Raw genomic sequence first — 72,089 nt, forward strand, 5'->3', positions numbered from 1 at the left:
GTTATCTTCGGGGTGTTCAAATCGCACTTAAACTGGATGTACCTGTGGTCTGAGAAGGATGGTCTTTCAAGGACTCTCCAGCCAGATACCACCGTACTTGTTCCCGCTACGAGTGTTAAGTCTAGCACGTTTGAAGAGGTGGGACCTACAAAGGTGTATTCCTCTCCTACGTTGCTACTTCTAGGTTAGTTGATAGTATGAAGTCTAGGAGGGACTCACCTCTATCGTTGATGTCGGGGCTTCCCCACACGTTGTGATGTGCGTTTGCGTCCGTGCCGACGAGAAGCTGCTGGTCCTTCGGGCTGGATTCCGCCACTAGGTGCATCAACTCTCAGGTGGAGCCGGCCTGTCGTGTGCCATGTAGCAGGAGGCTACCATCAGGCGCCTTTCCTTGCTTTCTAGCATCACCACGGTTAGTCGTCAGTGCTGTAATGAGACATAAGGTGAGCATGGATTCCCTTCCGTACGAGTACGGCGGTTCTGTTCCTGCTTACCGATGGTGTAGAATACGTTAAAATTTGAGGACTTTAGCCCGGCCACAGCATTGCCTGAGGCAACCCATGGCTCCTGGACTAAGGCTATGTCGGCGGGCCCTTGCTCCATGGCAAGAGGAGCTCCGCCGACGCAATTTTACTTTTGTGGAGGTTGAGCTGCAGCACACTCACCATGTGCGTCTGGCTCAGCTCCACTCGACGGGTTGACTACTACCGTCAGGTCACCGTCCTCCCCCCTCCTCCAGTCCAGCGCAAGACCCTGTGCGGCCTCCACGATGGTGTCCAGACCAAGGTCTCTCCACCTCGCCCGCCTGCAGAGTGTGCGCATCTTGCCTCGGGTGGCGCTCTCAACCGCAGGTAAACCTGCCCATCCCCCACGCCATCTTCCCGAATCTTGGGTATAGCAGGTCCTCTGCCTCCTTGCTGATCTGGATGATCGCACTCTGGCCCCCCTCGTTGGGTAGTGGGCTCCCGATGTGCAGAATCTCCAGTTAGCCGTGGCACGTCGGGGTTCTGCCCGTAGCAGCTTCAGCGCACGGTCCCCTTGGATTACGATGGGGAGAGTACCTTTGCCTTTGGTATGGACGGGATTAGCTCCCTGTCCACCACCTCCAGCTTGGCCCCCTCCCACAACGCTTCCAGTTGGCAGACCGTTGCGTCAGCCACTGAGTGTGGGGTCGTCCATCTTTAAGTTCACCCCGTTGAGCCACCCTGCACCATCGAACGTGGTGGGGCCGTTGGGTCCCCTCCATCTGGCGAACAGCGCATCCACGAGCCGCGCGTGCACCGTCTTCCACCGCGCCGCCGATTTGCCATTCTTCGCTCCGGTCTATGAGTGCCACGATTAAATGTCGTTTGGTCACCTCACTGACCTTCGCTTTTGGGGACGTTTCGCCTGTTTGGGTGTGGGGGCTGCCACCTTGGGCCCGCGTTGCCGCTGCTCGCCGGAGTGTCGTTCTTGGCACCTCGGTCGAGCGTTGCCTTTGGTGGCGAGCTCCCTCCACCTTGTTGGCAAATCCCTCCGTCGATGCCTCATCTGCGGCATCAGAGTGCAGCCGCCCCCTTTATCCGTCCTCGGCCCAGGTCATTTTGGCCCTCCTCCTCAGAGAGGTCCTTCTGCCTGGAGCCGTCCCACGATCTGAGGGCCGCTTTGTATGCGCCTCGCCTCAACCCCTCCTTGGACGCTTCGGCCCTCCCTAGCGGGGAGCTGGAACCTGGTTCCGGGGAGCGGGAGGCTGTCTTCTCCGTTGGTTACGGAGAGCACCTCTCCAGGTCCGAATCTGTATCGACCACGGCACCTGTGCGGCTCAACCTGGAGTGAGTCGTTTTTGTGGCAGTAGCATTGCAACTGATATGACCGCTCCCGCTTCGAGGTGTGGCCGCTGGCGACACGCAGAGGGTTGCTCCTCCCCGTGCCCGCCGGTGGTGCAGCCACGCTTTCCACCGACGTTTGGGTTGCATCCCAACCCTGCTTTATCATCCGTCCGCTCCATTGTTGGCCCAGGGGTCCATGCTGGTTATGGGGGCCCCCCAGCGTTTTATGCCTACCCCCAGGCCCCCAGCCTGGCCTGGTTCAGTCCCCCAAATTTTGGTCGGGAAGACCTGGACCTGGCCGGCGACCATACCCGGACAGACGGCATGCTACCCGTTGGGTAATGCAGTCCCTTCCAGCGGCCCCTCTGGGGGGTTCAGCTGGAGGATTTGCCAATTTTTCTTTAATTGGTTTCCCCACTAATCTTCTAAACTGGATTTCGTCATATCTTTCTAACCGCACACAACGTGTTTTGTTTACTAATGTGTTGTCGAATGTCGTTAATGTTACATCAGGAGTGCCACAAGGTAGTCATTTAGGTCCACTTCTGTTTATTTTATTTGTGAATGAACTTCCTCAAGTTATAACATACTCCTCCACTCTAATGTACGCTGACGATGTTAAAATCTATCTCTCCTACTCTGATTGGTACCTGCACAAACGCCTTCAACTCGACCTAAACGAGTTGCAAATTTGGTGTTCAACAAATCTCCTCTTTCTGAACCTTTCTAAATGCAAACTTATGACTTTTTACCGTCGCACTCCACAATTTGTCTCGTACGCTCTAGGAATTCATGCCCTCGAACGAATTTCGAGTTCTAATGACCTTGGAGTTCTTTTCGATCATAGACTGTGTTTTAATAGCCATATAGCTGCAACTGTAAATAAAGCTAAGGGTGTTCTAGCGTTTATAAAGCGTTGGTCCAAGGAGTTTGATGACCCGTATGTCACCAAAACACTGTACGTCTCCTTGGTTCTTCCGATTCTGGAATATTGTTCTTGTTTGTGGAGTCCACAGTACAAGGAGCAACAGTCCATTCTCGAGTCGGTCCAAAAACAATTTTTAATTTTTGCCTTACGTAATTTTAACTGGGACTCGGATAGAATCTTGCCACCTTATCAATCGAGGCTACATCTTTTAGACCTCCCTTCTTTGCGCCATCGCAGAATTTGTAACGGCGTTATATTTGTACACAAGCTCCTAGTTGGGCTTGTTGATTCAGAAGCACTTCTTGGCCTGCTTGACTTTTCTCTTCCCCTTAGACCTACCCGTACCTTTCGTCCGTTTTGTTTACCCTTCTGTAGGTCTAATTACACTCAACACGACCCTTTTCGAATCTTATGCTCTAATTATAATAATCTTTATCACACCCTATCCCCTGAATTATCCCTTAAAATTATAGCCAGTAAGATATACCTGTTCTTACAATCCACTAATTTTTAATTATTTCCTATATCCAATTTTTTTTTTTCCTTTAATTTTAATCATAATGTATGTTAGCAGATAGTTGCTAGTCTTCAATAAATAAATAAATAAATAATATTCTGAATTCGTATATTGTTGAATTCCGAGATTTTAGAGTTTTTGGGTTAGGAAAAATGGAAATCTGTCTTTAATAAATAAGTTTAAATGAATTTTAATATGTTCTAGTTTGTTCGTGTTGTGGGGAGCCATGCCTCGCTGTAGTATGGAGATAGGTTAAGGTGGTGGTTGTTTCAGGGATCATCGGCCACTAATTTGGTCTTGCGGATAGGATGATCATGGTAGGGTGGGCAGTCTGCTGTCGTAGCAACATCAACGCAGCATTACAACAACACCTCAGCTGATGCAAGAACATCATGCCGAGCAATACATATCAGTGCAATAAATAGTCAATTTTACTTTGTTTTCCTATCTTTATTTTTGTTCTGTCCAGTCGATCTTGTGTTTTGAGTTAAACCAGCACGCGAATTTTTAATGTAATTATATATGTACAATGCGAGCAGGTAGCACCTTGGTCTAATGCCTAATTAATGCGTCTATCTAAAACTAAGAATGCATGCCAAGAACTATTTTTCTCTCGACTTTTCCCGAGTTTTTAAAGTCAAAATTCGGGAAAGAATACCGCAAAAAAATGATGAAATTTGAATTTGAAAGCTTAATATCTTCCAGGCGTTAAGCTGCAGATACAAAGTGTCTGGGTACGATTTATAATTGCATTTTTCAGCTTTGCAGAACTGAAGTTCTATGCAACCAGATATAAAATACTTAAGTTATGTGAAAAATAAAAGCACTAATTTCACGTAAAATTATTTTTGAGTCGTTTTGGTCGAACGGCTGCAAGTTGACCGTTTATCCATAGATTTTAATGAGCAATACCTTAAACGACGCCTAATTAATGCGTTTATCTAAAACTAAAAATACATGCCAAGATTATTTTTCTTTCGACTTCTCCAGAGTTTATAAGTCGAAAAATACCGCAAAAGATTATGAATTTTGAATTTGAAAGCTTAATATCTTCCAGGCGTTAAGCTGCAGATACAAAGTGTCTGGGCCCGAATTATAATTGCACTTGCCAGCTTTACAGAACTGCAAAGTTCTATGCAACCAGACATAAGATACTTAAGTTATGTGAAACATAGAAGCACTACCTCTGAAAAAAAAAAAACATTAGACAAATACAAGATTTTACAAAATTCTTTAAAAAAAAAAACTAAACCATAAAAAAAACCATAATTCGTTAAAAAAATGTTAAGCCCCGAAATCTATAAGAAAAAGTCATTTTGGGCCACAGCCTAATTGTCGTGTTGGCTTGTGTTATCCAACTCATTTAGCAAACAAATTAGGTTTGAATTCTGTGATTTTCACCCCGATTTCATGAATTCCTTCTCCAGGAGCAAACAAACTAGTTCCCAAATTATTTACATAAACAATTGAAAATAATTGAAAACTTGTGGACAATTTTAGATTATTTCGCAAATAATGGGACAATATTGAGTACTCAAGTTATTGCTTGATTAACTATATTTACATATTTTTATTTGTATGACGTACACGAGAATATGATTTAAATACAGTTTTGTCTCTACCTATAATAGGTTTATCGAATATCTTTGCCGACTTTTTCGCCCTCTGGACGTATCTTACTTTGGTCGTTTCCATTTGATGAGTTGCCGGAACCGAAAATATTTAAATCTGTTTGCTAACACATTTCTAAGCTCTACTGCTAAATTATTGAAATTAATTAATATATTAAACATTAATATTTTATATCTTACAGCCCTGCTGAAAGCAGCCTGCTAATTAAAATATTGGGAAAGGGACTGGTAAACACAAAATTATCTCTTGATATACAACAAAAAAATCCGAATTCACCCATACATTCTGTAAAAACTTTTGAAGCATTACATCTGTAAGTTTAAAAAAATATGTGAACACTATGCTTCAAGATTTGTTTTTATAGGAAGAAGGAACTGTTAAAGGGCATTTATACAATGGGCTTTAACACGCCATCGAAAATACAAGACACTGCTTTGCCCACGCTCCTTGCAGATCCACCACAAAATATGATAGCCCAAAGCCAGTCTGGAACATGAAAATCGGCTGCCTTTGTATTGTCAATACTTAGTCGTGCGAACGTTGAGTTAAATCACCCTCAAGTACTACAAAATCACATAGGTATATTAGATTCATGTCAATGTACATATGTAACAGCCAGAAGAAAGCGTTTCCGACCCCAAAACATATTTATTATTGTTCAGCATTAATGGCCATGTTTGTTTTTCTGTCCCGTTTGACGCCTTCGTTACATCAAATAAAATTAATTTTTTAAATTATGTATTATTTATATATTTTTTATTTTTATTCGTTATAAATTTCTCCAAAAGATAAATTGCATTAATTACTAAATTTAATTTTAGGTTCTGTGCTTATCCCCTACATATGAGTTGGCAATTCAAACAGGGGAAGTTACTGCACGTATGGGACAGTTCTGTCCCGATATCAAAATAAGATTTGCAGTTCGCGGTGAAGAAGGTCTGTACAACATAAGCAGTTTATATCAATTCAAAATTCAAAACTTGAAATTTTTGATTTTCAATTGATCGTAATAAAAAGATTACCGAGCACATTCGAATTGGAACGCCAGGAAAAATGTTGAATTTCAGTTTTTGTATTAGATGAAGCGGATGTTATGATAGCCACTCAAGGTCACCATGATCAGTGTATTCGAATACATAAGTAGTACATACATACATATATACATACAATTTTACTAAATCAAGCAGTGTGACTGAAATATATGAACTGACTTTTCGGTTTAATTGATCCAATTTATTATACCCGTACTCAAAAAAGAGTTAAGGGGTATATTGTATTTTTGGTAAAAGTTGATGTGTGCAACGCAGAGAACATTACATTTTTTTGCTACATATGTTATCTACATCTACATCTACAATGTATATTGTACATCTAACATGTAGATTATACATGTACCATTTAGATTCTACATCATCTCCGCTAGGGGTTGCTCGCGCAGTGAACGTGGCAGAGTGTGCGAGCGAGAAAGAGAATCAGTAGCGTCAGCAGCGCTGGAGAAGGAGAGGGAACCAACAGAAAATTAATTTCTTCATTCTGGCTATAATTATGATCCGATCTAGTTCAGATTCGGCAATCTGGTAGATATGGTCATTCTCTACGATACTGCGTTTTTAGTTTTATAGTATCTTTAAAATTGTGCCTGCCACAGATTTTCGTCCTTTGTGGGGGCGGAAGGCGGCGGGGCGAAATTTTGAAATACACTTATAGCAGTGTGATGAGCCTGGAAATCAAATTTGGTTTCTCTAGCTCTTATAGTCTCTCAGATCCAGGCGCTCATCAAGACGGACTGACGGACAGACGGACATGGCTATATCGACTCGGCTTTTGATGCTGATCAAGAATATATATATACTTTATGGGGTCGGAAACGTTTCCTTCTCTGCGTTGCACACATCAACTTTTACCAAAAATACAATATACTCTTTTTGAGTACGGGGTTCCAATTAGAATGTGCTCGGTAATCTTTTTATTACGATCAATTGAAAATCAAAAATTTCAAGTTTTGAATTTTGAATTGATATAAACTGCTTATGTTGTACAGACCTTCTTCACCGCGAACTGCAAATCTTATTTTGATATCGGGACAGAACTGTCCCATACGTGCAGTAACTTCCCCTGTTTGAATTGCCAACTCATATGTAGGGGATAAGCACAGAACCTAAAATTAAATTTAGTAATTAATGCAATTTATCTTTTGGAGAAATTTATAACGAATAAAAATAAAAAATATATAAATAATACATAATTTAAAAAATTAATTTTATTTGATGTAACGAAGGCGTCAAACGGGACAGAAAAACAAACATGGCCATTAATGCTGAACAATAATAAATATGTTTTGGGTTCGGAAACGCTTTCTTCTGGCTGTTACATATGTACATTGACATGAATCTAATATACCTATGTGATTTTGTAGTACTTGAGGGTGATTTAACTCAACATTCGCACGACTAAGTATTGACAAGACAAAGGCAGCCGATTTTCCTGTTCCAGACTGGCTTTGGGCTATCATATTTTGTGGTGGATCTGCAAGGAGCGTGGGCAAAGCAGTGTCTTGTATTTTCGATGGCGTGTTAAAGCCCATTGTATAAATGCCCTTTAACAGTTCCTTCTTCCTATAAAAACAAATCTTGAAGCATAGTGTTCACATATTTTTTTAAACTTACAGATGTAATGCTTCAAAAGTTTTTACAGAATGTATGGGTGAATTCGGATTTTTTTGTTGTATATCAAGAGATAATTTTGTGTTTACCAGTCCCTTTCCCAATATTTTAATTAGCAGGCTGCTTTCAGCAGGGCTGTAAGATATAAAATATTAATGTTTAATATGTTAATTAATTTCAATAATTTAGCAGTAGAGCTTAGAAATGTGTTAGCAAACAGATTTAAATATTTTCGGTTCCGGCAACTCATCAAATGGAAACGACCAAAGTAAGATACGTCCAGAGAGCGAAAAAGTCGGCAAAGATATTCGATAAACCTATTATAGGTAGAGACAAAACTGTATTTAAATCATATTCTCGTGTACGTCATACAAATAAAAATATGTAAATATAGTTAATCAAGCAATAACTTGAGTACTCAATATTGTCCCATTATTTGCGAAATAATCTAAAATTGTCCACAAGTTTTCAATTATTTTCAATTGTTTATGTAAATAATTTGGGAACTAGTTTGATTGCTCCTGGAGGAAGAATTCATGAAATCGGGGTGAAAATCACAGAATTCAAACCTAATTTGTTTGCTAAATGAGTTGGATAACACAAGCCAACACGACAATTAGGCTGTGGCCCAAAATGACTTTTTCTTATAGATTTCGGGGCTTAACATTTTTTTAACGAATTATGGTTTTTTTTATGGTTTAGTTTTTTTTTTAAAGAATTTTGTAAAATCTGGTATTTGTTTAATGTTTTTTTTTTTCAGAGGTAGTGCTTCTATTTTTCACATAACTTAAGTATCTTATATCTGGTTGCATAGAACTTTGCAGTTCTGTAAAGCTGGCAAGTGCAATTATAATTCGGACCCAGACACTTTGTATCTGCAGCTTAACGCCTGGAAGATATTAAGCTTTAAAATTCAGATTTCATCATTTTTTTGCGGTATTTTTCCCCGAAATTTTGACTTTAAAAACTTGCGAAAAGTTGAAAGAAAAAGAAAAATTATTGTCCAACATTTTTGGTTTAGATAGACGCATTAATTAGGCGTCGTGTAAGGTATCGTTTGGAAGAATCGATGGATAAACGGCAAAATTGCAGCCGTTTGACCAAAACGACTCAAAACTAATTTTACCTGAAAAGTACCGTTTCTGTTCCAATGCCAAAGGAACACGTTCAGGTACCAAAAATTCAACCCCTTTTCGTTTGCTTTCTTCCCAATTGGCAGTTCGGCCCGCAACCTTCCAAAAAGTATTTATTGTCTATTTTTCCATGTTTTAGGTTTGGTTAACGAATTTTAGCTCCACCGGGGCTCCAGTGAGCGTTGCTTTATTTTTATTTTTTTATTTTTTATTTTTTTTTATTTAAGAGACGCTGCAAAGCAAAGCACCAGCGAGAACATGGGCTGGCGCTTAGCCGAAAAGCAACCAAACAATTGCTGTTTTATAAAAGGTTATATTCCTTTAATAATAACATCGTTTTCTGATGAGGGCTTTTTGGGTCAACATTTTCTAATAAATTCAATTTGTACGAGGAGCCTCTGGATTCCACAAGTTTGGGTATATTGAAGATATTGAAGACTATGAGGTAGAGAAAGGTTTCCCTTAAAATTGTTTGAATGTTAGGGGTTTTGTATTCCATATAGAAATAGGTTAGTGGTTATGCCAATGCTACATTTATATTAGTTATAAGTAAATTTGAGTATTATTTTTATAATAATAAGCATTACAAAAAATAGCTCATTGTAGTAAAACTTCCTTTAGGTCAAACGTGTGCATAGTTTTTGTGCAAATTGTGAAAACATTTGTAGTCATTTGTAGTTCTACCAAGTGGCATCGCTTCAAATGCCAAAACAAAACTAAAAAACCATTTCTACACATTATGCCATTGTTTTTGACATAAAAAAAACCCCTGTTCGGCTAAGCGCAGACACATGCACTAGAATAGAAGCAATAGAAGCATAGCGATCATTATACCAAAAACTGGTAATTGTAATGAACTAAATTAGCAGTGGGCAGCAACATACGTCCGAACGTCTGAACGTGAAAACGAGTCCGATGCGCATCTGAGAAGCCTGCGCTGCAAGGTTTGTAAGTGAACATTACATGTACTACTGATATACAAAAGTACTAAAATGAAGAATTAAATTTACAGAAAAAGATAACGAGTGCACAAAAGGCCTAACATCGGAGGAGCGTCTCGAATCGATGGATCAAAAAATCACTCGCAAATTTGAGGTTGTGCTCGGAAGTTGCTGAGCTAAAAGTGATGGTGGGCCAGCTTACAGCCAATCAATTAAATCAAACTAACATCTTGGCAGCTGCCCCATAACAAGTTTCGATGACCTCGTTGATCTCAACGAAAAAATTGGGAAGGGTAGTCGAGACGAATACGTACGTATTGTTGATATACATATACATACCTATCTAATTTTACTAAAAAAATATTTTTAACAGATCAATGATTGCATCAGCGCCTGCATCCAGGCTTAGTTGGATAAAATTTAAAAAATATTTTTACTGACGGGGTGGGCTTAGACTGCAATGTGGATGGGGTGCTAGGCAAGAGGTGCCTTAAGTCTCTTGAATCAAATCCCAATTTTAAATAACAATATTTAAAATATTTCTTCAAATATATTTTCAGCATTAATTGAAATGGTAGGGCCCAGTGATCACACACCTGCGCCATGCTTTACACCTGCAAAAGAAGACGGTGATTTCAAAAAGTAATAAAAATAAAGCTACGAATAATTGTCAATAGTTATTAAGATTTAGATTTAAGCCAGGAAGGAATTTGTTGTTTTTTTTCGCCATTGAAGGGTTTTTCGTTTTTATTTATTATTTGTAGTTAATAGTTATTAAGATTTAGATTTAAGCCAGGAACGACTTTTTTCCTTAATTCAAATTTTACTTTGTTTTTTGTTTTTAATTTGTCTTAATATAAATAACAAAAGAATATAAAATAAAAATGGTGTTTTATTGAGCCTAGACCATTCGCTGCCCAGCCAGCCTAGCCATGGTCTAGGTAACGTGGGCCAGTCTGGTATATTCAGCGTAGCCAGTGATCTAGACAACGTGGGCCAGTCCATGGTCTGGTATACTCAGTGAGCCCGGTGTCTAGGCCAGGTGGTCTAGTCCATGGTCTACCCAGCCTAGCCAGTGGTCTAGACTACGCTGATGCAATGCCTGCCGACACATCAGCCCCAATGACATGCAATGCGAAAATGGTATAGGATTTTACATGGAGTCGGGTTAGTCTACAGGCCAGTGATGGACCGGCTGGGCTAGTGAGATAGCTAGGCAAGGGCTAGTCCGCCGAACTGCTGGGAGCATACGTGGCACACACACATTTACTTTAACTGCAAACTCAAAACAAAAACGGTTTCGGAAAAAATAGCCTTTTTACACTGGGCGCGTCTGCTATCGCTGTCGGAATAGACGCAATGAAGCAGAAAAGGAGTTTAAATTGGCAGACGTGCGTCTTAAATTTTGATTTGGGTGCTTAATGACAAGGAATGTGTTTTGTAGGAGGGCGGATGTGGTCGGGTCGGCTTCGGTTTCCCAAGAGTATTATTCCCAATAAATAGTCTTCAGATGGTGCTTTAAAGTATCGATGGTATATTTTTGGATCGTGACAGATATGCGCGGAGCTTGTATGTTTGGCGGGGGTGGAAACGATACTGATTCTCTCTCGTTTAGGCATAGCTCGGCCGGCGGGTAGCGCCCGTGATGGAGAGCCGTGGATGGCATTCACGCAGCGCGAGAGCGAAGGGCACAGGAGAGTGCGCGAGCTAACGCAGCGATGTTAATAGCATTAACAGCGCTGCTGCCCTAAACATCCTCCGCCCCCCCCTTGCAGAACTGCAACGTCCCGTCCTATGGCTGCTTACAAGCCCCGGACACAATCCATCCGAAAACGGTGCTCTGGGCCACTGGAAGGCCGTCTCCTCGCGCAAGGAACCCGGGCTGAATCACCTTCTGATAAACATCGGCTCCCAATACGAGAGAGATGGTGGCCGGGCGATGGAAGTTTTCATTGGCAAGGCGAATGTCGTCGAACTTGGCCCGAGTCGTCTCGCTCAAGGGTCGCAGCGGCGTGCGGACGCGTAAGCAGGGTTCAATCTTGAGGACCACGTCCAATTGGACCTCGCCGGCTTTGGCGCGGACGATAGGCTACCTTCTCCGATCGGATGGGCGTGCTGGGTAATTTGAAGTCGGCGGCCAAGGAAGCGTCAATGCAGCTCATCGGCGTGCATGGGTCGATGAGCGCCGTTGTCTCGTGGGTTTTGGCGCCATATCCAAGATCACCTGGGCCGTCGGGAGGAAATTTATGCTTCGGTGCTGGAGCAGGGTGTTGACCGATGGAGCAGGATTCCCCACGAAGGGACGGCTTGCTGGGAGCCGGGGCGGCGACTGGTTTGGGACACCGGAGCTGGAGACGGAACGGGAGCCGGAGCAGCCGATTCCGATCTGGCTGGAACCGTCGCATGTGGAGCAGCGTGTGGTGGTTTTTGTGGCACACCTTGCACCGGCCCCCACTTCGGCAGTCCTTGCCGGAATGCTGGTGAGCCAGGCAGTTCCGACAGTACTTGTTGACCAGTACGGCTCGGAGCCTTTTCGCCACGGTCAGCTTGAGGAAACTGCGTCAGTCCCGTAGCGGATGCCTTCCGGAGCAGACGCGGCAGCGGTAAGCGGGTGTTCCTCGGGAAAGTTGGCTCCCTGAGGTGCGGTTGTCACGGGATCGTGGAGCCATCTGGATCTGGATGCGAAATAACTGGTACGGAAAAGAAGAATCGGAGACGCATTAGTAACGTGCTAGGAACAGATAACAAGCACACTCTAAGTACTGTTGGACGAACAAAAAAACGAGTGCGTTTTGGATGCGAACCAAAAAAAAAAACCACAGTACGTGGATGGAATAGTAGACACGGAAAGGCATTATAAATGGGAACGCCTTCCGTTACTGTTGTACGGAATGAGGGGGTTCTACCGGAAGGAGAACGACCTTTGCGAACGGGCGTTTGAGAACACCGCGGGCCGTGAGAATGTCTACCACACGGACCCTATTGTCGGCGCCGGGAGACACGGACTGTACTCTTCCGAGTCGCCAGTCATTAGAGGGCAGGTTATCTTCCTTGACGATAACCATATCGCCGACCTGAAGATTGGGCATCGCTGTCTGCCACTTGTTGCGCTTGTGGAGTTCTTTGATATACTCATCTTTCCACCTCTGGCAGAACAGCTGGTTGAGGGCCTTCAAATGCTGCCACCGATTAATGATCGACATGAGGTACTCCTTTATTTCGAGCTCTGCTGTCGCCATTAACGGGGCTCCAATAAGGAAATACCCGGGAGTAAGGGCCAGCAACTCCGTCGGATTTTCGGACATGGGTGAGAGCGGCCTGGAATTAAGGCATGCTTCAATCTTCGCGAGAAGCGTCGAAAGCTCTTCAAATGTATATTTCCGGGTCGACGTGGCTTTGTAGAAGAGCGTTTTAAAACTATTTACGCCGGCTTCCCACAAGCCCCCCATGTGTGGAGCTCCTGGCGGGATGAACCTCCATGAAACCCGCTGATGGCTATATGCATCAGTCACCGAGCCCTGGAACGCCTCGAGGAAGTCCCGAGAAAGGACAGTGGCTGCTCCCACAAAAGTTTTCCCATTATCTGAATGGATATGCTGCGGACAACCTCGTCGAGCGACGAAACGAGCAAAGGCGGCTAGAAATTTCTCGGTGGTCAGGTCGGAAGTGACCTCCAAGGGAATAGCCTTTGTGGAAAATCATGCGAATACGCACACATAACCTTTAGTAATCAGGCAAGCTCTCCCGGTATAATTCTTTATGTCAAAAGGACCGGCGTAATCAATGCCTGTATGGGTAAACGGTCTGGAGAAAGCAGTTCGATCTGTCGGGAGATCACCCATCAGTTGGGTCGGTAACTTCTTCTTGTGGACGATACACACTTTGCATGAGTTCACCACACCCTTTATCAGGTTCCAGATCCTCTGAATCCAATACTTGCAACAAATTTGTATTTTTTGTATTTTATATTATGCTTTATCCTAACGCTACAAGTATAGACTTATTTTTATTGCGCTAGTCACTCGGTGAATATATGTATAGTTAATTTTTGATGTTATCTACTTAAATCTAATACTTATACATTGACGTTTTGACAAGAGTTATGTACTTAAATCGAATACTTATACATTAATATGTTGTTTTGTTTTATATTTTTTTTTTTTTTTTTTTAATTTTTTTTTATTTTTTTATTTGTTTTTTTATATTTTTTGTATATTGATGAGTCTATTTATTTAGCTTATTTTTAATGGTTTCCTAAATGTTCTTTGATTTTAATTTGAAATTGGGTTGCGCTCCTAATGGATTTAAGGTGATGAGGAAGACTGTTCCATAAGCGGATTGCATTGACAATGAACTGCCTCTTCGAGCACAGCGTTTGAGTTCGAGGGCATAAATGGTTGGTTCATTGTGATGTAGCAGGGTTAAGTTTTCAGTAAAGTTAAATCGGTTCTTGAGTCGTCACAATTTTATGAAAGTATACTAAGGTTCTAAAATCTATCCAAGTGGTCAAGTTAAGGTCAAGTATTTTATTAGTTAGGTGTGATACATGGTCGAAACGTCTTAAATTAAACACATATCGGACAATTGAATTAAAGGCTACTACTAAGTCTTATTTTTTCTGGCAAACATTTTTAGACGCTGACAATTGGCGCAACAGACCATAGGTACGTCCTGTTGCCTTTGATATGTGTTTACTCCATTCCCTTTTGCCCATTTCTCTATTGTGGAAAGCATTTTGTTACACGTACTGACACATTTGGACGTCATCAGCATATAGATGTACTTCACATTCGGACAAAACAGTATGTAGATCATTAACATATATGTTATATATATATGTATATATATATGTATATATATATACATATATGTTTATAACAATAAAGGGCCTAACACAGATCCCTGAGGGACTCCCCGCATAAGTTTCATAAACTGGAAACATTCGTACCTGAGACTACTGCCTGCAATCGATTTGTAAGATAAGACTTAACAAAGTTGACTGCAGTGTCTGAAAAATTGAATAGATTCGTCAATTTTGTGCAGAGTATGTTATGGTTTACGGAGTCAAATGCCTTACTATGGTCAATAAGTGTTAAGAAAGTAACCCAGTTTTTGTCAAGTTGCTGTCGTATATCTTCCACAATATCCGTTATGGCACTTATGCAACTTCGTTTTTTCCGAAACCCCGACTGCTATTGGCTAATCAGCGAGTTTTGAGTCAGAAAGTTTTCAATCTGTGAAGACATAAGATTTTCAAGAACTTTTGAGAGAAATGGAAGTATTGAAATGGGTCTGTAATCATTGTTATGTTTTGGGATTGGTAAAAAATGTTTGCCTTTTTCCATACAGTCGGAAAGGAGGACGTAGTAATGGCGTTGTTAAAGATATACGTGACGTGGGACAAAATCTTGGGAAGTATAATTTTTAAGAATTTTGGATTTATGTTATCTAAGCCTTCAGCATTGGACTTCACCTTAAGTATACACGCAAGGACATCACATTGATTAACACACGCAAAGCTAAAACTATTATCACAGAGTGGGGTTGCATTCAGGTACGTGTTGCTTGTCGCTTCAGGTACACCAGTCATCGAAAACCATCTGTTAAGTTCTTCGACAGTGACTGAGCACGAGTCTTCTGTTTACATTTCCCTATTCCCAAATTGTTCATTTCAGTCCACCTTTGTTTAATAGTGGAACAGTTCTGAAATTTAGATTTGTAGAAGTCACATTTTGCAGATCTTATACCCTTGGTAACTATTGCTCTTAATCGTTTGTATGTTAAACGAAATTCATCTGTTTTATAACGCTTCCATTTAAGAAAAACATTGTCTCTCTGATGCATTAGATTTTTGATGTAACTGTTGAACCATGGTTTTTGTCTTAGGTTGGTTACTTTGGTTTTTAGAGGAACAAACTTGTTGAACAGGTACTGAACATGGGGAGATTTGTAAATGGAAGACCAGTCACGTGCATTACATTCAAGTTCTAGTTCATTAAGGTCAATATTCTTATAGTCTCTATACGTAAAGGAATCAGTTTTGTAATCAAAAGTCAAGTCATATGTCAGGAAAATAAGGTCATGTTTAGAAAAAGCTGGTACTGATACCTGGTCATAGAGTAAGGTCTTATTAGGGTCATTGATGAAAAACATGTCAAGAAGTGTATCACAGGTATTGCTGAAGTGTGTAGGCATGGTTACATTAACGGCATACAACCCCAGAGAAGCAAAGCTATCCAATAGATGACTCTCTTTCATGATATTCATGCTATTGAAATCGCCGGCCAGAATAATGTCCGTGTATGTCACTGAAATGTCCGAGATAGTATTAATTAATGGCTCATAGTCAATTGTTCTATTGGGTCTATATATAGATCCAAGTAATATTTTCTTATTTAATTTGCTTGATATTTCCAAAAGTAGATATTCAATGGGACATTCACTTGGTTGTTTACATTTAACATTACATTTTAATCTAGTATTAACATATATAGCAACACCACCCGCGTGTCTAATACGATCAGAACGAAAAACAACATAACCGTCACACATAATTGACAGGTCACAAATCTCAGGTACAAACCACGTCTCAGACACACATATAATATCTACATTTGAATTGGTAGAAAGTAATCTAAGCTCATGAATATTCCTTAGCAAACTTTGTGCATTTATGTGGACAACTTTGAGACCATTTCGGTGTTTGCTAATTATTTTAAGAATGCAACCGGTTATGGAACCACCTATATCACCAGTCATTTTTTAAATAAGAAATTATAAGGGGCGCAGTCTCAACATCTGATGAACAATATATTAAATTTATGTGAACTATGTTATACAAAATTAATGATATAAATAACCTAACTATTAAATCTAAGAGTAATTGATTAAGAGCGAAAATTATTTAAGACGCCTACTGCGTCGTTTGATCCAGCCAAAGTTGCAGTGGGAGAGGCAGTGGATGAAACATAGAGAGGCTCTGCGTGTACGCTAGCTGGTGCTAGAAGCAAAAGCTCCTAAATGCGTTCAATGCATTGAACGCCCTCTCTCTCATTACAGCGCACGTGCACAAGGCCGCGCCGCGTGAACACTGCAGAGAGAATTCGGTGCTTCTTCATTCTCATGGCCTCTTTGAAAATTATGTAATGTTCTCTTAAAATCTGCTCGTTGACATAAATTGCAGCTTCAGAGTCAAAACCTACTAACTGCAAGCTCAGTTGTCTCTTGCTCTCTTGATCTTCTCTCGGACGCTTTCTAATTTTATTATTATAACGGGATCTACGTTACTACTTTGTGTTTTGCGGGACCTGAAAACATCCCGGATTCTTGGTGGTGGGGTCAACTGGATATTAAAGCAGAGCTTGTTGAAGATCGCTCTTAGATTTTCTCCGTCAACGTAGGGAACACCGTGCAATCGCAGTTCACTCGCGCTAGCTGACATGCGTTCGGCCGTCTGTCTCGCCTCTATGCCTCCCACTCTCTCCCCCAGTGCACGCAATTCCGCAACCTCCCGGTCTAGCAGCTCGACCCGTTCACCCAGTTGGTCTCTCTGAGATCGAAGATCTACCACCGCCTGCTCCAAGTTTATAACTCGGGCACCCATCTGCTTCACCTCACCAGCGATCGAGTCCAAGCTCTCCATAAGGCTGCTGAGGATGCGCTGCTCTGCTTCTCGGACGTGGGACGCAATTTGGTCCGTCTGCTCCTGGAAGAGAACCTTCAGCAGCTCCAGCAACTGTGACGAAGGGGCGTCGGAGAGTCGCTCACTCGCGGTTCCAGCATTATTCCGAGTGCGTTTAGTTGGTGTTGCAGTAGAAGAAGACATTGTTATACCCGTACTCAAAAAAGAGTTAAGGGGTATATTAGATTTGTGGTAAAAGTGGATGTGTGCAACGCAGAGAAGGAAACGTTTCCGACCCCATAAAGTATATATATTCTTGATCAGGATCAATAGCCGAGTCGATATAGCCATGTCCGTCTGTCCGTCAGTCCGTCTTGAAGATCGCCTGGATCTCAGAGACTATAAGAGCTAGGGCAACCAAATTTGGTTTCTTGACTCATGTGATATCACACTGCTACAAGTGTATTTCAAAATTTCGCCCCGCCCCCTTCCGCCCCCATAAAGGACGAAAATCTGTGGCAGCCACAATTTTAAAGATACGATAAAACTAAAAACGCAGTATCGTAGAGAATGACTATATCTACCAGATTGCCGAATCTGAATCAGATCGGATCATAATTATAGCCAGAATGAAGAAATTCATTTTCAGTTGCTTCCCCTTCCCCCTCCGGCAAACGACAACGCAACTCATTCTCCTTCTCGCTCGCACACTCTGCCGCGTTCAGTGCGCGAGCAACCCCTAGCGGAGGAGATGTAGAATATGAATGGTACATCTATAATCTACATGTTAGATGTAAAATATACATTGTAGATGTAGATAACAGATGTAGCAAAAAAATTTTAAATGTAAAATTTTTTTTTTTTTAAATTCTAAAAAATCATAAGCTCAAAAATGTATAACTGACTGAGTACGGGTATAAGTAGAGTCGCGTCCCCAGAAGCGACTCACACGTTCCTTCTCGTTTTTGTTTTGTGTTTCCACTTCTTGTTACAGTGCTTACATGTGTGTGCTGTGATTTGACAGTGTTTTTTTGTTGTTTTTTTTTCTTATGCTTTGGTTATTATTTGTAATTAAATGTAGTTTGAGTTGTCGTTTGTGTTATTTTCCTATTTTTGATTGATTTTATGCTGCGGAACTATGTGTTAGCACGCAGATAAATAAATATAAAATATAAATATATATATAACCGATAATTTACGTTGAAAAGACGGATAGAGAATAGAGCTCGCACTTGGCACGGGAAGTCCCGGCGCTGAGTCTCCAGGATAAGGGTTCGCCGACAACAGATGCACCGTAATATGCTGGTCACACTCGACGCGCACGTAGATCGCGGCACCGTACGCCTTTTCAGATGCATCGCAGAAACCGTGATGTTCAATCTTTACCGGTGGCTTACCGGGGCGCCAATCCATCTTGGAATCTTGATCTGGGGGAGGAAAGCGTGACTTTGCAGAAAGTCTAGCCAGCGTTGATACAACGCATTTGGGAGATGTTCGTCCCATCCCAACTCTTGCAACCCGATCTCCTGCATGAAAATCTTGGACCGGACGATGAATGGGGCCAGCCACCCCGCGGGGTCAAGCAGCTTTGCAATCTGGGACAGAACTTCGCGTTTGGTGTAGGATGAGTCGAGCGTGAATGCGGGAGGAACAAAGAAGAACTCATCGGACGTTGCCTTCCAACAAATTCCGAGGGTCTTTGCCGTGCTCTCGACCTCAATTTCCAGCAAATCGTTGTGAAGGAGGTGCTCACTCGGAATCCCGGCCAAAATCTCCTTTTGGTTGGACGTCCATTTACGCAGTGGAAAACCTGCAGAGCTGAGGGCGGCCTGCAATTCGTGGATAGCCAGCTGAGCCTCCTTGATGGTGTCTGTCCCGGCTAGGACGTCGTCAACGTACATGAACTGCCGCACAATGTGACTTGCCTTTGGATATCGAGACTGGATGTCGTCGGCAAGCTGTTGTAGTACCCGGATGGTTAAAAACGGAGCGCAATTGACCCCAGAGGTTACGGTTTTCAGTTCGTAATCCCGAATCTCCCCCTCATGGTTGCGAAATAATATTCGCTGGGCGTGTGCGTAGGATGTACCCAAATCTGGCGATACATCTTTGTAATATCGGCGTTGAAGACGTATCGGAAATAACGCCACTTCAGGATTTGGAGAGATAAATCGGATTGGAGTGACGGAGGAATCGGGATCCTCCGCTGTGGTGAATGTCGATTCGCTGGGAGCTGGAGTACCACGGTGCAGAAGCGTGTGGTGGCGGAATCCACAGGTGAAGCAACTGTGGGCGCTTTGGCATTCACGGAGCTGATGACCTCTGGCGAAACAGTTCAAGCACAGCTGCCTCTTTTTAATGCAGCTGGCACGTCATTCAAAAGAAGTGCGGACATAGTCGAATCGGGTGATTCTGGTCGGGGAACTCTTCGGGCTTACTGGTGTCTGGAAGGCTTGAAACTTCCTTGGCACGGAACTGCCATGAGACCGGAACGGATTGGAAGGTAATAGATTCGAATTGCCTTTGGACGTGGATAGGTCGCTCTCCATGGCTTTTAGCATCAAATAGCGCTGAGTGAGGAAGGCGTCGATTTCCGTCCATGGAGGCACCTCCTTCTTGTCTGTGACGGACGCCTCCCACAGGGACCGGGTCAACTTCGGCAACTTGGAGGCACAGATCGTAACGAGGAGGCTATCCCAGTTGTCAGTGCAGACCTTGGAGTGAACAAGGGCGGTGAGGACCCCTTGCATCGTGTTTAGCAGCTCTTTCAATGCCCGACTGGTCTCGGACTCGACGCGAGGCAAAAAGAGCAAAATATTTATCTGGTTGGTCACCAGGAGCCGATTATTTTCATAACGGTTTCGGAGGGCCGACCATGCCGATTCGAAACCATTGTTGGTGAGTGGGGACTTTTCGACTATGGACTTAGGATCGCCACTTGTCTTAGCGGTGAGATGGTATAACTTCTCTACCGGAGACAGCCTAGAATTATTTATATAGATCGCCGTAAATAAGTCCCGGAAAGTAGGCCAGCGGATGTAATCTCCTGTGAAGACCATAACACTCGCTGTACTTCTCTCGGATGTCTTCTTATACCCCTGGATCCGCGTCAACCATCACTGCGGAGCACGCGTTATACTCCGCCTCGACATCCGCCCACATACTGAGGATCTGTCATCGGCGAACCGGCCAATGGCGGCGGCTAGTTTTGCCCGTGCAGTAGTGGTGGCGGATGGATCCATTGTGATAGAGGGTCGAGAGCTGACGGGACTGAAAACGAAAGCGCTGGTTGGATCGTCTTGGATCCGAGCTGGCACCTTGAGAGTGACGGGAGACGGGAAGAGAACCGACTTGGTCCTCGCAGCAGGGCTGCTACTGGCTGCTCTGGGAGGGACTGGCGACTTGATCTTCTGAGTTGGAGTAGTTCCTGTGGCGGAAGAGGTGCGTAGCCGACGTGGAGAGGTCACAGCCAAAAACCCTTTGCTGTCCTTGTCACCCGTTGGCATACTATGCACTCACACACGCAGGATTTGAAAGCGAAGTCGGATGCGGGATCCGCGGATTGGCGAACGAAACAAACTTAGGCTTGGCTGGGCACCACACACGAAGGCAATAAATCCTTAAAAAACACAATAAAGAACCCACGACTGCTGAATGGAAGAGAAAAGAGCCTCGCACGTTGCTGGAAAACAATTTTTAATACCAACTCGAATGATTTGAGGTCGCTCTTGATCGAGGTTCCCAAAACAATGAGTGAATTAAATTGATGCACACTGAGGAGAGGAACGGTCACACTGGCTGTGGCAATATTTAAAGAAATATTGTTAGTACGGCGTTCCTCCTTTTACCTTTTGACGGATTTGTGCAGTGGGCAAATTATTTTGCTTGCTTTGTGCGGATAGATTGCAGACGGAATTTTTCTCGATTTCTTGCTCCTATGTTATGCCTTGGCGATAGTAGAGCCGATCTGAGACAAGAACACGAGATTTGGAGTCAAGAAATTAACTGCGTGATTGCTTCGTCGGTGGTACCGATAGTTTTTTAATTTTCTCTCCGTCCCACGAACACACAAATACAGAATACAAATATAAAAATATTCACAGAAAAAATGCGAAATAGCTGCGGAAAAGCGCTGTGCCTGGGTTGAGGATAATTTATCACGGATTTGGAGATATTATTCTTTATTGTGGCGCCCGAAAGGTATGGCTGGAACGCGTAAATTGCTCGGAATCGCAGAATTTAATATTAAATATATGCTCTTTTATGAGAGTATGTGTGGACAGCGTTGGGTAGATGTCGAGAGTGGTATGTAGATGTAGAGTGGTATGTAGATATGGAGTGGTATGTATATGTTTGTATATATGGATTTTGTATTAATACAATAATTATATTATTTTAATGTGCACTATAATTTTAAGTAGATGTTAAATGTTAGGACCACTTGGGATAATGTGTTAGTTATTTACAGAACCCGATGCGGAAATAAAATGACAAGACACCAACCCAATTTGCTCTATGACATGTATTTAAGTATTTTTTATTTATTCGTGCTGAGAACGCGTATTTATTACGGGGGTAGATTGCACTTGGAGTATGTGCGTGTGTATATGCACTTATGTAGATCAGCCGTTCTTTTGAACTGGACTTTGTGTTGTCTTTCTTTTGGCAGCTGGATTTGGGTGAATTTCTTTTTTTTTATATTTAAATTCACAAGCGTAAGCCCAGACAAAGCGGAATGGATGCACTACCGTAACGGCCGGACTCGCCGATAATATGGCGTGGGAGAAAAGGAATGTAAAACGCATACTGGATAGCACTGTATGAACAGATATGAATATACGAATAAGAATATATATACATATATCGCGGAACTCGGAATTGGTGGGGAATAAACCAAAATCGCACTAGGAAGCGATTTGGGAAGACGAAATCGTACTTATCTTCGGAACTTAGCGATGTAATCCACCGATGCTTGCAGGTTGGACTCCTCTTTATGGGGAAGGTGAAGATCCGGCTCGAAGGACCAATGTTTTGTAGGAGGGCGGATGTGGTCGGGTCGGGTCGGGTCGGCTTCGGTTTCCCAAGAGTATTATTCCCAATAAATAGTCTTCAGATGGTGCTTTAAAGTATCGATGGTATATTGTTGGACCGTGACAGATATACACGGAGCTTGTATGTTTGGCGGGGGTGGAAACGATACTGATTCTCTCTCGTTTAGGCACAGCTCGGCCGGTGGCTAGCGCCCGTGATGGAGAGCCGTGGATCGCATTCACGCAGCGCGAGAGCGAAGGGCACGGGAGAGCGCGCAACCTACCGGAGCGATGTGAATAGCATTAACAGCGCTGCTGTCCTAAACAGAAAGAAAAACAAATTTCGAGAAATCAACAGAATTATGCAAGACGACAAGAGAATGGACGAAAGAGAATTGATTCTCATATTTATTTCTTATTTTCAAACATTTCTTTGTAGAGTTTGTGGGAGTTCTTCCTCAAATTATGAAAATCAACGAAGTTCGTCTCCAGCAGTATCTTAATGTCATAAGGGGGTCACAAAAATTTCGTATGATAATAATACAATCAGTTTCAAGTATTTTATTTAATGATTTTATGTATATTTTCACCTTTTTGCACAACAATAAATTTTTAGCGCCAAAGTTTGATTTTTTTATCTACAAGTTTTTGTTGTTATTAGTGGTGATAGGAGCGCTGATAGGCAGAATAGTGCAAAAATGTGATGTTAAGCGCAAAAGCAATCGAATATATCGAATAGACGCGCATGAATCAGAGACCGACGCAACTTTTCGCCACCACTAGGGCCCTATGATTAACCGATGTAAAAATAAACTGCGTCTCCGGCAGGACGCAAAGAATCATGACGCAGCCCCAATGTAAACAGCATATAAGCAAGCGTGTGGAGCGGTTTTAACTCAAAACCATAAAGACCTCCCACTTCCTATTGCATACCCATCCAGATCATTTACCAAGGGCGAAAGTAACAAGAGTACAACTGAACAGGAATTAGCAGCAAATCCTTGAGTAATAACACACTTCAGACCATACATTTATGGCAGACATTTCACATTTCATTTCTGAAGACAGATCACAGACCACTTACATATATATTTTCAATGGTCAACCCCAGTTCCAAATTGACACGTATTTGGCAGGAATTAGAAGAATACGACTTTACAGTCGAGTATCTAAAGGGCAAAGACAATTTCGGCAAATATACTGAAAGTCACTACCAGAAACCGAAGTAAACAGACAAATTCCTGCGCAGGAAAAGAACAAGTAGGATTGCCTAGGCAAAACAGAAATAAATCTTCTAAGCCCAACGTATATGAAGTCGTTGTAAATGTACGAAAAGTAGTGACCTTGCGAATAACAGACTCGAAAAGTTTATTTAAACCTGGAAAAAAAGTTATAGCAAGAATTGATGTTAGCGATATGTACACCAATGGAATTCTCGATTTAGGTCAGCTCTTCCAAAGGCTTGAACTGCAAGTCGGTATACTTAAAATCAGCCAACTCAAAGTGGCAACGAGCGAAAAGATCTTCGAAACAATTTCGATAGAACCTTTTAAAATAATGAGCGATAAGATAATAAAACCATTAAGAGTAGCGCTACTCAAGCCCGTGACCCTATTAAATAATAATAACGAAAAAGAAGCAATACTGTTTACATTTCATGATGATCCAATACAGGGAGGTACGGGTATAGCTAGAACACTAGCGAAAATAAAAAGACATTATTATTGGAAAAACATGACACACCAGATAACAAATTATGTAAGAAAGTGTCCAAATGTCATAAGTCAAAAACGACGATACATACAAAGACCCCATCGACATTAACAGAAACCCCAGAAATGGCTTTTGATAGAGTAATAGTGGATACGATCGGTCCACTACCCAAATCAGAGCAAGGAAATGAATACGCAGTCACTTTAATCTGTGACTTGACGAAATACCTTGTTGCCATACCAGTAAAAAATAAAAGTGCCAAAACAGTAGCAAAAGCTATATTTGAATATTTTATTCTAAAGAACGGTCCAATGAAGACTTTCATAACGGACATGGGAACAGAATATAAAAATTCAATAATTGAAGATTTATGTAAAAACTTTAATATTCAAAACATAACATCCACCGCACATCATCACCAAACTGTAGGAACCGTGGAGCGAAGCCACAGAACATTTAATGAGTTTATACGTTCATAAATCTCGTCTAATAAAACAGATTGGGATGTATGGCTACAATACTTCGTATATTGTTTCAACACAACACCCTCTATGGCACACAATTACTGTCCATATTAGTTAGTTTTCGGTAAGACCTAAAACTTAATAGCACATTTTAATAGCATAGATAGGATAGAACCTCTCTATAATATAGATGACTATGCTAAGGAATCAAAATTTAGACTAGAACAAGCATTTAAAAGAGCAAGATTACTGTTAGAATCAAATATAGAAAAAAAAAAAAACTAATTATGATAAAAACGTTTTAAATTTCAAGTTAAAAATAGGATATCAGGTATTGTTGAAAAACGAAACAGGTCACAAATACAAATACAAATACATATATATTTATTCGAAAAATATCAAATATCAAATATGATATCAAAATATCAATCAAAATATACTCTAAATTCTACTACACCTTTCCATTTATATGATATTAAGAATAAATTACATTTCATTTTATAAAATAACTACATATATTACGTTATTTTTCAAAGGGAGGGTATGCATACATAGCCAATACCACAGGCCTTCGGCTGGGGTGCTGGGACCATTCGGCTGTGGTGCTGAGACGTTCGGGTCGTGGGCCTGAGACGTTCGGCATTTTTTCGACATGTTCGATTCATGACGAGATGCGAAAGCAAGCCGAGAATTGAAAGTGTATGTGTGTACACAGACTCGACAAAAAATATTTATGAATTCTTATTTTCCGAAACCGTTTTGAGTTTCGTTTCCAGGCTACGTAAATGTGTGTGTGCCATGTGTTCACACATACTGTGCTTGTGTGTGGGCTCTACAATTTTTTTGCCGCTTGAACTGAATTTCGGTTTTTCGTTTTGTTTTGAAAAGCTGATGTTGCAACAGGCGCGCGTGGTATTTCTTCCATTATCTTTTAGGCTAGCCTTTGCCTCTGCTAAATAAGAATTCATAAATATTTTTTCGATTCTGTGTACACACATACACTTTCAATTCTCGGCTTGCTTTCGCATCTCGTCATGAATCGAACATGTCGAAAAAATGCCGAACGTCTCAGGCCCACGACCCGAACATCTCAGCACCACAGCGGACGTCTCAGGTCCACGAGCCGAAGACCTGGGGACCTGGAACAGAATATTCAGCTGCGCCACATTCGTTGTATGAACTGGCACATCTATCTGCCAAAGGCCATTTAATAAAAATTTTTTTTGCTGAATGAGTGGTATAGTTGGTGAAATCTATTGCATATATATTGATACCATTCATATAGTCACTAATCAGTTATTGGCAGTAAAAAACCCGAACAAGTTTTTGCGAACTAGTTAACTAAATATATCAACCTCAGATAAACTTTTTGATTTTCACCAATCGTTAATTTTTTAACAGTAACTAAAAAAATATATTAATATTATTATTCAATATTATTTGAAAAAACCGACGAATTAAATTTTTTATACCCATACTCAAAAAATAGTTAAGGGGTATATTAGATTTGTGGTAAAAGTGGATGTGTGCAACGCAGAGAAGGAAACGTTTCCGACCCCATAAAGTATATATATTCTTGATCAGCATCAATAGCCGAGTCGATATAGACATGTTCGTCTGTCCGTCCGTCCGTTTGTCCGTCTGTCCGTCTTGATGAGCGCCTGGATCTGAGAGACTATAAAAGCTAGAGAAACCAAATTTGGTTTCCAGACTCATCACACTGCTACAAGTGTATTTCAAAATTTCGCCCCGCCGCCTTCCGCCCCCACAAAGGACGAAAATCTGTGGCAGGCACAATTTTAAAGATACGATAAAACTAAAAACGCAGTATCGCAGGGAATGCCCATATCTACCAGATTGCCAAATCTGAACTAGATCAGATCATAATTATAGCCAGAATGAAGAAATTAATTTTCTGTTGGTTCCCTCTCCTTCTCCAGCGCTGCTGACGCTACTGATTCTCTTTCTCGCTCGCACACTCTCCCGCGTTCAGTGCGCAAGCAACCCCTATCGGAGGAGATGTATAATGTAAATGGTACATGTTTAATCTACATGTTAGATGTAGAATGTAACATTTTTTTTTTAATTTTTAAATTCTAAAAAATCATAAGCTCAAAAATATATTTACTGACTGAGTACGGGTATAAGGTAGAGTCGCGTCCCCAGAAGCGACTCACACGTTCCTTCTCGTTTTAATGTATATTTACCCAAAAATTTGTATTTTCTTTTCGTGGCAGCAACTCCTAAACATTAAACTAAATATTTGAAAAAATAGTATAATTTTATTGAATAAAAAAGAACTGAATTGGGGGGTGATCCCTTGAAAAAACAAAAAACAAATTTGTTGTTCAAATTTTGGCCCAGTCTAACACGCACCCACATTAAAAATGTAAAGAAAAAAGTGCAAGGCAGCTACAAAAGTGCAATAATGGAAAAAATAAAATTTAATTAAGGTAGTCGAATGAAAACCAATTATATGGACATTATTATTTATTAATTTTATTATTTTATTAATTTATAAGTAGATAAAAACATGTCAATTGCATTTCTGTCCCGCAGGATCGGATTTATCCAATATTGCCGTGTACACAGGGAAGAATTCTTATCGTTTCTAATATCGAATTTCATCCCTTATTTCGGTCGACGGAGAATTTAGCGCTTCTGAGTACTAGGCTTAATGGAAAAATCCAATGATGAGTCCAGTGTAAAAATGCTATTAGACTTCATTGGCAACTTTATCTTCAATTAGGTCTTCATTTTCTGGCCAAATAGTCTTCATTATATTTTCTGTCCAAATAGTCGGCATGATTTTTCTGTTGCAACTGTTGAGCCTGATAGTAGTTCGAAATCTATGATAATTGTTTAGAGTCTTTCTTTTAACTTAAGTCAAGTTTAATAGTTTTGAATCCAAATCAGCGACCGAGGCAATTATATTTTTTTGTGAAATATCACAATGTATACCCAAACTTTGATATTATTATGCTCATCAGCTGGTGAGAGTCGGAGTTTCACATCTTTAAAAAATTCCCACCGTTTCCCCAAGATGTGCTTTGTGTGCAGGGGGTATAACGTGAACTTATACAGTTTGTTCACTGCAGTAATAGTTAATTTTTTGTTCGTTCATTTGAAGGAGTGAGCTAGAATATCGGAACTTGCGACAGAGGCGAACAAAATTGCGACTGGATCTTATTGAGATATTTGAGTAAGTTTTCACGAATGGAAACAAGCAAAATGACATTGCGCATCGATCAAATACATATAACATATTGAAGTAAGTGAAAAAATAAATTTTTTATTTTAATATGTGTAATAAGACGATAGAATATTTCAGACGCAGTTGGAGTACCTTATAACATTTCTGGATAATCAAGTTTCATACTTCAGAAAAGCACGTTTTAAAACATGTCTGTTTTACCAATTAATGCTTCAGAAAATACTACAATTACAAGTTTAAAAGCGGTTAAGTCAAATAAAATACGTACAATTGTTGATGGATTGTCTACATTGTTAAATATTGGCATATGTCCTGACACAATGACCGAATGTGTAAGCCTTCTTGAATGTGGAGTGCATTCCCAATCGCTGATTCAATTTATCAAAGAACTAAAAGCTTTTCAATGTGCATCCAATTAATTATACATTTGTATAGGTTTTAAGCAAAAATTGTATGCCTTACACCATAATTAAAATGTAGGTATCATTACCATGGTTAAAATTTGTCAAATAAACCATGTATCAAAATATTAACAATATTTGGGAAACTTAAATGCAATCATGGATAAATAATCAAAATTACTTTAATACAAACATAGATAAGACACTTTAAAATACAGTAAGCACAAAAATTATTCGTACACACTGATCACACCCTTATAAAAATCAAAAAATATTTAAATTTTCTGATTAAGCATCCTTATAAAAATTAACTAAATCAAAAATGTCACTTTACGAACATAAATTATTCTAACGGCCGTTAGGTTGAGCTTTACAGCTAAAAATCAAAATAAAGGTTTTTTTGTCGCATTCCGTCTTTATGATGTCTAATACCCTCTGCACACTGAATACGGCAACACTTGCCAATGATGCGCCGCATGATTTAAGATGCGCCGCATCATTGTCTTCTTCTATCCACAGGGCTCTAATGGGCATCATTGTCGCATGTTCCATTAAAAGCCTAGTACCACTAAGCAAACAACACATAGAGACGTCAAATCGACTAAAAACTGCCTGCATACAATTTTTGGACGATTGGCTCCCAGGCCTTCGGCAGGGCATTCGGCTCTCTCCGGGTTGAGCCGAGAGAGAGCGCCTTTGCAGCTGTGTCGAATCAAAGACTATAAAATACAAAGATGTTGCACGAGAAGCAAATGTGAGCGACAACAAAATATGAATTCTGACGACGGGAATAGGTCCAGGGCCGCATCAGCTGAAAAATTTTGTTGAAAAAACAAAACTCCAAATAATGAATAAAAAATATAAAAGTCACTGAGAAAAATACAAAATTTAACAAACAAACATTAAATTTATAATTTTTTATATCAAATGAAAAAGGAAGGCCCCCAGATTGATGGTTGCCCAGGGCCCGGTTGAGGGTTGATCTGGCCCTGAATAGGTCGAGTTTGGTTTTTAAAGTTGTTATTTGTTTGTATTATTTGTATTTAGTGTGGGGACTCAGCCGAAAAGAGGTGGCAAAATTAAAAAATATTTTATGAATTCTTTGAATAAAATAAATGTACACATCTAATAGAAAATTTTCCAGAGCTTTGGCGAATCTAATTTTCAAGATAATTTTAGCTTAGGAGGTATGAGCACTCAAAGTTGATAATGATATGTACAAAAATGTATTGAACCCTTTTTCACTTTAAAATTTATCAAGCTGGGCCCACTGTGCGCATCAAAACGAAAAACGAATTTCGGTTCAAGCGGCAAAAAATTGTAGAGAACACAAGCACAGTATATGTGAATTTTTATTTTTATTTATTTGAAGACTAGCAACTATCTGCTAACATACATTATGATTAAAATTAAAGGAAAAAAAAGTGAATATAGGAAATAATTAGAAATTAGTGGATTGTAAGAACAGGTATATCTTACTGGCTATAATTTTAAGGGATAATTCAGGGGATAGGGAGTGATAAAGATTATTATAATTAGAGCATAAGATTCGAAAAGGGTCATGTTGAGTGTAATTAGACCTACAGAAGGGTAAACGGAACGGACGAAAGGTACGGGCAGGTCTAAGGGGAACAGAAAAGTCAAGCAGGCCAAGAAGTGCTTCTGAATCAACAAGCCCAACTAGGAGCTTGTGTACAAATATAACGCCGTTACAAATTCTGCGATGGAGCAAAGAAGGGAGGTCTAAAAGATGTAGCCTCGATTGATAAGGTGGCAAGATTCTATCCGAGTCCCAGTTAAAATTACGTAAGGCAAAAATTAAAAATTGTTTTTGGACCGACTCGAGAATGGACTGTTGCTCCTTGTACTGTGGACTCCACAAACAAGAACAATATTCCAGAATCGGAAGAACCAAGGAGACGTACAGTGTTTTGGTGACATACGGGTCATCAAACTCCTTGGACCAACGCTTTATAAACGCTAGAACACCCTTAGCTTTATTTACAGTTGCAGCTATATGGCTATTAAAACACAGTCTATGATCGAAAAGAACTCCAAGGTCATTAGAACTCGAAATTCGTTCGAGGGCATGAATTCCTAGAGCGTACGAGACAAAGTGTGGAGTGCGACGGTAAAAAGTCATAAGTTTGCATTTAGAAAGGTTCAGAAAGAGGAGATTTGTTGAACACCAAATTTGCAACTCGTTTAGGTCGAGTTGAAGGCGTTTGTGCAGGTACCAATCAGAGTAGGAGAGATAGATTTTAACATCGTCAGCGTACATTAGAGTGGAGGAGTATGTTATAACTTGAGGAAGTTCATTCACAAATAAAATAAACAGAAGTGGACCTAAATGACTACCTTGTGGCACTCCTGATGTAACATTAACGACATTCGACAACACATTAGTAAACAAAACACGTTGTGTGCGGTTAGAAAGATATGACGAAATCCAGTTTAGAAGATTAGTGGGGAAACCAATTAAAGAAAGCTTGTGAATGAGAAGAGAATGGTTCACGGAGTCGAAAGCCTTGCTAAAATCCGTGAAAATTACGTCTGTTTGCAGGGAGCTTTGAAATCCTCGGTTAATTGCAGAAGAGAACTCGAGAAGGTTTGTTAATGTTGACCGATGTTTAAAAAATCCGTGTTGCGATGGAGATATCAGACTCCTGCATAGGTGTTGCAATTGCCTGGTAATAAGGAACTCAAGTAGCTTTGGAATGGCAGAAAGCTTAGCAATACCTCGGTAGTTCTCAATGTGAGATCTTGAACCCTTTTTGTGAAGCGGAATGATATAGGATTCGTTCCAAATCACTGGAAGACAGGACCGTTCCAATGATAGGTTGAAAAGATATGTCAACGGTTTGCATAAGGACTGGGCACAGTGTTTTAAAATACAACTTAGTACCTTGTCTGGACCCGCCGAGAATGATATGTCAATCGTTGACAAACCTTCTAGAACATCACTTTCCTCAAAGAAAGGCAGAAAAATGCTGTTGGCATAAGGTAAATGGTAGGGATACGGAGTAGATGCATGGTAGATATGTGACGAGTACGTTGATTGGAAGAAGGTGGAAAATAAATTCGCAATACCAGCAGCAGAAGATTCAGATTTGTTTTGATAATGGAGGGATGGAGGAAATGCATTGGACTTACGTTTAGAATTAACGAACGAATAGAATTTTTTTGGATCACTACGAAAATTTTTACTGCATCGGGAAAGGTATTGATTATAACAAAGACTATTAACAGTGAGGAATTGAGAACGAGCGGAGGAATATTGGGCGAAGACAATCATAGATCCAGTATTCTGATACTTTTTATAGAGCCTAGTTTTTCTATTCTTTAAAGAGGACAAATTCTTCGAGAACCAAGGAGGTTTTGACGACAAAGATTTGATGACAGGAACATATATATTAAGGGCGTCGTTAATAGTTTCATAGAACGAGTTGACTGTTTCGTCAATGTTCGGGAACACGTGGAGAAAAGACCAGTCAATGTGCGAGAGGTGAAGATTTAGCTCAGCAAAATTAGTTTTCCGAAAACACTGTATGCGGCTGGGTGCCATGGGATTGGCAGCGCAACTGGATCGGACACACTCAAGGGATATGGCTAAAGTTGGATGGTAGGGGTCTTCAGGAAGTAATACTGGACTTACTCTGGAGACCGTAGCAAGAGCAGCATCACAAACAAACATAAGGTCAAGTAGTCTATCCCTACTATTTCGTATGGAATTAATTTGAACTAGGGAGACATCGGTAAGCACGTCAATAAAATCGTTGTGGTAATTTGGTAGCAACAGGTTAGACTCATCACTAGGCAGCCAAGAAACAAGTGGTAAGTTAAAATCACCCATGACAATAATATGATCGTTGCAACCTAAAGTAGATACAATAGTCTGAATTGCAGAAAGGTGATAAGAGTAAACCTCAGCATCTGATTTGGGAGGAATGTAAGAGCAAGTCAAATAGATCGATACCGATCCAACACAAACTTTGACTGCAATGAATTCAATGCCATAGATATTGTTGAATGGGAACAACTCGGATGAGAAATCAGTTTTCACAGCAATCAGAACCCCACCAGCAAAAGATGGACGGTCCAATCTATATGTGATAAACTTTGGAACGAAAATTTCATGATCATAGACGGAGGAGTTAAGCCAGGTTTCAGTTAAAGCGACAGCGTCAAAGTCAAAAGAGGAACTATTCGTATGTATTTGACACAATTTGCCTAACAGACTGCGTACGTTCTGGTAATGAATAATAAAAAAGTTATTTAGTTTTTTGAACAACCAGGGCCAGTAATTTTGGGACTCTGGATAGAGTCTTTATGTAGGAACTCATGCATAATTGTATGCTCAGGCCAAATAGACGGGTCGAGTGATCTGGATAGTAAAAAATCGGGAAGAAGAATCTTAAAGGAGGAAATATTGCGCTTATGTCTAAAAACGAATTTGGTCACAATTATATCATTAAGCGAGGCGTTAAGTCTAGAGCAAAGATGTTGTTTGACATCCTCTATTGTAGCCTCCGGTATAAGACGGGAGACAAAGATAGACTTTCGAGGTACCACTGCTCTTAGTTGAAGTCCCGAGCGAGAAAGAGAAGGTGGAGCCACTCCCAAAAGAGATCTCGTGGCAGAAACGATGGCAACGTCGGTAACAACGGAACGCTCAACGCTGTCGTTGAGAGCGATAAATTGCTTCCGGACATCCTGAAAACCAGTACGAGTCTGTCTCATAAAAGTGCGCATTTCCGCCTCAATCTCACGGCAGGCCAAACATGACTAAGTCAGACCCATGCGTTTTGAGATGAGATCGTGTAGACAAACGGTGAAGCTCACGAAACAGAGACACCGAGAGAGCAATTCAAGAAGATGCAGATGCAGGCGAAGTCCAGTGAGAGTGAGAGCAAGAGAGCTTGCACTTATGCTCTCCAGAGCGTGTCTTGATAGGCGATATAACGGATGGAGTGCACGCACAGTGAGCGCAGAGAGCAATGATCCAAAGCGGAATGGATAAAAGCACTAACAAATTGCTTGCGCACGTCTGATACGCGTTCGATATATAAAGTTTTTATTAACTCAATTGTTAAACAGCGAAACACAGATAATTGGCACAAAAAAGGACCAATTATGATGAGTTTAAGATGTACACGATTTGTTGTAATTAATATTGAAATTAAATTGGCAAAAAGGCAAAAAATGCAGGAGCGAGGTGAAAAGACGACCGGCTTAAGCAAGAGCACGAAATACATGGCACACACACATTTACGTAACCTGGAAACGAAACTCCCCTGCAGTACCAGAAGTGAGCGATGACAAATGTCAACTACGCGTCATTCAGGATTTTTTCTTAGCCGCTGCGGCAGACAAGCAGAATATGACGTCGACGTCGCGATCGACGCGTCGGTCAGACCAAACTCTTTTTTTCTTTGTTTCTTTCTGTTACGACGCGTGCCGTAACAGAATTCGGTTGATAGAATTGTGCGGTGAAAAGTGAGACGTAGGTTTTGTATATTTTTGACAAAATTAAGTGCAGTGTTTCATTTATGAAGAAAATGTGATATTGCGAAATTATATGCGTTTTGGACGAAAATTTTCATTTCCAACAATGAAAACAGAAAAAAACCACCCGAGTGGTTCTTGAGTGGTTCTTGCGAGTCTTGAGTCGAACAGGTACATATCTTGGCGGGTGTTTTGTTTTTGGCGCAAATGCACTGCTGATCTACTTAGCAAATTGAACAGATTTTAGAAATATCGAATACAAATATTTAAATTAACCCATCTTATTTAAAGGCATTTCAGTTGAAGTGCCCGGAATGAGCACGACGGCATTACGAACATGAGCAAATCAACAAAACTAAAAAGGTTCTGTGGAAAAAAGAACACACAGCACAAAAATGTGAACCTACATTTTTATAAGAAAACAATAAATAAAAGAAATTTAATATTTTAAAACAGAATTTACTCAAGCCTTTTCCTCAAAAAAGCCAAAGTTTTTAGTTAAATACATTGCTTATTAGGGACTTACTATTTAAGGGAAATTCATCACTTATTAAGGCCTTACTTTTCAAGGGAAATTCATCGCTTATTAAGGCCTCACTTTTTAAGGGAAATTCATCGCTTATTAAGGCCTTACTTTCGGCTAATTCTCGCTTACTATGTCATAGTTTATATTCCTAGGACATCACTGTGTTATAGCCTTTTTACACTGGGGACCATCCACCATCCATTTCTGGGATGGTCCGTAAGGTTTTGCCGTTCCGAAAATTTCCCAGTTATTCCACCATCCATCTGGGATGTTCCTAATTCTAACGTTTCAGTGCGGCATTTTTTCGATAATTGTCAAATGCAACCATATATCACAAAAAAAAATCGGAGATCACTACGAAAATGTAAACAATGACAGACAGGAAAATATATAAATAAAACAAAATAACCCCGTCAGATCTCACAAAGCACGCAAAAAATAAAAAAATATCAAATATCAGCTGCAGGTGGTTTTATTTCGATGTGACATCCATCTAACATAAAAATTAAGTGATGAAATTAATTTACATATATGTATATACATATATTATGGATGATTTTATTGCATTATTACCAATTGCACCAGGCACTGAGGAAACCCAATTTCTTTAAATGCTTGGACACACTCGTCAATTTTCTCTGAAGTGAGATAGTTTTTGGACATGTATTCCTCTGAGAATTCGTTGATGAATGCTCTGCAAAACTCATGCAGGATATTGCAGACGCTGTTGGCTGACACTCCGAAAAACACCATTCTCAGAATAAGATCCCAAAGTATATAAAGATATGGCGATACGCTTCTCTAGAGGAATTGCAGCTCGGCAGTTTGTGTCCTTCTTCCGTAGCACTTCCAAGCGAGTAACTAACAGAAAAAAGCAGGATCTCCATCCTAAAAATTTCCTTAAAAAACGCCTCGTTGTTTTCGGGTACATCCTTCTCCCAAAATGTACCGAACCGTTTCTGAAAAACATAACATATATATTTGTACTTTAAACATTGGTTGCATTTATTAGAAGCACTCACAAATGACCACAACCTTCCGGGCTTCAGTGTTTTCAAAACAGATATCCATTCTATTATCTCCTCCTCGTCAAAGTTATCCTCATCATCATCGTCCATGTCCAACAACATGATTAGCTTGTGCAAGAATATGTTTTGCTGCTGAATCACATTCACGACCATTGAAATGTTATTTATATTCATTTTAATTAAAGTAAACAAATTTTCACCTCACGCAATTGTGAGCAACAGCTGTTTCTCATGGATGGAGGATTGTGGATGGTGTCAATGTGAATCGGTGTTTCACATCTTTCAAAAATTGCCACCGTTCCCCCAGGATGGACTCAGTGTGCAGAGAGTACAAGGATCATTAGGAAATGATAGACCGGTATCTTACGCTAGTAGAACGCTATCGGATGCCGAGATAAACTACTCTACAGTAGAGAAAGAAATGCTGGCCATTATTTGGGCCACGAAACACTTTAGACCCTATATTTTCGGGCTTCTGGAGTATGATTATGAAGTCGTTTGCAAAAAGGGGTCACAAAATACAGTAGCAGATGCCTTAAGCCGTATAACAATCGATGTGAATTTAAATGATATCAGTCGATCAGCACAAAATACGATTCATACGTCCGAGAAACCATTAAACGAATTCAGAAACCAAGCGTTATTCGAAACAGAACAATACAAAAAAGCCGAAACGTCAATACCATTTAAAAATAAAATAAGACGGGTAATTTCTGATAATAATTTTAGTAAATAAAAATTAGCTTTGATACTAAAAAAATATTTGAAACCAGACAAGACTTGTGCGATTCTAGCCACAGATGTCATTTTCGGCCTAGTAAACCTAACATTTTAAGAATATTTTTCCCAATCGGGAAAGTTCAAAATACTTTGATGTACAGTTTTTCTTAGGGATATTACCGTTTTGAACTTGCAAGAGATGGAAATTAAAACATACCATCTTAATAATAACCATAGGAGAATAGACGAAACTCTTAGTCATCTAAAGAGAATCATTTACCTTTCTTATATGAAACAAAAAATCACGAATTTCATAAATAGCTGTGAGACTTGTCAGACGCTGAAATATGACAGGCAACCGCAACAGCTTAGATTTCAAGAAACAGAAGTTCCAAAAAAACCCTTGAAAGTACTTCATATAGACATATATACTATTAACAAACATATGATTTTGACAATAATAGACAAATTTTCCCGATTTGCGGCTGGGTTTACTATACCAGTTAGAGATTGTATCAATATAGTGAAAGCAATAAGAAATTACATTAACACCCACGGAGTCCCTGAAAAACTCGTTTGCAATCAGGGGGCTGAATTCGCAGGTAAATTATTTAAAGACTTTTGTAGTCAATACAATATTCAAGTACACGTGACATCCTTTCAACAATCGTCAAGTAACGCTCCAGTGGAGAGATTACATTCCTCTTTGACGGAAATCTATAGAATAATTTTTGAAAGGAGGAAGGCTGAAAAAGTTGTGTTAGACCACGACGAAATGCTAGCAGAAACTTAAACAACATACAACAACGCAATTCATTCAGCAGCAAAATTTACACCCTTCGAACTATTTACGGGACGCACTCACGCGTTCCAAAGAGACATAATCTATAACACTGAACACGAATACCTAAGGGAACTAAATAATGTTAGGGAGAAATTATATACAACGGTACACCAGGAGGCCGAAAATTTCATAACAAATAGAACTGAGAAACTAAATAAAAATAGAACAGATCCCATGACATTAGAGGAAGTCGATACAGTTTACAGAAAAGAAAACAAACTTACGCCTAGGCTCACGGAACATAAAGTATCAGAAGATAATGGTGCAACCATAACTACAGCAAAAAGACAAAAGATTCACAAATCGAAGACCAAAAGGATATATAAAAAGAAAGTCCAATAAATTTTTTTTTATACCCGTACTCAAAAAAGAGTTAAGGGGTATATTAGATTTGTGGTAAAAGTGGATGTGTGCAACGCAGAGAAGGAAACGTTTCCGACCCCATAAAGTATATATATTCTTGTTCAGCATCAATAGCCGAGTCTATATAGCCATGTCCGTCTGTCCGTCCGTCTGTCCGTCTTGATGAGCGCCTGGATCTCAGAGACTATAAGCTAGATTTGGTTTCCAGACTCATGTGATATCACACTCCTACAAGTGTATTTCAAAATTTCGCCCCGCCCCCTTCCGCCCACACAAAGGACGAAAATCTGTGGCAGGCACAGTTTTAAAGATACGATAGAACTAAAAACACAGTATCGTAGAAAATGCCCATATCTACCAGATTGCCGAATCTGAATCAGATCGGATCATAATTATAGCCAGAATGAAGAAATTAATTTTCAGTTGCTTCCCCTCACCCTCCCGCCCACGACAACGCATCTCATTTTCCTTCTCGCTCGCACATTCTGCCGCGTTCAGTGCGCGAGCAACCCCTAGCGGAGGAGATGTAGAATCTAATTGGAACATGTAAAATCTACATGTTAGATGTAGAATATACATTGTATATGTAGATGTAGATATCATATGTAGCAAAAAAATGTAAAATGTAAAATTTTTTTTTTTTTCTAAAATTCTTAAAAATCATAAGCTCAAAAATGTATATACTGACTGAGTACGGGTATAAGTAGAGTCGCGTCCCCAGAAGCGACTCACACGTTCCTTCTCGTTTTGTTATACAATTACCAAATAATCTTAATAAAAAGGACCTTAAGAACCTAATTTAACATAACACACATAATACACAAATATTGTAATAAAAATGTACACCTTAATATTACGATACAGAAACTAAAATTATATTGTTAATTGTGGCCAAATGCTTAGTCGATCCCTAGTAACCGCTGTAGACGTCTCGACCATTTCCCATTATGGCCGCACTTCAAACCAAGGAGGGAGCAGTTACCATCTCTACTTCCCCAAGATGGCACACCTACTGCTGACTGTCCACCGTAACCGATGTCCACTGTACTGGACATGACACGGAAGCCGAGAATAGACAGAACAAGAAAGGAGAGACAAGGAAGGAGAGATAAGGAGAGCGAGAGATACGGATCGACATATAGCGGGCTTATTTAAAAAGTGCAAACACAGAATAAAGCATTATACTTCTAACACTAAAACGATACAGATGTCCTGTGTTTCGGGAAAAGAACCCCTGATTATTTACCATAGCAAATAACGACTGGATACATAACTAGAGCGCCTCGCCGTCGCTGGGGTCCTGGCTGACGGGTTTTGTTTTGTAGGGACATGCCGCCACGTAGCTTCATCTGACCACTCCTGAATCTTAGCCACCCTATTCGAAACGAACGTCGACAACGAGGATGGATGCGACCGAATCCAGGGAAGAAATACTTCAGAGTCTGACCAATAAACAGCTCGTTCGATAGAGACCTTTAATAGGGGCTTGATTCTGTGACAGAGATCCGCGAGAAGGTGAGCGGCACATAACTCAAGCCGTGGGAGCGTTTTGGTCTTGAGCGCGCTCCTTTGGACTTTGAAGTCAACAATGATATTTTTAAACCTTCTGCAGTTCTGCTACGGACATAGACGCACGCTCCATAAGCTCTCATGGAGGCGTCAGCGAAGGCATGTATCTGGACCGGTGACATCGGATCGGAATACACAAACCGAGGTATGGAGATCTCTTCCAATTGAGACAGTGCATTTTTCAACATATTCCATGCTGTTTCCAAATGCATCGGAATCGACTTATCCCAATCTAGTTTGTTAAGCCAGAGTTCCTGCAATAGGATCTTGCCCTTTATGACGATAGGACTTAACAATCCAAGGGGGTCGAACAACTTCGATGTCACCGACAGTATTGTCCGTTTTGTCGCTCGGAGACCCATGACTTCATTGTCAATTTTAAACTGAAAGGCATCTTACTTAGGCAACCATGAGATTCCTAACGCCTTAGTCGAATCTGAATCCGAGATCGTTATGGGCTTTGCTGTGCTCTCAGATGCGGTGATCTCAGGTGAGTTCGAAAACCACTTCGCAAACCCTGCGGTCTGAAGAACCTGAGATACTTCGGACTTAATTGCCCATAGCTCCTCTACGCAGTCAGCACCAGTCAACATGTCATTAATGTAAAAGTCGGACCCAATAACGTCAGCAACTTTAGGGAATGAAAGCCCAAAAAGGGGCTGGTCCAGTCCCATAAGTCACGGTGTTAAGCTTGCATAATCTCAAGGACTCAGATGGGTCTCTTCTCAACACTATCACCTGAAACTGCCTATACGCTTTATTCACCATTACTTGGCGATATATATTTTTCACATCGGCTTTGAGGGCGAAACTGTGCAGACGGAAGCGGAGCAGCGTTGAGTATAATTCCTCTTGAATGGTCGGTCCGACCATCAGAATCTCATTCAAGGCCACCTGAGAGGACGGCTTCGACGACGCATCGAACACGACGCGAAGCTTGGTGGACGTAGTTTGGGGTCGAAGGACACACTGATGTGGAATTACGTAGTGTGGAGTAGAAGGAACCGTATTGTCAGTCGGCGACATATGACCTAAGGAGAGATACTCTTCCATGAATTCCAAGTACATTTTCTTCAACTCAGGGTCACGAGACAATCTCCTTTCGAGCGATAAAAACCGCCGTTTGGCAACCTCAAAGGAGTTGCCCAAACAATTTATATCTGATTTAAGCGGCAGCCTTACTTCAAACCGACCTGATGGCACCTGATTCGTCTTCCGAAAGTGATTTTCACATAACGTGTGCTCAGGCGAAATAATTTGCTTTGGACATGGCATTTCTTCCAGTGACCAGAATTTTTGCAAGGTCCTATCAATGGAAACTAACAACTCTTTACTGCAACTTAAATTGCTTGCAGTCTGTGGGGCAGAACTTTTGGAAACATATTTTCCCGAAACAACTTAGCCAAGAAGGGTCTTCTGAAGAGTTGGATAGTCAGGACCTTGCGTGATTTGACCAACAGCTAATAACTCAAAGAATGATTCAGCTCCAATCAGCATGTCTATTATTTGTGGCTTGTAGAAATAGGGATCTGCCAGTGGTAGGTTCTCTGGGATTTTCCAATCAGTTACATTAACTGACTGGTCAGGGTGAGGGTGATGACCTGAAATTGATTTCAGGATCCAAAAATCAAAGGAGAACTCACTACAGTGTGTATTTTATTCTTAACTTGAGAATTGGATTCACCAATATCAAGCAAGGTAGTACACGACTCCTCTCTACGGATCTTTAAGCGGTGGGGCGGGGTTTTCCGTGATGAAGTTTGTTTGGAATCCAGAGTCAAGGAGAGCTCTGGCCAAAATGTGTTCACCGTTTTTTGTTCTGACACTTACAATCGACGTAGGCAAAATCACCCTGTCCAACGAAGTCGCATGCAGAGCATGAGAGGTAGAGGGGTGATCCTGATTCAAAGGAAGAGACGAACTCTCTGGGGGTGGCGGCAACGCCAATTCATTGTGTATCGATGCAACAAGGTGTGATGTGAGCGGCCACAAACTCGACATTTGGCGACCTTGCATCTTACTACAATGTGACCGTTTTGCAGACAATTAATACATACGGACGCAGGCTTTGTGAACTCGAACCTTTGCATAACCGAGAGACGTGAAAATGGCGTGCAGTTGGCCATTACATGGTCTCCCGAATTGCAATAGCTGCATGTTCGCTGAGCTCTACTGTTGGGGGGAGTGGAAGAACAAAAAAATGAACTGCGATTGTGCGACTTGCTTGGCATGACTTTTTCGTGCCTTGGCTTTGTCGATTCTTCCGCAGACAAATGCTGGTATCGACGATTTAAAACCATTTCGAAGTCGGACCAAAGCGGCAAATTTTCGAAGTCAAGCTGCTCTTCCCACTTCTGTCTAGTCACTGGGTCGACTCTGTTCAAAACGAGGTGAATGAGCATTGCATTCGAAATCTTCGTATCGTCTCTTATCGATAGTAATGACCCATAGATCGATGACACTGTATCGATCAGGCTCCTTAGGGACGATGCGGACTGTTGCGAGATTTTTGGCTGATTAAACAGTGCGGAGATTTGGTTCCTAAATATAAGACACTCGTTGTCGTATACTCGCTTTAGGCTGGCCAAGGCCTTTGCATAATTGGCCTCGGTGACTTGGAACGCCTTTATTGTTCCTAATGCTTCATTAGAGAGGCGCGAAATTAAATGATTAAATTTTTCAATCACCGGTATACTATCATCATTATGAACAGGAGTCTCAAAAAGGCTAATAAAATTTGTAAACTCCGAATATTTACCGTTCAATTTTGGTAGGGACAATTTTGGAAGTCGAGCACGAGTTGGGGCCGTAGTAGCTGATACCGAGGGCGTCGTATCTCTTGTTAGCTTCAAGGCATCGATAAGCGACATTATCTTTGCCTTGGTTACAATGGCCATTTCTTCCAGCTCGGCTCCAAATTCATCTTTTCTATAAATTTCTTCTATTTGCTCCTGCAACAGGTTGGCCTTGTTAATAGCAGAATTCAAAACATCGAGTCTGCATTGTAGCTCTGTCAATTGCAATGGAATAGATCCACCCTCTAATCGATCCTCTGAGCGGCGAATGCTTTTGACTCGGTTTTTGAACTTTCTTTTTAAGTCATCGAGAACAGACTTATTTTCTTGTGCCATTTTTCTATTTATAACACTAGTCAACACTATAATTAGAATTTTTTAAAACCTGGTATTTTTTTTTGTTTTTTTTCAGAGGTAGTGCTTCTATTTTTCACATAACTTTAGTATCTTATATCTGGTTGCACAAAACTTTGAAGTTCTGAAAAACTGACAAACGCAGCTATAAATCGTACCTAGACATTTTGTATCTGCAGCTTACCGCCTGGAAGATATTAAGCTTTCAAATTCAAATTTCATAATTTTTTTCGGTATTTTTTTTCCAAAATTTTGATTTAAAAAACTCGGGAAAAGTCGAAAAAAAAATAGTTCTTGGCCAATATTTTTGGTTTTAGATAGACGTATTAATTGGGCGTTGTTTAAGGTATAGCTCATAGGAATCTTTGGATGAACGGTCAATTTGGAGCCGTTTGACCAAAACAACTCAAAAATAATTTTATCTGAAATTAATGTTTTTTTTTTCCACATAACTTAAGTATCTTACATCTGGTTGCATAGAACTTTGCAGTTTTGAAAAGCTGTCCAATGCAACTATAAATCGTACCCAGACACTTTGTATCTGCAGCTTAACGCCTGGAAGATATTAAGCATTCAAATTTAAATTACATAATTTTTTTGCGGTATTTTTCCAAAAATGTTGAATTTAAAAACTCGGGAAAAGTCGAAAGAAACACATTTCTTGGCATGCATTTTTAGTTTTAGATAGACGCATTAATTAGGCGTCGTTTAAGGTATTGCTCGTTAAAGTCTATGGATAAACAGTGGAGCTAAAATTCGTTAACCAAACCTCAAAAGTAAAAAAAATAGACAAAAAAAAATACTTTTTTTAATGTTGCGGGCCCAACTGCCAATTGGAAACAAAGCAATCGAAAAGGGTTTGAATTTTTGGTAAAAAGTATTTTTTGTCTATTTTTTCACTTTTGAAGTTTGGTTAACGAATTTTAGCTCCACCGTTTATCCATAGATTTTAACGAGCAATACCTTAAACGACGCCTAATTAATGCGTCTATCTAAAACTAACGAGAAGGAACGTGTGAGTCGCTTCTGGGGACGCGACTCTACTTATACCCGTACTCAGTCAGTTATACATTTTTGAGCTTATGATTTTGTAGAATTTTGGAAAAAAAAAAATTTTACATTTTAAATTTTTTTGCTACATCTGTTATTTACATCTACATCTACAATGTATATTTTACATCTAACATGTAGATTATAGATGTACCATTCATATTCTACATCTCCTCCGCTAGGGGTTGCTCGCGCACTGAACGCGGCAGAGTGTGCGAGCGAGAAGGAGAATGAGTTGCGTTGTCGTTTGCCGGAGGGGGAAGGGGAAGCAACTGAAAATGAATTTCTTCATTCTGGCTATAATTATGATCCTATCTGATTCTGATTCGGCAATCTGGTAGATATGGTCATTCTCTACGATACTGCGTTTTTAGTTTTATCGTATCTTTAAAATTGTGGATGCCACAGATTTTCGTTCTTTGTGTGGGCGGAAGGGGGCGGGGCGAAATTTTGAAATACACTTGTAGCAGTGTGATATCACATGAGTCCGGAAACCAAATTTGGTTCCTCTAGCTTTTATAGTCTCTGAGATCCAGGCGTCAAACAAGACGGACAGACGGACGGACGGACAGACAGACATGGCTATATCGACTCGGCTATTGATGCTGATCAAGAATATATATACTTTATGGGGTCGGAAAATTTTCCTTCTCTGCGTTACACACATCCACTTTTACCACAAATCTAATATACCCCTTAACTCTTTTTTGAGTACGGGTATAAAAATGCATGCCAAGAAATGTGTTTCTTTCGACTTTTCCCGAGTTTTTAAAGTCAAAATTTCGAAAAAAAAAAGTACCGCAAAAAATGATGAAATTTGAATCTATAAGAAATCTATAAGAAAAAGATATTTTGGGCAAGAGCCTAATTCTAGTGTTGACTAGTGTAATTTTTACTCAAAATCTGAAGTTCATATATCAATAAAAAAATTAACGCTGTCAAGAAAATTGATTGATTTTATTCGTGGTGATAGAATAGATATGAAGATATGTATAGCGAATCAAAGTTAAAGTTTTCTAACATTTTAACAGTTTCTGCAAATTTAGCCTTTTAAAAAACATTTTTTCGTGGTGTATGGTTTTATTTTCAGACGTGAACTTTTTAGCGGCATCTATTCTTAACAAAATAAGCTACTAATAAATAAAATTGTTCAAAGATGCCAAATGTACGATATTTTTAGTAAATGTACATATATCACAAAGCAATATTTGTTTACTTGGTATGTAATTCCAATTTTGCTACATGTAAAATTCCAAAATGTCAAAACAAGCCTTGCTTGGTAGTCCAGTAACGGTTTTTATACCCGTACTCAAAAAAGAGTTCAGGGGTATATTGTATTTGTGGTAAAAGTGGATGTGTGCAACACAGAGAAGGAAACGTTTTCGACGCCATAAGTATATGTATTCTTTATCAGCATCAATAGCCGAATCGATAGAGCCATGTCTGTTGCTCTAGCTCTTATAGTCTCTGAGATCTAGGCGCTCAACAAGACGGACGGACGGACAGACAGACATGCTATATCGACTCGACTCGACGCGTCACCGGGGGGAAAAACGCTCATAAGCGTGAGAGCGACAGCGAGGGCAACAGCTTGCGTAGCAGGATTGCTAACAGTGGTGTGGCCGAAATTTCCTCCCCCCCTTGCAGGATTGCAAGGACCCTATGTGCTCCGATTTTGAGGCAAGGAGGTTGCTGATGGATCCGGGATTCCTATGACGGGGCGGATAGCAGGAAAACGAGTGCGCACATCGGCGCTGTATGCTGAAGATGAAGGCGGCGGTGCCGCAGAGGAGCCAGATGGGTGCCGAGACTCGGAAAGGTGGCGTAACGTGTGGTGGCTCCGGTTACACACCTTACACCGATCACCGCTTCGGCAATCCTTGCCGGAGTGTCGGTGAGCCAGGCAATAGGTGCAGTAGCTGATGTGAAGGACAGCTTGGAGCCGCCTTTCGGAATCCAGGCGGAGAAAGCGGCGGCATTTCAGAGCAGAATCGGCATTGGTAGGACTTAGTACCTCGGGAACGTCTGCTCTCCACGGTGCGGTCGAAACGGGATCGAGTAGCCATGAATGTATGTGGGAGGCTAGGGCGAAATAAAAAAGTCGAAGAAGCATTAGAAGTGAGCTTGGAACAGATGACGGGCACATTTGGGACATTGGAAGCAACTCTGGAAATTTGACAAGAAAAGGATGTAACTTGATGGCTCGCCGTATTGGACACGGGTCCAGTGAGCATCCAACCAAAAATGGTTTCTTGGCCGAGAAGAGAGCCACATATGTTGGGCTGTAAGCCGCTTGACATTACCGATGGTAGGATATCGGCTCCAATCAGGACATCGATTGGTGAGCTCTCGAAGAATATAGGATCCGACAATGGAAGACTCGGCAAATCTTTCAATAAACCTGGCGAGTTAGGATGCAAAGGAAGATTCTTTGCCAATTCCGGGAGAACATAGGATGTGGCGTTTAATTGTAATCCCGGCCTCGTTGGGGAGCGAATAGAAAACTGATAGAGCTTATCAGACTGAGCGGATACTGTCTGATTCAGGCTGGAGATCTGTGTCTAAATACGTTGGAATGGCAATTGAATCTTGTTGAAAAGGCGTTCCGTAATGAACGTTACCTCGGAGCCCGAGTCGATCAGAGCGCGGGCGCGGAAATTTTTTCCAAGGTGGCAAATATTAATAATTTCCGTGCCCAGAAGGACAGAGCTTGTGCCGGAGGCTAAATACGTCTGAACGTTAGGATGAGGTTCGGAAGAACTTGAATCTTCTGCGGAAGGTACTGGTCGATTGACGTCTGGACAAGCTGTGGAATTGGGTACGGATGTGGAATGTGCCTCGTTGGAAGCTGGATTGCCACGATGCAGAAGCGTGTAGTGTCGTCCTCCACAAGTGCTGCAATTGTGTGAGCTTTGACATTCTCGAAGCAAATGGCCTTTTGCGAAGCAATTTAAGCAGAGCTGATTTTTCTTTATGCAGCTGGAGCGAGCATCAACGGTCATTTGGAGGAAATGAGGACATAGTCGGATTGGGTGATTCTCCTTGGAACAGAGATCACACGTGCTCTTGCTCGGATTCACGTTGCGTTGGAACAAGTGCGCTGTCCTTGGAAAAGGACTGCCTTGGGAACGGAACGGATTGGACTGGCTTTGAGAGGATGGCGGATTCTGACTGCCTTTGGCGGGTGGCGGATTCGGAGCGCCTTGGGAAGTGGAAGGGTCGCTCTCGATAGCCTCTAGCGTTAGGTATCGCTGAGTCAGGAAGGAGTCGATTTCCTTCCAGGGCGGCACCTCCTTAACGCCCGGCTCAACTTTGGGAATTTGAAAGCACAGATGGTCAGTAGGAGACTATCCCAATTGTCGGTACAGACGTTGGAGACTTTATAGATCCTTCAAAGCACGACGCACTCGGAAGCGACGTGGGGCAAGAAGAGGAGGATGTTTATCTGGTTGGTAACCGGAAGCCGATTGTTCTTATATCGGCTACGGAGGGCTAACCATGCGGACTCGAAACCGTCATTGGTGGGGGGGAATTTCTCTACGATAGCCTTCGGATCGCCCCTGGTCTTCTCGGTGAGGTAGTACAGCTTCTCTACAGGAGACAATCTAGGATTGTTGATCACGACCGCAGTGAACAGATCCCGGAATGTGGGCCAGCGGACGTAGTCCCCTGAGAATACCTCAATATTGACGGGAGGCATTCGACAGCCGCCCTGTTCGACTGGCTGTGCAGGAGGATGGAATATGGTTGTGGCAAGCTGAGCATTGAGGTCACTGAGGCACTGCTCAAATGCCCCATAGCATTCTCCGTATTCCTCCCGGATGTCAGCCTGGATTGCTGGATCCTCGTCAGCCATCACCGCGGAGCAGGCCTTGTACTCGGCCTCGACGTCCGTTCACATAGTGAGGATTTGTCCTCGGCGGACTTCGGCGGGAGAGACGGATGGTGCGGCGGAGATTCGCATTGCAAGGTGGGAAAGTCGGTTAATGGCGGCGACCAATTTGGTCCGAGCGACAGAGGTGGCGGATTGAGCCATTGTGGTGCAGTGGCGGGAGCTGACGGGGCTACTGACGAACGAGCCTTTCTGGTCGTTTTGTGTCAGAGCTGGAACCTTGAGGTTCACGGGAGAGGGAAACAGAACTGATTTGGTCCTGGAATCAGGGCTACTACTTGCGGCTCTCGTAGTGAGGGGTGACTTGATTTTTTGTGTCGGCGTAGTTCCGGAGGTGGAAAATATTTGTAAACGGCTTGAAGAGGTCACAGGCAAAAGCTTGTTGATGTTCTTGTGACCTGTTGGCATATTACGAACTCACACACGCACAGAATATCGGTTTTGGAAGTCTTGGAAGGACAGAAGACTGCTCTCAGTAGAGTTCAAACGGAAAGACGTGAGGAAACAAATATTTGTTCGGAAATATAACCCACTTATGGAAGGCTCCCAGGAAAAAGGCCTCGAGCTTGTTGGAAAACAATAGTCGGGTCGACTCGGATTTTTTGAGATCACCGTGAAGTGAAATTTCTCAAACAATGAGTGACATATATTGCGCTGAGCCGAGGAGAGGAATGGTCACTGATTTTGGCAATATTTTCAAATATTGTTAATGCGGGCTCCTCTGTTTACCTTCTTGACTCAGTAATGAGAAGAAATGGGTTATTTACGGATGGACTGCGGATGGAATGGCATTTATATCATCGATAGCTGATTAGAATGGGCGATAGTTTGCTCTATATGTTGGTTTGGATCGACAAATTATAGATTAAACTAGTCGCCGTAAGCGTTACCGGAAGGTGCAGTCAAGAAGTGGAGTGGGCGCTGGAAAACTATCGGGAGAAATACCGAAGGAAAACAGAAAAAATCCAAAAAAGATGACGAAAAGGTTTATATTATAAATTGTGGATGGTTCAATTTATTTATTGTGGTCTCCTTGTGTTTGTTTGGAAATAGAAAACGAGAGTAAGGTTTATTTTTTATTTTTTTTTAAATTTTTGGATTGCGCCACCTCTCACTCCCGTTACACCAATTTGACAATTGGCGATGTAAAGGGTCAAATAAGTACGGAAAATGCGCCGTGCCTTGGTTGGGGATAATTTATTGCGTACTTGGAGATACTAATCGTTAGTATGGCGGCCAAAACGTATGGCTGGAACGCGTAAATTGCTCGGAATCGCAGAATTTGTATATTAAAACGTGACACTATGCTCGGAGTATATTCGGTAGTATGGAGTGCGGTATTTTTATGCGGGCTGTAGTATTTTTGTGTATGTGCGTTATGTTTATATGTATGTATATAGTTGGCAATATATTTATTGCCGCCAACTATGGAAATTAATTTATATGTAGATGGATGAAATGAAGACACTGTATTTATATTCTCCTTGCACTTGGAGTGTACCAAGGTATATGTTTATTGGGGTGGGTTTTGTATTAAATGTACTTGCGGAATGTGCGTATGTATGGATGCATTTAGTTGGAACTTGAATATTTGCAGATCAGCTGCGGAGTTGTTTTTGTGAGCTGGAATGCACTTGCTCAATATTTTTCTTTTTAATTATTGTCACAATTAATGCACAGACAAAACGGAATTGAAAAACTACCGTAGCACTGGTAGTTGGGGTTGAAGGAACGGTTGAAGGACGGCCGGAATCGCCGATAATATGGCACAGAATGAAGAAATAAGTACATATATAAGAATATATATATGTACCTATATCGCGGAACTCGGACAGAGGAATTTAGGAACACAAACCGCGAATGGAGGCAATTTGTGGCAAAAGAAGTCGTACTTATCTTGGGATCCTCTAGTGGTGAAGGCGATGCCGTGCTCGAATGCTGGATATCTCCTGGTTGGGGAAGGCGAAGTAATCCGGCTCGATGGACCAATGTTTGAGCGAAGAGTCGTCTCGAAGTCCCACAGATGAATTCCAAGATAAAAACAGTGCAAGTCTAAGTTCTTTAGTATATGGTTTATTCAGTATATTCCTGGGGGTTTTATTCGTAATGTATATGATCGCGTGCAAAGAAACCGGCCGTTTTGCTTGGGGTGAAGAAGCGAATTTAATCTGGGGGTTGCGCTCAGCAACTGCCGGTGGCTGTCGGCAGCGAGAGCGGGAGCGTAAGCGTGGTGAGTAAACTCTCATAAGCGTGAGAGCGACAGCGAGGGCAACAGCTTGCGTAGCTGGATTGCTAACAGTGGTGTGGCTGGAATGTCCACAAAGCTGTTGCCCCACCAGCGCCGTCCTAACTCTGAACAGGGGGTTTGTGAAACTAGGGTTCAGGTGGTTTTAAGATATTATTAAATGTTCCTAGTAGCTAGCTTTGCTGGGGGAAATCGTTTTTGTCGACGTCTGGTTCCGCTCCGCGTGCGTCTTCTTGCCAAAACGTTCGGGTGATGACTAAGCTTTGTCAAGTAGCGCTCTGTCTCCGCATTTATAATGTCGCCAGCGGGGGCGACCCCAGTGTCTCTGTCGATATCCCTGTTTCGGATATACCATTCATCTCCAGTTTCCATGCGGATGACCTTTCTTTTGGAACACCCTGAATATGAAAATGGGATTTGGCCGAAGTACCGTACACCTAGACGCCATAGTTCCATACGGCGCCAAGATGACCTTGTATCTTGGATCTTGTTTGATAGATTTAGCTTGCTGTTGGGTTTTAGGAGCCAGTTGAGCTTTCTGGCTTTCGCTTCCAGGGCACCTCTAACTATCTTGATGTGTCTGGCAAAAGTCAGGCGAGTGTCTAGAGTAATTCCCAGTTATCTACACTTATTCCGCTGCTCTAGCATCTCCCGTGTAGGAAGACTCCGGGGCACCTTTCTCTTTGAAGCGTTTGGGTCACCACCACGCACTTTTCCGGGTTCACCGAGACATTCCATCGACACGCCCAATTGCTTCAGGTACCACTGGAGCTTGTCTTTAGAATCAAAAACACAGTCTTGACAGTACTGCCGTATCGTCTGCAAAAGTTGCAAATTGTAGGGCGATCGGCTGGGACGGTGTACAGTGTTGGCCCGAGTACACTGCCTTGCGGCACTTCTGCTCGTATGCCCCTCTCTGAAGAAACTACCCCGTTTGGCACTACCCTGAATGTTCGGTCCTTTAGGAAGCTGCCGATTAGCTGATAGAGCTGAGGATTGGCCATAGGCTTGATCTTTGCAAACAGGCCGGCGCGCTATACCTTGTCGTAGGCTTGCTGGATATCCATATACGCCGCCATGACGTACCGTGCAAAATTAACTCCGTTACCCTGTGTAGCTGCTCCGGTGTACAATGTCTTAATTTGAAACAAACTTTATGTTTGGGATCGCTCTCATTACAGCTGGGGTATTCACTAGGCTCGATCGATTTTGTTGAGTCGTGTTATGAATCCAAAAAAATTAAATTCTCGCATTTAATGCACCGCAAACAGGTAAATATGCACCGGAATCAAAGTTCAACTTCGACTTATTTTTGTAAAGCTTCTAGACATAGCAATATTTTATCTTGCACACTACATTTTAAAAAATGTTCCTTTGTAGTTTGTTTTATGTAGATAACTTTATTCGTTCAGAAGTTATTAGTTTACCAAGCTGAAATGGCCGATGGACCTACTGTGCGACGGTATATTGATATTTTATATGGACGATAGGTCGAAGCGAAAATCCTCCAGCTGAACCCTCCCAAAAGGTGCCGGCCGGGTAATGGGCAGTGCATTATCCCGGATCGGGTAATGCATTGTTGCTTGCTCTGTCCGAGGTAATGCAGTCTCTAGCTAAGGCCAGGTCCAGGTCTTCCCGACCTAAAAATTGGGGGAACTGAACCATGGCCATGGCTGGAGGTGCCTGGTGGTCAGGTATAAAACGCTAGGGGTTGGTCCCCCCGATAAATATTAACCAAATGGACCGGAGCAAGGATCGAATAGGGAATGGGATGTCAGTCCAAAGGTCGGTGGAAAGCGTGACTGCTACAACCGGCGGGCACGGGGAGGAGCAATCCTCTCTGCGTGTCGCCAGCGGTCACAACTCTAATATGGCGGGAGCAGGTCATATTAATTTCAAAGCTACTGCCACCAAAACCCCTCACTGCAAACTAAGCCGAATGGGTGCCGTTGTCGAAACCGATTTGGACCTGGAGAGCGTGCTCAGCGTAAGCAGAACTAAAGAGGATAGCCTTCTTCGCTTGCCTGAACCAGGTGACAGATCCCTGCGTAGGGAAGGGCCGAAGCGTTCCAGGGAGGGGATTAAGGCTAAGGCCCAATATAAGGCGACCCTTAAAATTCCAATCCCTTTTCGCGGGAATGGAGGACGAGCCATGACCACCCTCGACGGTGAGGATTGGTTGAACGGAGTGAAGATCCTAAAATGTAACGACGACCCAACGAGGAAGTTTTTGGTGCAAGGGGTGCCCAAATTGGAAGCTCTGTGGGAGGGGGCCAAGCTGGAGGTAGTGGACAGGGAGATGATCCCGTCCATCCCAAAGGCGAAGGTGCTCTTCCCCGTTGCAGACCAGGGAGACCCAGCACTGAAGCTTCTTCAGAGGCAGAACGCAGACGTGCCACCGGCAGACTGTAGGGTACTGCATGCTGGTCGCCCATTAACCAATGAGGGGGCCCAGCACATCCTCCAGATCAACAAGGAGGCGGAGGACATCCTCTATCCGAGATTCGGGAAGATGGCGTGGGGCGTAGGTAGCGTCTACCTACGTCTCAAAAAGCGCAACCCAGGGGATGCGAGGTGGAGAAAGACCTTGGCCTGGCAGGGTCTTGCGCTGGACGACGCGGAGGAGGACGACGGTGACCTGACGCTTGTAGTCAACCCGTCCGGAGCAGTTGGGTCAGCCACAAATGTCGCTGAGTGTGCTGCAGCTCAATCTTCATAAAAGTAAAGTCGTGTCGGCGGAGCTCCTTATTGCCTTGGAGCAAGGGCCCGTCGACATATGTAGCGTTGGTCCAGGAGCCATGGATTGCCTCTGGCAATGCTGTGGCCGGACTAAAGTCCTCTAATTAGAATCTTTTCCACCCACCATCGGTAAGCACGACCAGAACCGCCGTACTCGTACGAAAGGGCATCCGTGCTTACCTTATGTCTCATTACAGCAATGACAACCTGACTGCGGTGATGCTTGATAGCGAGGACAAGCGCCTTATGGTAGCTTCCTGCTACATGGCACACGACAGGCCAGCTCTACCGGAAGAGCTAAGGAGTCTGGTGGCGGAAGCCAGTACGAAAGACCAGCAACTTCTAGTTGGTACGGACGCCAATGCCCACCATAGCGTGTGGGGAAGCCTCGATATCAATGACAGAGGTGAGTCACTTCTAGACTTTATACTATCTACTAGCCTAGATGTAGCAAACGTGTGGGAAGAACACACCTTGGTAGGTCCAACCTTGTCTAACGTGCTAGATCCAACACTCGAAACGGTAAAGAGTACTTTGGTATCTGTCTCGAGAGTCCTTGAGAGACCATACTTCTCAGACCACAAGTACATTCAGTTTAAGTGCGAATTTAAACACTCTCCGAAGATAACTGTCTATAGAAACCCCCGGAACAAAAACTGGGAAAAGTTTAAAAAGACAGTTACTTCGAAGCTCGGGACGCGTCCGGGCACAGTGAAACCCCGGAAGACAAAGAAACGTCCCTAGAGACCCTATCCAAGGAATTACTGGATGCGTACCACGCATAATGCCCACCCTCGAGAACGAAAAAAAGGACCAAACCACTCTGGTGGAATTGGGACTTATCGCTTCAACGAAACAACCTCAAAGAATTCTGAAATAGTCAAGGAGGAATATAAAACCCTACTCAGGGAGTACAAGAAGGAAATACGCAGGGCACAAAGAAACTCGTGGAGGAACTTCTGCTCCAATATCGAGAAAGTGCCCGAAACGGCTAGACTCCGGAAGTTGCTATCAAAGCAACCCACCATACATAGTCAGCTGAAGCGAATTGATTGACAGTGGACTGAAGTGAAGAAGCCCTAACAGCACTAATGGAAGCTCCTTTCCCAGGTTGCACCGAGGTTGCTGACGCTACAGCGCATAAGGACCTAGTAACTGAGGAACAGCATCCTCCACCAGATCCCATATCGTCTAAGTGAATCCACTGGGCTATAGACTCCTTTGCGGGTACAAAAGCACCTGGACTAGACGGTATATTTCCAGCCATGCGACAGGTGACCAAAGACGTGATCACGCCATGGCTCTCTGCAATATACTCAACTTGCCTGTGCACACGCTATATCCCTATCCAATAAAGGAATTCGAGGAATATCTTCCTTCCAAAGGCAGGAAAATGTAGCCATATGAGCCCAAAGGATTACAGACCGATAAGCCTCACCTCTTCTCTACTCAAAACACTAGAAAGGCTGCTGGATCTACACACTAGGAAGGATGTAGGAAGACTGATGTCAACCAACCAGCATGCCTACACCAAAGGGAAATCGGTAGAGACGGCACTGCATTCGCTAGTAGCCACCATACAGAGAGCCCTTCATAATAAAAAGTATGCTCTAGTAGTGTTCGTAGACATATCCAGAGCATTCAACAACGTAAATACGAAAGCGATAAGGGACCGCCTAGAAGCGACCAACAAGCATCCGCAATCAACCTCTGGACAAAGAACCTTCTAAGTTGTAGACGGGTGTAGACAGAGTGGGGCACCGCTTCCATGGTGAAAAGGGAGCATAGAGGCACACGCCAGGGTGGGGCTCTGTCGCCCCTCCTATGAAATCTGGTCTAATAAATAGATTCGAGGGGAAAGCCCCAAAAAAAACGGCTTATCCGGACGACATAAGCATAATTATTACGGGAGTATGTCCATCGATCCTCAGCTCTATAATGGAATCAACACTCAGGGAGATATGTGAGTGGGCAGATAAAGTAGGACTCAGTATCAACGCGGACAAGACGGACCTCATCCTCTTTACCAAGAGATACAAGGTGCCGGCATGGACCCCCCGAAAATCGACGGAACCAGGCTGACCCCAAAAACACATGTCAAATACCTTGGTATAGTACTGGACAGCAAGCTGGCATTGTCATAAGATTCTCAGCAGCACAATGGGGCCTATAACCTGCACTAATGCAATGGATCTACATTTCGGTAGTGCGACCGACTCTGCTGTCAGGAGTCTTAGTGTGGTGGCAGGCTACATAAAAGAAGAATTGCAAAAAGCCAATGGAGAGAACTCAGCGGCAGGCACTGCTCTGCATCACTGGGGCGCTGAGGTCAACCCCAACAAAAGCACTTGAAACAATAACACTACCCGACAAAATCGAACTATTTTTTTCCTCAAGGATCCAAACCGACTTTTTCTGATAGATATGGGGCTTTAAAATTGTTTAAAGAATTATGGTTTTTTTTCTATGGCAGAACCATTTTTTGAAGAATTTTTGAAGTCTGGTATTTTTTTTTAAGCTTTTTTCAGAGGTAGCGCTTGTTTTTTTCACAAAACTCTAGTATCTTACGTCTGGTTGTAAAGAACTTTGCTTTTTTGAAAAGATAATTAAAACTGCTAGAAGTTAAGCTTCTTTGTGATTTCAGCTTACCGTCTGGGAAATATAAAGAATTGAAATGCAAAAATGATGATTTTTGTGCGGTATTTTTTACGAAATTTTGACTTTAAAAGCTCAGGAAATTAAAATCTAGGAAGAGACTTTGCAGCTAAAATTTGTTAACTTAAAAATGAAAAGATTTAACAAAGATCCATGCGATAAAAATGAGGAAACAGGATGTTCCAGTAAAGGTATCAGATTGGACTATATTTAAGCAGTACTTTTGTTATGAAAATGAATATCGTTCAGGGTCAAAGATAAAACACGTCGATGTATTGAGTAGACTGCATTGTTTATTGTTCGAAGATTCAATAATACATCAAATAAAACAGGCTCAGCGTCAGGATGTATGGATAGCTGCAATTAGTAAAGAGACGGGTATGAAATTTTGCACAAAGATCAAGTTAAGGAATTGATTGTCTTCATCTATGTAAGGCGAAATCAAGAACATGTCGGCGCTAAACAACTGTATAGCTGTAGAGCTGACTAAGAAACTGTATATCCACATTTTAGTAGTTGTCGACACTTTTTCTAAATTTGTTTGTCTTCATCCAACAAGGAGTACAGGCGCTGAGGAGGGGAGTTGTTTGATAGGTTGCAGAAACAAGGTGAAGTGTTTGGAAACCCGAAGCGTGTGATTACAGATAGAGGTACTTCATTTACTACTAATATTTTTGAGGAATATTGTAATAGAAATTGTATTGTATTGTAATAGGAACATCATGAACCATACGGCAGTCGCAGCGAGCGTCTTAAATGACAAAGCCAGGGAGGATGCCTTAGAGGTATTCATCTCAGGCTTGAGAAGAGCCTTAAAAACTCCAGTTTTCTCGGAAAGGCCAAAAGACCTGCCGACCGCGCTGGCCCTGGCCCAATCAGCAGAATCCAGCGAAGACCGAAGACCAGGACCCCACCTCTTACAAGAGCCCTCATTATTTCAAAAGTCCGGGCACATCCAACGCCCAGCAAAGTGGCCCCAACCAACAAGCCAGAGCTCAGGGTCAAGCCCTTGAACCTGTGGTGGTGGACCCTTCTTCGTCCAATTTTAAACAAACTACGGAAATTGAAATTGTTATTTAATTTCACGAAAAGACAGAACGCGTCAGAACGCACCGCTGGGAATTGGCGGCAAAGAGTAGAGCATATTGCCACAGGTAGCGACCAAGCACAAAATGCATACAATGAGACTGCTGCTGAGGCAGTCGCAGAAATAGAAGCTGACGAGGAGGTCGGGTATGAAAGTGACGACATTCATTTTTTAGGGGAAAGTCCCTGCTGCCATTCCTATGGCGGAAAGTAGCAGGGGTTAACATTAAACTGTTAATTGACACCGGTTCGTCCAAAAACTATATCAAGCCACACGCATTGCTCCGGGGCGTTATCCCAGTCGAAGCACCTTTCTCGGTGCATTCGGTAAACGGGACAAATAAAATCACCGAAAAGTGTCTTCTGTCGATATTCGGTACTACAAACCCGTTCTTTTTACTTAAATCCCTGTCAACCTTCGATGGCATAATTTCTCGACCTGCTAACTCAGATACGGGCAACATTGTGTCTAAAAGATGGAACACTCAGGTTCGGAAACACGACTGAGGCCATCAGATTCCACAAGTGCACGGACGTCAACCATATTAGCGTAGTGGACGTCGATGCAGCTCCAGCTGTAAAAGAGATATTTATAAAGATGTTGAATAGAAGGAGTGCGGCATTTGCCGACCCTAACGGGAAACTACCTTACAACACTTCGGTCGTGACCACCATTCTCACGGTGGACAACGAACCCATATACTCCAAGCTATACCCTTACCCTATGGGGGTTGCAGATTTTGTGGAATCAGAGGTCAAGAACCTCTTAAGGGACAACATTATCCGCAAGTCGAAATCACCAATATAATAACCCCATATGGATGGTGGACAAAAAAGGCACTGACGAGGAGGGTAACAAGAAGAAACGTCTAGTAATGGACTTTCGGAAGCTAAACCAGAAGACAGTGGCTGGTAAATACCCCATGCCGAGCATCTCGATGATCTTAGCATTCCTGGGGTCAGCAAAATATTTCACGAAACTCGACTTAAAATCCGGTTACCACCAAATATCTTTGGCGGAGCGTGACCGAAAGAAAACTTCCTTTTCCGGGCATGGAGGGAAATACGAGTTTTGCCGACTGTCATTTGGTCTTCGAAATGCGGGAAGCATTTTCCAAAAGGCAATCGATGATGTTTTGCGCGAACAAATCTGCACTCCTATGTTTGCTACGTTTACGTTGATGACGTAATTATCGTTTCCAAGACCCTAGACGACCACGTGAAACATGTTGAATGGGTATTGAAAAACCTTTCCGAGGCTAATATGAGAGTAGCACAAGAAAAGTCACAGTTCTTTAAAGAAAGCGTCGGGTACCTCGGGTTTATTGTGACAAGCAATGGCACAAGAACAGACCCAGAGAAGGTAAATGATATCCAGCATTACGCTGAGCCGAACACAGTGTTTGCAGTTGCTTCATAAAAGATTTCGCCGCGTTGGCGAAACTCCTTTGAGACATCTTGAAGGGAGAAAATGGGTCTGTAAGTAAATATAGGTCTAAAAAAAACCTCGGTTCACCTTAATGAGGCCCAACGCCATGCGTTCCAGAAACTCAGGAACATCCTTGCATCAGAGGATGTTATGTTGATGTATCCTGACTTCAAAAAACACTTTGATTTAACCACGGACGCATCAGCCTATGGTACTGGTGCAGTCCTGTCTCAAAATGGGAAACCCATTACAATGATATCCCGAACTACGCTACTAACGAGCGTGAGTTGCTAGCCATTGTATGGGCCCTGGCCAAACTTCGGCAGTACCTCTATGGGGTAAGGGACATAAACATATTTACAGACCACCAGCCGCTGACATTCGCGGTGTCTGAAAATAATCCTAACGCTAAAATAAAGCGCTGGAAGGCTCGCATTGACGAGCTCGGGGCCAAGCAATTCTATAAACCCGGAAAAGAAAACTTCGGCGCAGACGCACTGTCTCGGCAGAACATTTGTGAGCTAGAAAGTAGCGCAGCACGGTCAGACGCAGCGACAATCCACAGTGAAGTCTCAACGACTTACACGATAGAAGCGTCTGACAAGCCAGTGAATTGCTTCAGGAACCAAATCATCCTAGAGGAGGCGCGCTTCCCTCTGAAACAGATTTTTGTTCTTTTTGGCGCCACGTAATACACTTTCCAGGCAAGGACTGATGACTGATTACTACTTCCCAAAAATGACGAAACTCGCAAGCGAGGTAGTCATGAATTGCACAAAATTTGTGAGCTAGAAAGTAGCGCAGCACGGTCAGACGCAGCGACAATCCACAGTGAAGTCTCAACGACTTACACGATAGAAGCGTCTGACAAGCCAGTGAATTGCTTCAGGAACCAAATCATCCTAGAGGAGGCGCGCTTCCCTCTGAAACAGATTTTTGTTCTTTTTGGCGCCACGTAATACACTTTCCAGGCAAGGACTGATGACTGCTTACTACTTCCCAAAAATGACGAAACTCGCAAGCGAGGTAGTCATGAATTGCAAAATTTGTTTTAAAGCAAAATACGATAGGCACCCAAAAAAACAGGAGTTAGGCCCAACGCCAGTCCCCTCGTTTACGGAAGAAATGCTTCATGTCGACATATTCTCGACAGATAAGAAATATTTTTTAACATGCGTGGAAAAATTCTCGAAATTTGCCATAGTACAGCCAATAGCTTTCCGCACTATAACGGACGTCAAGAGTCCACTCTTGCTTCTGTTGAACATTTTCCCCAACACCAAACAAATATATTGCGACAATGAACCGTCGCTAAGTTCAGAGACCATCAGGTCACTATTGCAAAACCCCTCCACAGTACATCGAATGGGAAAGTGGAAAGGTTCCATATTACTTTCGTCGAGATAGCTAGGTGCCTCAAAATGGCTAAAGGAATCACCGATACGATCGAACTCTTCCTTCGAGCAACCTCAGAATACAATAGATCAGTGCACTTCGTCACCAACAGAAAGCCCATTAACGTTCTGCATGCTGTAGCAGCGGAGACGAACAAGGACATTCAGAATAAAGTACAAAAGGCCCATTTTGTACAAAGCAATCGAGTCAACCAAACACGCCAGAACAGAATGTTCAGAGTAGGCGAGAAAGTTTTAGTTAAGACGCCTTGGGAACAAGGTGACACCACTATACGCGGAAGAAGCTGTGGAGACGGACTTGGGGACAACAGTCCTCATTAGAGGGAGGGTGGTCCATAAGGACAACCTTAAGTAATTACACCCGTTAGATTTAAGAACATAAATGGTGGTGGTCTTTGTCATTTGATTTTATTTTTATTCTTATATTTTATATTAATTTTTTATCAGCAGGTTTTTCTGGGTACTTCATCTCTTGACAATAGTTGTGGCCCGCGTCACTGACTATTCCCATTCCCACTCCATCCCCATTACAGATGGGACTGTACTAGCGTGGGAAGAGTTAGATTACATTAGACACATAGCCAACTTAACAGAATACAGCCGCAATGCCGACGAGACCTTAAGAATGACAGACCTCTTCCCAAGATCTCACATGAGACAACTGATGGAAGTTGACTCCAACCGTGTCAAAGATATGCTGGCCGATATTGGTATTCACCATAGGCTGGCGAGGAGCTTAGACTTCCTAGGGACTGCCCTCAAGGTAGTGGCCGGTACACCAGATGCCTCCGACCTGGAGAACATTAGGGTTACGGAAACGCAGCTGGTACAATCAAACAACAGACAGATAGTAATCAACACAAAGGTGCAGAGCCAGATAAACACTCTCACCGATACAGTCAATCAGATTCTCAGCATAGAAAAGAAAGAGCACATAAATTCAGCCCACTTGTACGAAACACTATTAGCCGGAAATAGAATTCTTATTACAGAGTTAGTGAGCCTGATGCTTACAATAACCTTGGCCAAAGCCAACTTGGTGAGCCCCTTCATTCTTGACCATGCTGACACAGAATCCATTCTCCACAATCTGTTCACAGGGGTTTCAATTTCAAATCTTTTAGAAGTATCTAGTATTAAGATTTTACAATCGAAAAATGTTATCCATTTTATTATAGGGTATCCTAGAGAAAATTTTTGTGTAAGAAGGTAATGCTATTCTCGGTTGAGCACAACGGCACCGTACTACAACTGACGGAGAACATCGTAGCCGAATGCGAAAGCCAGGTATGGGCCGTTACGTTCTGCGTCTCCACCACTACCACCACCCTCTGCAAGAAGGAATTGAGTGGTTCCTGTGCGCAGGGGCAACATTCTGGAGGCACTGCGCACTGCCGCTCTCAACCCAGCCACCTGGAACCCGTCATCTTAATGGACGACGGAATCGTGATCATCACCAACCGACCCGCCACGATCAGCTGCGACTCCGATACGCTGGTCAAACCTACCGGCACTCAACCTGTCGCATTCTCTGATTTCGCCACCATTAACGGCTCCCGCTTCCGGAATCGCGACAATGTTAAGCGGCGAGTGCCCGGCATCGCTTGGGTGCCCGCAATGAACATCACGGAGCACCACAACGTCTTGAGCCTGCCGTTCTTACACCAGCTCAGTGAGGCCAACCTCAAGGAGGTTGAGCGTACCACCATGAGCAAGGCGAATCCTATCCTCGCCTTCGGATTAAGAGTAGTCTTGTGAGGAGTCATCGACATTGTCGTCTACTACAGATCCCAACTCAAGAAGAGAAGGGATTTGGCCCAGGTCAGCACGATGTTAGAGAACTTGAGAGGGTCGAGGGCGACCACTTGAAGAGGGGGAGTAGTTAACATCGCCCACCAGCTATAGAGTATCGGCGCAATTCTTAGTCGTAAGAATGCTGACCCAGCGCTGGTATGGAAGGGGCAGTATCATGTTACAATGTTGCTTCGACATCCGCCCGAAAAACAGTGTCTGCGCGAGGCGCTGACACAGCAAAGTTTGGGACCGCTGCCCGAGCAGCGCTGCCCAAGCTGGGGGGCTTTATTCATAATTGAACGTTTTGTACTTTTAGATTTAGTCTGATTCTAAACCGAGCCATTCGTGCCGGTTATAAACATTCAACTTAATCCCATTCTTTTATTGCCGATGGCTGACGCCTCGGTGAACATTGGGGAGTAATATCTAAATAATTTATATTTTTTATACCCGTACTCAAAAAGAGTTAAGGGGTATATTGTATTTGTGGTAAAATTGGATGTGTGTAACGCAGAGAAGGAAACGTTTCCGACCCATAAGTATAAATATTCTTGATCAGCATCAATAGCCGAGTCGATAGAGCCATGTCTGTCTGTCCGTCTTGTTTGTCGCCAGGGTATAGTATATAGCCAGAGACAATACGAGCTAGGGCAACCAAATTTTGTTTCCAGACTCATGTGATATCACACTGCTACAAGTGAATTCCAAATTTTCGTTCCGCCCCCACAAAGGACGAAAATCTGTGTCAGGCACAATTTTAAAGAAACGATAGAATTGAAAACGCAGTATCGTAAAGAATGACCATATTTACCAGATTGCCGAATCTGAATCAGATCGGATCATTATTATAGCTAGAATGAAGAAATTAATGTTTAGTTGCTTCCCCTGCCTCCTGCAGTAAGAGACCCGCTACTCATTCTCTTTCTCGCTCGCACACTCTGCCTCGTTATGTACGCGAGCGCCCTCTAGCGGAGCAGATGTAGAATCTAAATGGTAGATGTATAATCTACATGTTAGATGTAGAATATACATATTAGACGTATATAGCAGATAGAAAATTATAAAATTCTAAAAAATCATAAGCTCAAAAATGTATGTAGATAGTTTGTTTGCTTAATGGCAATTTATTTATAAGTATGGATGTTGAACTTATTATATATATTTCTTAGCTCCAAGTACAATTTGTGGTACAGTTATGTTCTTGATTTTCGTACGATGCGTGGCTGAATTACGACTGACTGTCTCTGACTCTTGACTTCGACTGATCTCTTTCTTTGCTCTCGGCTCTCTCAGAGCCGAAGGCTGCCTATACAGACGACGCGACGAAACTACGGCCGCTTCGTGTCTCTCTCGGTCCTCCATAGCCTACAATCGGCTGTCCTGACGCCTCGGATGGGTCTAGCCAAGGCTTCATATACTCTGAAACTGTAGAAGTCTTATAGGGTCCCTCAGTATCTCCAATCTTCTCGACTTCGTACCTTCCATGATTCTTTACCTTGGTAACTTTATACGGCCCTAGGTACTTTCCTTTTAGTTTTAGCCCAGTACCATACTGAGTACGCTTTATAGCTATCAAGTCATTCTCCTTATACTGTCTATCTATCTTCCTGTTTGAGTCAAAACTCTTCTTATTCTCCTGCTGTATCCGTGCAATGTTCTCTAATACTTCCTCTCTAATCTTTTCACGCTCTTTATCAAACTCTTCTATTAGCGATTGTTCTAGTATTTGTTTTATGTTCGGATCAATAGGTATGCGCATGTCTAATCCAGTTAATATCTTAAACGGCGTTGTCTTGGTACTTCGTGGCTCAACACTGTTGATCATCTGCTGTACCTTTCCCAAGTGTTTGTACCAACTCCCAGAACTACCCTGACACAATTTCGACAACATAGGAATCACTATCTTGTGCATCCTTTCAACTTGCCCATTTCCTCTTGGAACTCCTGTGGCAATCATTAAATGCTGAATTTTCTGCCCCTCACAGTACTCACGGAACAAATTGGAAGTAAATGCTGCACCTCTATCCGTCACTATTCTGTTCGGATTACCAAAGTTAGTTGCCTGAACTTCTAAACACTTCACGACCTCTTCAACGCCTGTACTACGAGTACCATACAACCAAACAAACTTGGAAAAACCATCAACGACTACCAGTACATAATTATACTGCTTTTTGGTCATTTCCATCGGTCCAACGTGATCAAGTGAATAGTGGCCTGTCGCCCTTGTCTATCGGTTGCAAATAACCTTCACGTTTCCCTGACTTTTCATTAACGATGATACATTGAACACAATTATTTACTACCTGCGATACTTTATCCTTCAATTTTGGAATATAATACGACTTTTCGATTATATCCTGTGTCTTTTTGGCTGAAAAATGCCCTTGGTTATGAGCTATCGATATAATCTCTTTTTCCATTAGAGCTGGCACTACAATAAGCTCCCTGTCTGGATCCTTAAACAAAATCTGATTCTGAATATAATAATCCTCATATTCTTTGTCCTCAACAATACCTTTCACAGCCTTCACCCAATCATCGGTTAGCTGAGCTTCTTTGAGACGATGACTAATGCTTTCTTCCAACATAAAACAAGCTACACGACTTAACGCGTCAACGTGCCTCATCTTCGTGCCTGAGCGATGTTCAATAACATAATTGAAATCTTGCAGGTACATGGCCCAACGTGCTACTCTCAAAGGAACGTCTTTCTTTTTTATCGTCATTGTAAACGCATTACAGTCTGTGACGATTTTGAACTGTATACCCAAAACATATACACGCCATTTTACTAACGCTTCGATAATTGCCAGAACCTCGAGATCATACGAAGGATATTTTTCTTCACACGGCTTAGTCCTACGACTCATGTACAGAACAGGATGGAATTGGCCGTCTTCCAAACTCTTTTGCAATAACACGGCTCCGTATCCCCATTTTGAAGCATCAGTGTGGATTTCTGTCTCCAATTTCGGGTTGTACATTTCTAAAACAGGCCTACTAGTCAATGCTAACTTTAGTTGTTGAAACGCAACTTGATGGACCTCCTTAAATTCAAATTTAACATCCTTCCTCAACAGATCTGTCAACGGCTTTGCAATAGCAGCATAACTCTCAATAAACTTTCGGAAATAAGAAGTCAATCCTATGAAACGCTGCACTGCCTTCTTATCACCTGGCACTGGGAACTTTTCGACAGCCCACGTCTTCTCATCGCTTGGTCTTATCGTATTATTTTCTACTATATACCCTAGAAAATTAACCTTTTGTTGTAACAGCTGACACTTGCTCCAATTTATACGTAGCCCATTCAATTCAGCTACCTTCAAAACTTTTCTCAGCTTTAACAAACCCTCTTCTATGTCTTGACTCGAAATGATTACGTCATCCATATAGACTGCTGCTTCGTCATTCTTCACCAAATCTCTCAAAACTGCCATTATAAATCTGGTAAATACCGCTGGGGAGTTCGAAATTCCAAATGGTACATATAAAAATTCGAACTGGCCCTTTTGAGTCACAAAAGACGTATATTTTTGAGACTCCACTTCTACTGGTACATGGAAAAAACCATTCGTTAAATCCAATGTGGTGAAATACTTTGCACCCTGCAGCTTCTCCAACACTGTATCCATATGTGACATTGGAAAGTTATCGCGAATTATTTTCTCGTTAAGCTTTCTGTAGTCACAGCATAACCTTTTGCTGCCATTCTTTTTTCCTACCAACACTACTGGTGATGCGTACTCCGATGTACTTGGCTTTATAATCTTCTGAGCCAACCACTCTTCCACTTGCTTATCTACGATTTTTTGCTCACACATCGCTAAACGTCTTGGATGCTGAAAAACTGGAATCTCATCCGCTAATATGATTTTCATTTTGACAGGTGCATCAACATTCCTCTGAGGCTGGTACTCTTTGACCATACTCATAACTGATCTGGCATCTGACTCACTGAGATGCGATACGTCCACTGAGAACTCCTTCTCAACTTCATCAATACTTGACATGCAAATGCCTCCAAACTCATCAAACAATTCCTCACATGACGACGATTCTACATTATTTGGTTTCTGATCTTTTTCCTCAATAAAAACTCTACGAACAAACTTTGTTCCTGCCTTAGAAACTTGCATATCAACATGATCAAGAATAGTCCTTCCTAAAATGGCTTCAAAACCAATATCCTCGTCAGGTATGACATGAAATTCTACCTCCATTTCAATCTCATCCACTTTCACTGGTATCGAAAAGCTACCGAAAGTCACAACTTGACTATCTCCAATACCTGTTAAACATTTCTCGCGGCCGATCAGTTTAACATTTCCGAATTTCAAGAATACACCTCTACGAATTAAACAAAAATCTGCTCCCGTGTCAATTAAACCTTGGAATACAAATGTAGCATACTTTACATTCTTTAATTCCAAACCTGATGGAGTGAAAATACCTGTCGGCTTAGCAACGACTTCCTTATCTCGAATAATTTTCGTATTCATCCTCCTTTCTTGTCCGGTTTCGACCTTAACTTCACAATTAGCAGCACGGTGCCCTGGCTTACCACACTTAAAACAACAAAAATCATTTTTGGGACAGTCTTTCCTTAAATGCGATTTTTCCCCACACTTAAAGCATTTCTTGAAATTCTCTGCTATCGAATCTTTCGTCGAACTCTCAATTTTGATACCCTGCAACCAATTCTTGCTTACTGGCTTGGATCCGCCTCTTGATTTCTGGTATACGTCAATCTGAAATTTAAGCTCCTTTATGTTTCTAGCTTGGTACAGCATTGCCTTATTTGTCCTTGCGTCTGGGATACCATCCACAAAATATTCGATCAAGCTAGAATCATCTAGTTTAATTGGCTTGGCTATCTCCATTAACGCGTACAAAAACTCATGCAACGACTCTCCCTTTTTCTGCTGACGCTTCTGCAACATCCTATGTACTTCCACTGACGATAGTTTTACACTAAACTCTTCCAACAGAGCTGCCTTCAACGAACTCCAATCACGAATATCACGCAAACTACGAGAAAACGATTTTGCGGCACCAGCCAACAACTGCTTGGCATATATGAATATTTGTAATTGACTCCACTGAACAGTAGATGCGCATTCCTCCAATTCCTCTATCCATTGATTAATGTCGGGGTTATTAGAACCAGAAAATTGTGACACGCTACCTTCCACGTCTTTCAGCGTAAACCATGATCTATTCTCTAACTGTCGTGCACCTCGTTGGACTGCCACGGTATCGTCGATTGCTGTAACTACAGACTCATCATCTGAACCTTCATTTTCATCTTCCTCAACTTGGTAACCGAAATGAACTAACAGTCTATCTTGCAAATCGCGTTTCCGACCCGTCGTCTGTAACGCAAGCTCCCTCAACTTAACTCGCAAATCTGCGACTCTCAGTGTCATAATCTCTTCAACTTGCATCGTGACGATTTAAATACAATTTGATTAATATTAGCTTATATCTAAGAAATTTAGTTACATCAAACAATATAAATCAAACGATATAAATCAAACAATTAAGGTCTTAACGTTGGCCTGTTAACAATCTTCTATGTAAACACAGCTTCTGATTTCGCCTTTACAGCCTCTGTTAACGATCGCTTCTCTGTTAACACTCACCTCCCCTTACTAGGTCTTTACCCTTGTTTCGCTCGTAGAACTTTCCAGACTCCAAATACGACGCACACACACTACCACATCCAGATCTCGCTTGACTGTCGATGTTGCTTTGGTCGTCCTCTCTTTGTTGCCTTGCTTCTGCTCACGAATACAAGCGCGCTCGGATGGTCGTCTCTTCGCCGCTTGCCTTGCTTCGCTGTTCGTTGTTCGTCGTTGCTTATGCTCACGAATACAAGCGCGCTCGGATGGTCGTCTCTTTGCCGCTTGCCTTTCGTAGCTCACGCCTCTCCTAGCGCTCAACCCGTCTTTGTCCTCCCCTCGTCGCTTGTCCCTCCGTTGGAACGAACCCTCAGATTGCTCTGTGCCGCTTGTCTCCCTGTAGCTCTAGCGTCCTCTTCCGTTTCTCGTCGCTTTGTCGCTTCTGCTTTCGTTGGAACGAACGCGCTCAGATTGTCGTCTCTGTGCCGCTTGTCTCCCTGTAGCTCTAGCGTCCTTTGCTGTCTCACGTCGCTTTGTCGCTTCTGCTCTCGTTGGAACGAACGCGCTCAGATTGTCGTCTCTGTGCCGCTTGTCTCCCTGTAGCTCTAGCGTCCTCTGCCGTTTCTCGTCGCTTTGTCGCTTCTCGTGCCCTTGAACATCTGCATACACTCTTGCGTTTTTCTTTCCGACAATTGTGGTGTTGTCTCTCTCGCACTTGTACGCCAGACTCCGCTTCAATTTCGCACAGCGACCGATTTCCAGTGCACACAGTCTCGTGTTCGCCAAATTGCTCCAAAAACACACACAAACCACAGATTTAGATGTAGTCTTGGGCTTATATCTCGGACGAGCCCCCAATTTGTAGATAGTTTGTTTGCTTAATGGCAATTTATTTATAAGTATGGATGTTGAACTTATTATATATATTTCTTAGCTCCAAGTACAATTTGTGGTACAGTTATGTTCTTAACTTATGTGTGTGATTTTCGTACGATGCGTGGCTGAATTACGACTGACTGTCTCTGACTCTCGACTTCGACTGATCTCCTTCTTTGCTCTCGGCTCTCTCAGAGCCGAAGGCTGCCTATACAGACGACGCGACGAAACTACGGCCACTTCGGGTCTCTCTCGGTCCTCCATAACCATAACATAACTCCATAACATGTATATACTGACTGAGTACGGGTATAAGTAGAGTCGCGTCCCCAGAACCGACTCACACGTTCCTTTTCGTTTTTTCTGTTATTACGGTATTTTATTTATTGAATCTTTTAATACATTTATTTAATTAATTACACTTAATTAGTTAGAGTATGGCCCTAGCTAAGTATTATTTCTTCGCCGGAGTCGTGTATGGCTAGTGTACCTTGGCAATTTCATCTTTAACTGATCCTACATTAAAGTCTTTATGGATATTTTCATTCCGTATGTACCATGTTGCCCCAGTGTTAGTTCTTAGTATCTTCGATTGAGCTCTCTGGATAATTTCTAAATTACTAACGCAAGCATTTCCCCATAGCTCGGAGCCGTATGTCCAGATGGTTTTGAGAACTGCATTGTACAAAAGTAATTTGTACTATTATTATTATTTATTTATTATTATGCTAACCAAGCTTTGCGCAGAAGATCCAAAAAGCCTGGTATAAGCATGTTGGTAGGGGAACAATCGCTTATAAACTCTACTCTTCAGAGAAGTAATAAGATATTTCCATTTAAGATTTTTTAAAGTTTTAATATGGGGACAAATTCTGACAGTGACTTAAGATTTTTTAAAGTTTTAATATGGGGACAAATTCTGACAGTGACTTAAAAAAAGATTAAAGAAGAAGAGCTGCAGAAGGAAAAAGATACAAAATGAAAATTGCAAGTCATTCAACAAGTGCTGGAAGCCAGAATGAGAATGTCAATGATATGGTAGCTATCAAGGGTACACAATTTGGGGTCGCATTGAAGTTGAAGGGAAAATTCGTAGGTCCTTATATTGTGACGCGTACAATACTCTACACAAATACTACAAATAAAGATTGTAACTAATGGATTCGAAGGCCTAATTTACGGAGCTTATGGAGCGGATTAATACTCTCTTTTAGGGGACTCACCAAAAAGTTCTATATATATAGGACATTTAGTTCCACAGGGCATGCTTGTGTGAGGCGTCTGGAAATTTCCCTCATCAGAATCTAATTCGCACAAATATATTTAAACAGTTTTTTACTGTGCAAAAATGATTCTGTCATTTCTAAAATATTGAATCTCTCCTTTAGTCCCCTTTGAAGCTGTACTTACCTCGTCCAAGTTGATGTCGAATTTTATCTAACATTTAAATGCATACAAAACTTCATTCAACACGCAGTGTATGAAAAGAAACACGAAATGGAAACTTGTTGGAATCCATTCCCTGTTACTCCTTCAAAGCAGTTGCCATTACAGTTCCCCCCCGCCCCATTTTTTTTTTAATACATTACGAAGATCGTCGATTTTCTCGACGTAGATACTGCCGAATAGTCATATTAGAAGATACAATTTTGTTGGTCGTCTAGGGTATATTGAATTCGCCATGTCAAAGTTAGCTTCCTCTCTGGATTTTGTTACATCTTGTATGTGTACCTTCTTTTTGTAGAGCACACGGGTATATCGTGATCGTGGAAAGTGTATAACGACCAAAAATAAGGGTTTTCCAGACCATAAAGTATGTATTCTCTATCTATTAAAATATATGTACATCCAGATCAATGCAGACATGAATTTCTAAATTATAAATTAGTCATCGCTTTGCGCATCTAAAATTCAATCAGTTTGTACCCAAAAAAAAAGAGTATACAAAAAAAAAATAAATCTGCATATTGGGTATGCTATGGTCAGAATAATCGACTACCGCGTACTATTTGTATTGTGTTTACTGAATTGCATCCGCATACATATATGTATTTTTGTGTATGTATTAGTATGCATACGTTTTCCTGTAGTTTATACTTCAATTTGTGTTATACAGGCACTTTGATTTATCAAGTATCACCACAGCTGAATTTTAATGAGGACCGGTAACCCAGAAGAACCGGAATGATACTCGTATTGTGAAGACGACTTGTATTTTTTTGTTTTTATATGTGCCGTGCCTTCTTTCAAGATATACTTCCATAAATGTTTTGAATTAGAGTTGCAAATAAAGACTGAAATTTATTCAAAATACAGATACCAAAAATTTCAGTGGTATAAAAGTAGGAGGCTCCAATAGTTTTCTTAAGCTTGAGCATCAACACGCAGGATTTAATCGCCATTACTACACTAAATATAAATTCTAGAAATAATTCAAACTTGCGTTTAATAGTTGTTGTATAATTTCTTCAGCTGTTTTTGCATAATGTGAATAGTATTTTATATTTTTAGAAAACAATGGACCAGATATCAGTATATTCTATGTTTTTGAAAACACATATAACATATCTTGTGAGATGCTTGGACCCAAAAAGTATACTATATGTGTGCATAGTTGTTTTAGTAACTCTATGGTTTTACTGGCTGTTTTTTGTACCTTTTGTGTGGAAGAAGGTATGTATATGTATTTTTAAATAATTATAAAATCGTGCATGCTAAGGCAAAACAATTCGAAAAGTTGTAATGGAGGCAGATTTGCTGCAACACTACAAAAAAATACTACAACACCCGCTAAAAATATATTACTATATTACTGATTATAACACTAGTCGACAAAATCCAATTATTTTTTTCTCAAGGATCCAAACCAACTTTTTTTAATAGATATGGGACTTTAAATTTGTTTAAAGAATTATGTTTTTTTTTCTATGTCAGAAATTTTTTTTGTGGAAATTTTGAATTCTGTTATTTTTTTGTATAGTTTTTTTCAGAGGTACAACCCTTTTTCGTTTGCTTTGTTCCCAATTGACAGTTGGGCCCGAACCTTCGAAAAGGTATTTTTTGTTAATTTTTTTAATTTTTTAGGTTTTGTTAATGAATTTTAACTCCAAAGTCTCTCCAAAGATTTTAATGAGCGATACCTTAAACGACGCCTAATTAATGCACCTATACACAAAAAAATAGAGAACACAGAATATTTTTTTTTGAATTTTCCCGAGTTTTTAAAGTCAAAATTTCGTAAAAAATACCACACAAAAATCATTATTTTTGCATTTCAATGCTTTATATTTCCCAGACGGTAAGCTAAAATCACAAAGTGTTTGTAGCTGTTTTAATTTTCTTTTCAAAATAGCAAAGTTCTTAACAACCAGACGTGCGATATTGGAGTTACGTGAAAAAAAGAAGCGCTACCTCTGAAAAAAGCTTTAAAAAAAATACCAGATTAAAAAAATTCTTAAAAAAAAAAGGGAAACAAAATTATTATCAAACCCTTTCTCAGCCCTAAGTCTTTAAGAAAAAGTTGGTTTTGTTCGTTGAGGAAAACTCGTGTCGAGTAGTGTAATCAGTCTCTTAATAAAAAACGTCTGGGAACGTTGTCGTGATATTCATTCAGTATTTAACCTATATTTTTTTTATTACTATTATTATTTTATACGTAAGCGCTGAAATTGGAGTAGAAGTCGATAACGGCTGTATGCTTGCATTTCTCTATCTCTGCCGTTTGTTACGCTGTTCGGAAAGGATTGATTTGTTGGTTAATGCATTGAGACGGGGATCTTCAAGTGCAATCTGTCCACTACCTGTGCTCGTTTAGTTAGCGTATTTTTGTGTTTTAATTTCATATTTATAGTCAATCGCTCTTTTTCATTTCTTCCATGCATTCGTATTCACAGCTTTGTTGTTGTTGACGTTTGCTCGATGCACTCTCTCTGAGCCGCTCTCTACTCGGTTCTATCTCCGTTCTTACCGTTTCTTCATACATACTTGCACTGACGCTCTCTGTTCGTCGCCTCTCCGTGCCTGCCTAAAGCTTTGTGTTTATCTCGTTTCTCTGTGCTTAAGCTTTGATTACTTGTTGTTGTTTTTGCGATCTTTATTATTGTTTGTGCGTTTATCTGAGTGTTCAAGCGTGTGAGACAGCTTTACCATAAACACCGACTTGATTGCTACCTTTTCCCCATCTATTTTTATTTTTCTCTCGGTCTACACTCTTATAACGAGTACTTGCTGGGCCAAAAAGTGCCGCTCGGTAGCCGTAAAGCAAATATTCACCTACGGCTGGCTGTGTGACAACATGGCACATACGGTATGCGCTGACCTCGGCCAAATTGGTGGCGACAAACTCATAATGAATTCGCGGCCGTCAACTCTGGATTCCGCCTGTTACAGGAAAAGTTTCTATCTATGGAGAAAAACTCAGGAAAAGTCGAAAAAAAATTATATTCTGTGTCTGAATTTTAACTCCAAAGTCTCTCCAAAGATTTTAATGAGCGATACCTTAAACGACGCCTAATTAATGCACCTATACACAAAAAAATAGAGAACACAGAATATTTTTTTTTGAATTTTCCCGAGTTTTTAAAGTCAAAATTTCGTAAAAAATACCGCACAAAAATCATCATTTTTGCATTTCAATGCTTTATATTTCCCAGACGGTAAGCTGTAATCACAAAGTGTTTGGGCTTAACTTCTAGCTGTTTTAATTATCTTTTCAAAATAGCAAAGTTCTTTACAACCATACGTAAGATACTAGAGCTATGTGAAAAAAACAAGCGCTACCTCTGAAAAAAGCATAAAAAAAAAATACCAGTTTTCAAAAATTATTCAAAAAAAAGTTCTGCCATAGAAAAAAAAAAAATTATCATCAAACCATTTCTAAGCCCCAAATCTTTAAGAAAAAGTTCGTTTTGTTCCTTGAGGAAAAATCGTGTTGACTAGTGTTACCGTGGGATCTCCAATTTATCTGCCATTCCCAAACTCTTCGAAAAAATAATTACTTCCCAGCTCCAACACTTTTGTTGTTCCTTATTCTTTGAATCGCAGCATAGATTTGTAAAACATCGGTCTATTTCGTCCAACCTCCTGGAATTCTCCACTTTCGTGCATGAGGGTTTCGCTAAGCAGTCGCAAACTGACGTAGTCTATACTGACTTTAGTAAAGCCTTTGATTCAGTGAATCATAATCTGCTTATTCATAAATTATCTCTCCTAGGGTTTCCGCCTAAACTTCTTTTCTGGTTTAATGCATACCTTTGTAGACGATCTCACCGTGTCTGTTTTAATAACTCTCTTTCTAAGCCTGTTTCTGTATCGGCGGGGGTACCTCCAGGTAGGCATCTTGGCCCTCTGTTGTTTAATTTGTTCATCAATGATCTTCCCCAAGTCTTAACTCATTCCCGAGTACTTATGTATGCGGACGATGTGAAGTTATGTTTCTCCTATAGCGACCCCATGTCCCCGTTATGTCTCCAATCTGATCTTGACGCCCTCAACAACTGATGCTTAATAAACT

The 72,089-nt window shown here is 41.6% G+C and overlaps 1 protein-coding gene, 2 long non-coding RNA genes and 1 pseudogene across 7 annotated transcripts in view; all 4 read left to right on the forward strand.

Annotated features, from left to right (window-relative positions):
- The first annotated feature begins 1,521 nt into the window (after positions 1 to 1,521).
- Positions 1,522 to 6,029, forward strand: LOC111076501 (annotated as a pseudogene).
- A 3,380-nt stretch (positions 6,030 to 9,409) lies between these two features.
- Positions 9,410 to 10,340, forward strand: LOC111076508. Of its 2 annotated transcripts, none has more exons than XR_002608040.2 (3): positions 9,410 to 9,629; positions 9,694 to 9,932; positions 9,996 to 10,340. It is a non-coding gene; the product is annotated as an uncharacterized LOC111076508 (long non-coding RNA). The 2 variants fall into 2 exon arrangements; XR_002608041.2 differs by having other exon boundaries at positions 9,410 to 9,625.
- An 11,193-nt stretch (positions 10,341 to 21,533) lies between these two features.
- LOC111076507 lies at positions 21,534 to 28,473 on the forward strand. Its single transcript, XR_002608039.2, has 3 exons — positions 21,534 to 21,548; positions 27,581 to 27,721; positions 27,782 to 28,473. It is a non-coding gene; the product is annotated as an uncharacterized LOC111076507 (long non-coding RNA).
- Positions 28,474 to 68,746: 40,273 nt separating this feature from the next.
- The window catches only part of LOC111076502 (cholesterol 7-desaturase nvd), a 10,835-nt gene continuing 7,492 nt past the window's right edge, over positions 68,747 to 72,089 (forward strand). For 3 of the 4 annotated variants that reach the window (XM_022370320.2, XM_022370317.2, XM_022370321.2), the window contains exons 1-2: positions 68,747 to 68,770; positions 69,089 to 69,250. In XM_022370320.2, coding sequence (XP_022226012.2) covers positions 68,762 to 68,770; positions 69,089 to 69,250 — 171 coding nt within the window. In that variant the 5' untranslated portion in view covers positions 68,747 to 68,761. Of the gene's footprint in view, positions 68,776 to 69,088; positions 69,251 to 72,089 lie in introns of all 4 variants that reach the window. The other variant, XM_022370319.2, reaches the window with a different exon arrangement.

Source organism: Drosophila obscura, unplaced genomic scaffold, assembly GCF_018151105.1.
Source record: "Drosophila obscura isolate BZ-5 IFL unplaced genomic scaffold, ASM1815110v1 contig_109, whole genome shotgun sequence".
Taxonomy (NCBI): domain Eukaryota; kingdom Metazoa; phylum Arthropoda; class Insecta; order Diptera; family Drosophilidae; genus Drosophila; species Drosophila obscura.